Source organism: Vidua chalybeata, chromosome 2, assembly GCF_026979565.1.
Source record: "Vidua chalybeata isolate OUT-0048 chromosome 2, bVidCha1 merged haplotype, whole genome shotgun sequence".
In the NCBI taxonomy this organism is placed as follows: domain Eukaryota; kingdom Metazoa; phylum Chordata; class Aves; order Passeriformes; family Viduidae; genus Vidua; species Vidua chalybeata.
Window position 1 is genome coordinate 8843880 of NC_071531.1, and position 72089 is coordinate 8915968.

Consider the following 72089-nt stretch of genomic DNA (forward strand, 5'->3'; position numbering starts at 1 on the left):
TACCTTTTCAGTTCATAAAATATTCATTCAGTCCCAGCTGGGACTGTAAAATATGAATGCTTGGTTATGATGTTGGTAGCATACCCTTTTCATTCTCTTACATATGTATAAGGGAAATAGCTATACACCACTCACAGGTACAGCTATATGATAAATTAGTGCTCTAAAACCCCCCAGACTTCTCCATCTCACTCTGCTGGAAGCCCATTTGACACTACAATCCTCTGTCTAATCCAAATGGTAGCCATTACAAAAATATTTCAGATTTTACCCTGTTATAAATTTCTACCTTCTCCCTTCATATCCATCTGCCCTGTGGGAAATTTGAGTTCCTCCATATTACGTTCTCTTGGCAGTCAATATTCCATGTTGGACAAGTATTTATTAATGCAATGCAATTCAGAGATAAAATGCTAATGAGCAAAGAGCTTTGGAGTCTCCCAGATTGTATATCCACTAGTTTAGAGAACTGGAGAGTGCTCAGATATACAGCTTTAATCACAGAGGAGCCAGTGCATAGAATAATATTTTAGGACATATTTGATCCTGTCTTGATCTTGAATTTTCTTTCTCCTTTGTTTTACAGAGAATGATTAATACAAATCTTTACACTTAGCAGGATTCAAATATTCACCTCCCAAAACACTGTTCACTTATTCTAAAAAATATTTAAAATACAGTTTTTCATTAGGAAATAATATACACACCTATCTGTACCAGATGTGTTTATCTGAGTGTGAATTTGTGTCATGATACAGTGCTTAGGGCTATTTGCAAGAGTTGGGATGGATGTCTTGTCTTTAGAGTCCAAACAACTGAACAAAAATGCTCAGAATGCCTTGTGCTAAAAAGCCCTAAGTGAAAAGAGCTGAGATGATTTTGCCTTGTAGGCCCAGTGCTGTGACATGAACAAAAATGACACAATGTCAGACTTTTTGCAGATTTGAGTTGGAGCTATAGGTATCACCTTTTAAAGAGAAAGAACCACAGTACTTCGTGAGCTGATTAAACTTTACTATTTGGTCTTTACTGGCATCTGACTTACACAGTTCAACATATAAGGATTAGTGGTGACTGATGCCTCCTTCCCAGTTCTGGGGTTGTGGTTGGTAGAAATCCTGCAGTGTTCATCCTCTCTTTGTGCTCTGTAAGCCAACACTGAAGTTTCAGATCTTTTACTTCCCAGGAATGTACTTTTCTGTGAGGCAATGCAGTGATGTATGGAATATCTGCCAGAAAGAGAAATCTCTCTCCTGTAGTCTGAACTCTATGTTTCTGAGTGAGGAGCCAGCAGGAAAGGGGGAAAGACCAATCATTAAATGAAAGCAAATAAGGAGAAAACAAGCTAAAAACTAGTAGAGTCTTGTGAGGGCAGGAAAAGGAAAATTAAAAGGAAAAGAAGAAAGAAAAGAAGCTTCCTGTGGCTGGCCAATAGGCAGTGATGAGTGCTCATCTCATAATTATGCAGCTAAGCAGGAGGTACATCAGTATGGATGTTTTGGGGCTAAAAATCTTGTCTTGCATGTTCAGCTGTATGCACACCACAGTTTGCATGCTCATATGGTCAAGCACTTGAAGGGAAACACAATCTGCTGTAATGCCTATCTGCTACACAAAATGTGCATGATTAGTTCCATATGGCTTTTCTCTCTGAAACAACAGAGTTCCAAAGTGAGGAAAGATCTCAAACAGAGGTGATGATGTATTTCAAAATTGCAGTTTAGTAATAAGCTTATGGGGGAATATTGGCCTTCAGTGGAATCTAAATGCACATTATGTGCTTTGCTGAATAGAGATGTCCTTAAACATTTCCTTAAAGATATATACATAGTAAGGCATGCACATAGTAAGACATGTACATAGGAAGAAGTGATCTTGTTTTTGTGGGCTTTGAATCAACTTCCAAGTGATTTGCTGCATGAAGCTTCCAAAGAAGATACCTACAGTCTACATGAAATCAGTATCTGTTTTCTAATGTAACATTTCCCCTTCCTGCTGAGTTGCAATATCAAGTAGAAAAGTGCTAATGCTATTCCTCTTCACAAGGCCCCATTTTGGAGATTGATACAATTCTTACTGGAAGGACCTGCCTAGTCTTGTATGTGCCTATTCCTGCCATTGCAGAGGAAAGAGTCCTTTAGAGGAGAAATCAGAAAATCCAGATGTTCCACTGCATTTTAATGCAACTCAACACTGACTTTTAAACAGCCCCTGACTTCTAGTTCCAGTTTTGAAAAGTTTCTGGGTGAAACACGCCAGACAAAGGAAATTAAGTAGGACAGTCTCCTGGTTTAGATGTCTAAATTAGCTGCCTAATTTTAAGTGCTGATAGTAAGCCACATGAATAACCTTTGTCAGACAGAATTTTTTAGGGGAATGGTTTCTATAGTCACTAATTGTCCCAAATGCAAGAAAGCAAAGCTCTCTGTCCACTGTGGCTGTTTGCTTTCAGCAGCTGAGAGCACTTCAGCAGGTGCCCAGCAATGGGCTGTAGGAACCCAGAGGAGCAGCTGTGGCACAGCTCTTGTCACACCTGCCCTGCCATGCCATCTGCAGGGGTGACTTGGTGGGGTGACAATCACCCACACCAAAGACAGGAAAATCAGGCTTCAGGTGGGAATGTCCAAAAGCCAAACTGCTGAGTACAGGAGAGTTTCAAACTAGTCATTGAGAGACACCAAGGGAACTAAACACTGGTCTTTGATGTTTCCCTGGAGAAAGAGGGATTCGGTGTCTGCAGTGCCTTGCCTGCTGTCTTCCATAACCAGGGATTACAAAACGTGCCCAGGAGGCTGATTCCCAAACCAGCATCACCCTTCCTGTCATTTGAACAAATGGCTCTGCATTACAGGAAAAGCTGCCAGTTCACTAAGGGGCATTTTTCACAGAGGTGATTGTCACCCCTTACTGAACTCAGACTGCTCTTAGTCAGAAGTGTAAATTTGTTAAAGCAGAAGGCAAGGGTCCCTGCAGGGGACTGGATCAGTAGCCTTGGCAGTAGGCACTTAGCCTGGGGAGGGGCACTGTGAGCTTCCTTAGGCTGCTGAGAAACTTGAAACACAGCACTTATAAAGCAGAGAAAAATGCCCTAGAGTGGGAGCCATAGTTCTGCCCCCTGAAAACACAGAGCCACTGAGCCCTGAGCCATGGCCGTTCTCTGCTGCTGCTGCAGTCCTGCCTTTCTCACTGGCCCAAGAGTAATGAGGACCATTCCCACCCCAAATATGCAGCACCTGATGTTCAGGGCATTTTTCTAATCTCAGGGAGGTGGAGGCTCAACTTTTCATGGGATTAGAAGAACCTAGGATGCAGGTTTGGTGTTTCCCACAGCAGTGCTCTCTGTTATCAGTCAGAGGTAGGGCATTGTGTTTTGTGATAAGGTCTTCTTAAGTGAGCTCCAGGATAGTTCAGACTTAGAATGAATCCTGAATTTGGTCAGGCCCCAGACAGCCTCACAAATTCAACATAAGCCCAGCTGCTCAGCTCAGCTCAGCCAGGGCCTGTGCTGGGCCTGGTGGTGCTGCAGCAGGCTCTCAGGGGAGATTTTCCCTGGGGATTTAGATGCATAAAACAAGAGAAGCAGCATTTCCCTCAGCTCCTTACAGCAAGGTAGGATAAGATCTTACCTTGATTCCTTCCCTGCTGGGAATGTTGTAAACTGTTCCCCCTCCTCCTCCATGCCAAGGTGTTTACAAGTAGCACAGTCTGCATGTGAAGTCCTACCTGAATGGAGTTTTTAGAAAATTTTATTTCATAATACAGAAATAAATGGCTCATAACAAGGAATTGAACTGCTGTCACTTTTCCTCTCCCTCAGGCAGAGAAGCGAACTCCCTGACAGCTTCCTTGCATGCCATCAGGCACCTCCAGTCCTTGAACAGGGCTTTTCACAATGTACATTTTGGATATAGACTCTTAAATTCTTCCAAGCACTACTTTGCATACATAAATCTCTTTTTGGAAGTGAGGATTAATCCCTGTGCTCACTTTGTCATCAGCAAAATGGAGAATTTTCTTACCTGACAAGAAAAGTGAGAGGATAAATATTTCAGAGACTATGAAGTACTCAGACAACTCAGTGAGGGTGACAAAAGTGCTTTGGCTAGACAGGAAAATGCTTCTTTAAAATTCCCAGAAGAGCAGGACAGAATAGAGATGAGATCCAGCATTGTGGGAGGCAATTGCAGTACTCTGTGTGATAGATGGCATCATTCCCAGCACACTAAAATGGATCCATGCATCGACTTTCATCCCTGGTACGCTCCCTCCACTTCTGGCACGGGCTTCATCCTCACTCTATGCCACCAAATGGTGCTGTTCCTCCTCCTGCTCTTTAATTCCTGTTTGGGACATCAAGTCCTGCAGAAAGAGATTTGGGATAGGAGTGGGACTGTATTTATGCTGCTTATTGTTGTGATGTTACGGGACAATCTTTGCAATTCCAGCAGGGACATAGCCTCGGAGCTGTGTCCTTCAGAAATGCAGGAACAGAAGATTTAGGGGGAAATGGAGTATTTTATTTTCTAATGAAAAACTGTATTTAAAATATTTTTTAGAGTATGTGAACAGTGTTTTGGGAGGTGAATATTTTAATCCCGCTAAGTGTAAAGCGAGGCAGATGAAATATTTACTTCTTTGAGTGAATATTTACCACGTGCAGATGTCTGAGCACTCTGCCCCCAGGCAGGGCAGCCCTTGGCTGGCAGCTCGGGCCGCTGGAACCCGTGGGTGACGCCGGGTGGCAGCTCCGGCGCGTTCCGCTGCTGTTTGCAGGCTCGTCCCACGAGAGGGCAATGCAGCAACATCCATCGCACCGCCTCCCTCGTAGGGAAGGACCCGCTCTGCACCCGGGAATTCCGTGCTAAAATGTATCTGTGGTATTTATAGAAAGAGCGTTTACTCTTTTAAAGGGTTGCTTATAGCGGTAAAATGTAATCAGTCTGCATTAAATTTCATCTAGCAGAAGCTAATATGGCCCTCTGCTGCTAGGCAATCTAGGACACCTAAACATCCAAAGAAAACCATTTTCTTCCCATATCTTGGACACTCTATCAGACAATTAAACTGGAGGCTCAGTGCTACAACTCATCCTCAGGGGGTAGGCTATTTATCAGCTGTTTTAATAGGACTGACAGTTTGAGTACAATACTATAGGTTTTTGTGTTACTTTCACTGACCTTTATGCAATTAAATACCTTATTTTGTATCTCACTCTGGGTCTGTAATCTCTTTTGTTTGGCTGACAAATGTCTGTGTCACCTCCTAACCTGGTTGATCCAAATGAGCTTTTTGAAAGTGGCACTGACAGCAAATCACTGTGGCCTATAAAAGGTTTATCTTCCACTTGACTGGAAATTGCTTACCATGTGCTAAATGCTGTTGATAATGCCAACCAAAAATGCTTTTTTCCCCACAGATTTCATATTCTAGCTTATATTCCAAAAGACTGTGCATATGTTGCAGCTGTCTTATCAGATGCAGCTGAAATATTTTGTTCTGAGTGACTCAGTTTTACACGAGTGATTTCTCTTTGCTTTGCATTACACACAAGTTACTGGCCAGCTGCAGGCTCTGGTAATGATTTGCAGTGTCACCAGCCATTAGAAAGGATAATGCAGAGTCGTTTAGCACATCTTGACAGGTAAATGAGAGAAGAACCACGTCAGCAATGCTGTGAGGAGCGCTGTGGGAAGGAGGAAAAACATTCTTACAAGCAACTGCTTAAAATGAGTGAATAAGTAAGGTGAGATAAAGGACCTTGCCGGCGGTGACTGCGCTGTTTGCAGCAGAACGAGCAGCAGAGGATGAGGACGGGAAGGCAGGAAGGCAGGGAGGCCTGGCAGCCCTGGCTCCCCCAGTGTCACCCTCCAGCCAACTGTGCCAGCCTGAGCAGCCACTGGGCTGCAGGTTCTGCCAGGCCCACGGCCACAAAAGGGTCAGCATTTTTTGCATGACACAGCCATTACTGCGTGTGCTTCTCCCACGTCTCTTGCTATTTAATTGCTATAAACAGTTGGGCAGCTCTGTGGAATGGAGCAATTAAGTAGCTGGATTAGTCACTGTTTGTGCAACCGGGGCTGGTGCATGTGCCCTGCACAGCCCGTGTCAGGCAGGCGCACGAGGCCGTCATTACCGTGGAGATGAGCTGCCACCCTCCCAGGTCAGGAGTGAGGATGCTGGAAAGCAGAGTCATTTATGCCACAGGGATTGCAGCAGTGCTGGGGTGGAAAGGGGAGCGAGCCTTAAAAGACTGGAAACAACTGTACTCAGAAAATTGCCGGGATGAAGAACTTCCATATTGATGAGGACAGATCTGTCCCTAATGATTCTGTGCCCTGCTGTGAGAAGTGGCTGTGCTGCTATCATGAAAAATTAAAAATTAATTTACTCTTTGTTTTGTTTTCCTTCCTTTTGGACACTACAGGTGGTCAGGGAGCACTGTTACCTCACAAAACGTTTCTGCTAGCTGGAGAGACACCATAGTCTCATGAAGAAGACTGATGTGGTAGCTTTCCCCACAAGGTGTATTTGAAAGTGTTCTTTAATAAATCTGTAGTTTCCAAAGTGGCTTTGGGAAAGACACCAGGAAGCTGTGCCCAGAAAAAGGTGAGGTGGGAGCAGTGCAGCCCAGGCTGGGCACAGCCCAGTGTGGAGGGCACTGAGAAGCTGATGCTGGCTGCACACATGGAATACACTCAGTGCTGCCAGGAGAGACAAAATATTTCTGATGAGAATGTGAGGCAGATTAAAGCATGAGTGGAAACAGTCACACATGAGGCATGCCAAAGGGGCAAAGGGCACACTGGGGCCAGGCTGGCAGGCTGCCATCCTCCCGTCTGCCCCATCACGCCCCTGTAGAGGCCGCAGAAGGCAACAGGCAGCACCAAAAAGAGGATCCTTCCTGCTGGTTATGGGGACCAAACCATTGCCCAGCCCAGGGCCAGGGTGCCTGGGGCTCTGCAGCCCCTGCCCAGGGCCAGTTCCAGTAGGAAAAGCCAGTGAGGAAGAGCACTGGGGGCTTCTGTCCTGGTCTGGGGGCAGACCCTGCTGTCCCAGCTTCACCTGCTGGGCCTCTGGCTCAGCCACAGAGCTGCCCTATAGCCACAGACATGGCTGGCCATCCTTGGCTCTGGGGTGCTCCCTGGTCATGTTTCCCATCCTGGCTCTGCCCTGGGGCTGCCGTGGTGACAGGACAGCCTGGGGACCAGTATGACCATTTATAAGTTAATTTTCTTTTCATGAAAACACAGTGGCCTTCTCCAGATTAATTTGCACCAACTTTTCAGTGTACTTCAGCACTAACAAACCACTGGATGGAAAATTCCTTTACATCAACAAGATTTGCTTAATGGGAAAGGACATTACCATTGAGAAAAGCCCTGAGAACCAAATGCCAGTCAGCAACAAAAAAGAGAAAAGAGGGAAAAAAATATGAAAATTATAAAAAGTTCAGTGACTTTTAAAATGTGATTCTTTACTTGTGTTAAATATTTGACAACAAATTGCAATAGACTTTTAAGCAAAAATAAACTTGAGTGGACTTACAGGAATTGTTACCTGCAAGACACATATGTAAATAGGACTACACATTTTTTTTTAAAGCAACATAAAGAAGAAAGTACAGATTTAGTGTGATGTGCAGTTTGTAAATAATTCACAAATCTCCAGTTAAATTTAAACACTGCCATGGATGTGCACATGCAGATGTTGGATTTTGGATAATTACCACTGTTTAACTGATGAAAAAAAGATGAGAGGCAAAGCCTGAAGAGTTTTGTCAACTCAGCCACTTCCAAAGTGACCTCCCACCCACGCACAGTCCCATTCTCACAACACGAGCTGCTGTGCAAAGCCAATGAAACGTGCTGGTCACAAAACACAAACAAACAGGATCAGTTTCTGATTTAAGAAGTAGATAAGACTAAAGCAAAGCCAAGTTGAAACTTTAGCTCAAATGAAGAACTTTACAGGACAGGGCTGGTTTTGTCTTGTGGCAGGGAACAGAGGCAGACTGCTCCAGCCTCTTCCAGGGCTGTGCTCACAGCAGCAACCTGTGTGGATGGTGCTATCCAAAGTTTGCTGCAGTTAACATACACTTCTCTAGATCACCCAACTTTCAACATGCCTCTTCCCACTCTTTGGTTAAGTAAATAGATATTCTCAGTAGCCAAACTTAAGCAAAGAGGTTCACATTTTTATCTCTTATTTGATTACTACCTTTGCTTCAAGATTTGCAGTGAGTATTCCACAGCACCCAGATGAATGACATGTTACAAAACTGGGGCATCAGCCACTACTGACTAATGACAGTTTAATTTTACATAATTTAACTGGCTGAATCAGCTTATCATTAAGGGAATTTGCAAACCATTTAAAGCTTTCACAGTCAAGTTCATTACAATTTCCTTTTCCCACAACCAAAGCTGTTTCCCCAAGTACCTTCCAGTTATTTCCTGCTTGGGATGTTTATCGATTTCTTGGGGAAGGTCAGTAATTTCAGCTGAGAAAGATTGGCAGAGTTGAGATGAATGGGAGCCTGACCCCAGGTTCTGTAACCAATAGATTATATAATAGAGGTTTATTACTTTTCAGAAGAAATGACAAAACTAAACATTAACAGTTTGACTTTCCTGTGGGGTCACTGTTCATTAAATTTCCCACTGCTTTTACAATCTGAGCTGCTACAATCATTTAGCTTTTAGCTCAAGTCATTAAAGCAAGAAGATTGTTTCTTTATTACCTTTTGACCATTCTTCATTTTAATGACATTTTTCAAGCTCTCATCCTAAAACTGGCAAACACTACTAAAAAAAAAAAAAAAAGAAAACTGTGCCTTCTGTGGCTTAAACACAAACAAACCCAGTTGCTTCTGTCCTTCTAATTGAATATCTGCCAGGCACTGATTTGTGCCAGGCAGGTAACCAGGTGCCTACAGGAGAGAGCTGGATGAGGACGCACATCTCCTTCACAGGAGAGCTGGGTGAGGATGCAAACCTCCTTCACAGGAGAGCTGGGTGAGGATGCAAACCTCCTTCACAGGAGAGCTGGGTGAGGATGCAAACCTCCTTCACAGAAGTTGGTGGTAGACTCAGGGCAATCAGCTCTGAAGGTGTTACCCTGTGAAGCATCATTTTGTGGTGGGGGCTGTAGGAAAGTCGCAAGTTTTGGCAGGTAAGGAACCAGGACTAGGCACTGGGGATGAGGTGGTTGAACAGAGCAGGACTTGCCAGTGAGGATTTTTGACACTCACAGATGCCCTGAGGCACCAGAGTGCTGTAGCTGGACCAGAAAGTAGTGGATTCAACACTCCTGACATCTTTTGTCTTCTCCTTTCCTCTTCCATAAGAGACTATGCAGACTTAGGACAGATACCATCACAAAAGGTCATCCAGGTACATCAGAGAGGACTGGGAAAGAGGACATAGAAAACAAAAAGTAACTGTAGACAAACTCCCTGCAAGAGATCTCATCCATCAAAGAATCATAGAATAAAATCACAGAATGGCTTTGGTTGGAAGGGACCTCAAAGACGATCCAGTTCCAAGCCCCCTGCCATGGGCAGAGACACTTTCACTAGACCAGGCTGCTCAGAGCTCCATCCAGCCTGCCCTTGAACACTTCCACAGCTCCTCTGAACAACCTGTGCCAGGGCCTCACCACCCTCACAGTAAAGAACTTCTTCCTAATATGTAATCTAAACCTACTCTCTTTCAGTTTGAACATGAAGAAAGACATTGTTTTATTTCTTATTGGCTAGATAAACTGTAACATTTATAACTTTTCAACAAATATAATTAATACATCTTAAGCACATTCAATACCTACAGATTTCAACAGCTACAGGGACATTACTTTTTGGACCATTCTTTCAGGTCACAATTTACTTAAAAACACAAGGACCACAATATCAAATATTTGATGACAGAACCGAATAAGAGAACCCTCTTATCTTATATCACACATTTCCCAAGGAAAAAACCTTTTCTACACATTCTATGTTTATTACAATAATTCCTTCTTTTTCTGTTAACACAGGGCTCATGTCTTAGATTTTACATTGTTTTGATGAAAGACTGAACAAAACTCTTTCATATTTGACTCTTGCTCATCAATTGTGACCTTTTAACTTTGTTTCCTATCATTGATTGATGGTGGAGCAAGACAACCTGACTGCTTTCATGTCTGCCCACTCCAAAACTGGAAAGCTGATTCTTATAGATGAGATAGGAGGAGGCAAACATCTGTTGAATCATTGTTTTATGACTTAGAGATATTTTTTTGAGCCCTTAACCCAGCAGGCTAAGGATAACAGCTAAGGATGCCTAAACCAAGGAACACCTGGGGAACTTTGCAGCTGAGCAACAGTGGGGGAAGGAGGCTGTGCAACATCTTAGGCTGTTCCTAACATCACAAGCTCTATTTTTCTTTTCTAAATCCAGATTTATTCTTTGAAGCCATTACAAAAATGTTCTTTGTTTTTCCACTATGAAACAGATGGCACAAATGTGCCCTGCGATTTTATTGCTATGTTACAATTTCACCGTGTCATGCTCAAACCAATGGGTTCATTCAGTCCACAATAAAAGCTCCATTCTGCTGAATTCACTGAATAAAATAGCAGCTGAAAAAGTTTCAAGTTGGCAAATCAATATTTCATTATTTGTCTCATACAGGTTTATTAGCAATAGAAACAAAGCTCAACAACAGATAAAAGCTTGAAATGGTTACTTGGAAAAATGTAATGAGAATGGACTTGTACACAACCACTGCATTTTTAATATTTTTGGTTTTTAGTATGTCTTTTGAAATATGATGAGATTAGACAAAATTGCTCAATTCTTTTCTCTGTGATGCTGGTCAAACTAGTGGCTGAAAGAATCTTTCTCAAGGTCTTACACAAGTGAAAGAAAACGTACAAATTTAGCTTGTCACGGGCATGAATAAAAAAGAGTCTAATCTGTGAAGAGGTGTTCTGAAGAGTGTTCAGTTCAAGAGGAACATGACTAAAGGGAAAAAGCCTGAAATACAGCAGGATTTAACTCCTTACAGTCCTTCATCAGTGCTTTTCAAGCACAGCAAGAGTCAGCTATTCAACACATGTAATGGTTTACAGCCAGAGGCAGCTACAGGAACTTGCTACCCTCCCCTTGGAGGGATTCCCATACCCAGGGAGGATGGAGTTGATACATGAATACAGAAACATTCATAGAAATCCACTCCCTTGATTTCTTAAGGTGAATACAGCAGGCCAAACTCAGTTGTTAGTGACAGAGGCTTAAAAGGGAAATGACAAGAAAAATATTGCAAATCTCTTGGCTCTAGGGGACACTTTGTCTGCATAACCTGTAGATGTAACCTTATTCACACCACCAAGGGAGCAGAGAGGTGACTTAAAAAGATCCTAAGGAATGAAAACACCTATCAGGTGAGACAATCACTGCAAGATTGCTGGGATAACCTCAGCATTCCTGCACGACTCCCTCCTCACCAAGCGGCCTCTGATTAACCCTCTCTGGAAGCTGACTCTTTCACACAGATTCCACCAGTGCCTGCACTGGCCGATCCAGTTTAGCAGACCTGCATCTCTGGTTGCTCTGCAGGGTGGCTGGTTCTGTGTGTCTGGTTCAGTATCCCCATTTTCATCTCCCTGCTGTGGATTTGCTGTGTATCTTGATACCAACTACAGCACCAAGGCAGAACAGAGAAGCATGTATTAATTTGATCCAAATAAACCCATAAAGGCATCAGAGACTTGTGTGCATGAGCAAAACCAAGGGCTTTGGAGACTTTTAAACAACTACTACAAAAGTAATTACTTCAGTTGAACTGGCCTCTTCCTTTTCTTTTTCTCTCTTTCTTTTAAGGAAAAATACTAGACTATAATTTAATTGCACCACTTTCTTCAGATTTGGCCTTAAAAGAAACCTTTTAACATTTCTGAGTGCCCTTCAAATAATTAGATTTGCAAAACTCATCCTGTAGCATTCTATTAAAATTAACTAACTCACCTGCCTGCAGTCTAAATAACAAAGTGAAGAGCACGATTTGTATCAGGCACTGGACAGTGATGGCAGGAACACTCCTAAGGTACCTTAACAGGATTTATTTAAACTGCCTTTAAAGCCTTGTAAAAAAACAGCAGCTTTTAGAACTTGCCCCAAAGAAATTAAAATTAAGGCCATGCAAGTAAGAGACAGAGGCACGACCTGGAAAACTTCTGATGCTCACCCAGCCTCCTTTGCAGCACAAATCCAGCTGAGGAGCTGCTGGGATATGGCACATGGCACATCTCCCTCAGTGCTGGGCACCTCCAGGAGTGGGGAAAGGCAGCACCTCCCAGCCAGCAGTGCCTCCATCTCAGAGTGCTCGCCAGACTGAGGCCAACACAGCAGCTGTGGGGGGGACACAGTGTCCTCCCTCCTGAGGAGACCCTGGGAAAGCAGAGGGAAGTGCCATGAGGAGGTGGGGGAATGCAGGGCAGCCTCTTGCAGAATCCCACCTGTGACATCTCGTGGAAGAGAAGCATTTGTTCACTTCCAACAGCAGCAATCTCTTTAAAAGAAAGGATTATCATAAATGATGATGCCTATGAGCAAGTTACTCATTTGTCATCGTCACCAGCACAGAGGAGGTGCCAGATGAAAGGCCCACAGGCTGCACCTGGCTCTGAAATCCTGTGTCAGACAACAAAGTGAACTCCACAGGCCTCCAACCTTTGCAAGCCCTGGCACACCAGAGATCTGGGAAAGGGTAGGCCAAGGGAAGTGGATGCTCTGGGGATGTGGGGCAGCACTACTCAGCTGCCTGGGGGGGATTTTGCACACCCCAGGAGGACTCTGGGAAAAGGCCTTACACCTTTGGTGTGACTTTGGAGAACCCTTTTCAACACAAAATGGGTACAAAATGTGGTGCAGGGAGTACTGGTGAAGTGAGATGACTTAGCCTCATCAAGATAAATACAGCAATCTGGAAATCTCTGGACAAATGAGCAACGTGGGATGATCTTTTTTCAGTCACGTTGCTAGGAGACATCACTGTAGTCAATCATAAAACCATCAACTGCTGCTACTCAGGAATTTTCTTAATAAACACTTCTACACTGAAAAGTAATTCACTGAAGCTAAAATTGCATATGGGACCATGCCAGTTTTGACAAAAACAAGCAACAAAATGTACACTTGTGAAGATTTCTCAGGTTACAGATGAAATTTGTGATCCATAAAGTATAATACCAAGGTTGGTGTCACCAGCATACAAAAAAATCAAGAGAGCAGCTCAAACCCACATCCTATGATATCCCATAATAGAAATATACTGGTCTTCTTTCCAACAATCCATAAGAAGTTAGGAAGTAAATTAAGTCTATGTTAAGTAGTTTAAATTCACTATACCCAGGGATCTGCATATAGTATAGAGAATTAGAAAGGATTTTGAAGCTTGAGAAAGATAAAGACTGCAAGCTTAGTCTAATGTTCAGAGCAGCCTAATGCCCTGCAATGGAGGCAACACAAGTTCAAATCCTTGCTCCAGGGCTGTGGGTGAAGGTCAGGGTGAGAGCCAGCCTTCCTCAGGGGCTGGGGGTTTGCTGACAGCTTGGCACTGGGATCAGGACTTTGTGAACAATTTTCAGGAAGTCAATGCTGGGTTATGCAGAACAGTAAATGCTGAAATCTGAAAGCAATGTGCAGAGCAGAAAGCCCCTTTTTTAAACATTCCTGTCAATGGAGGAGATGGTAGTGTTTTCATGGAGCCAAGCTGCCTGTGTGGAAAGGCTGGAAGGTAATGAGGGTAGAAGCACAATTAGGCAAGAAAAGGGAAACTAAGCTACAAGTAACACTTCATAAGGCTGAAAAAAAGTGATTGAAGAGAAAATAACATTAGAAATTATTTTTCAAAGGTACATTTATTCTAGAGAATCTGCACAATAAAAATATCAACTGTTATGCACTTCGCTAAAGGAGCATGTGAAAGATTTTAGGGGGAGCAGAAAAGGGAGGTATCATTATTCATCACTTTTATTAAACAAAATGCAAAAACCAGCAAGCTAAGAGGAAAAAACCCAACTCACCCAGAAACAGAAAAATGAAGAAAAAAAATGAAACATAGCTTTTCATGATTACATGTATATTTCACCTTCACCCATCTGTAAGGAAAAAGCTATGGTTAGAATATAACCATGAACAGAAAAGCAGACACAACAAAAGCATAAGGAAAAGAATAAAACTAGTAATTCTAATAGTAAATGGCAATAAATTACTTGTGCTAAGAGAGTTTAGCGGTACTGGCTGGGGAAAATGTTTGAGCTGGTCCCAACGCCCTTGCTTTTCTTTGACAGGACCATTTTTCACAGAAAGTTCTGGTAAGAAATGCTGCCTGGAGTGGTTTTAATCTTGGAAACAAGCCACATGAGGTAGCTGCATTCAGACTGGTAGTGAAAAGGCCACAGCTGATAACAGACTGTGCCTCACTGTGTGTCACAGCAGGGTGACACCTACCTCTGGTCCCACATGCTGTTCATCCCCTCAGCTCTTTGTCCAGCACTGAAATACTGCCTGGTGTGGGTGTGAGCAGACCAGCAAGGCCAGGGGAGGAAAGCAGGGAAGCCTGGGTCCCAGAGCCACCTATGTACAGATGTGTGTCACCAAACAAACAACTCAGAGTCACTGAGCACAGCCAAGAGTGGCTGCTGGGCCACTGCCAGTGGCAAGAGCTGAGTGAGAAAATAAAGAAAAATCAAATTGGGAGCCTCTGACCCATGGAATTGATCCAGGGTCTGTTGTGTGGGAAAACACATCCCACACCACAGGAAAGGCCAGGGAGACAATCTGGTACAGATTATTCCTTATGCAGAGATTTCATTGCTGGCAGTATCAAAATGAATTTTTTAAATACTTGTTTCCTTCTTGCTTTAAGCTCCTCAGCTAACTCTGGGAGCCACACAGTTATGCACAATGCTTCCAAGTGGAGAAGGAAACAGCAGAGCACACCGAAAATTGTCATTTTGATTCTTAGGCTTTGTTTCTGGAGGGGAAAACAGCACAGCAGTGTGTCTTTACTGCATGATACACAGAGAGAGGACAGGCAAGAGGACACAGATCTGACATTACAGCAAACACTTGCACAGATTTTAATTGCTAAGAAAGTCCTGTATAATATGCTGCATAATATAAGTGCTGGAGATATCTGTATCTATCTACAGATAGATAGATATGGTCAAGATAACATAAGCAAGACCTTTCCTGCAATGACTTGTTACTTAGCACTCAATAACTCAGTGCCAAAAGAAAAATACAATTACTGAGATACCCCTGCAGAAGAAAAGTGTACTTCAACTTTCTGGCAAATTCAAAGTTCAATTACCCTGTAGCAAATCAATCAAATGTGCGTGCAGCAAGCAATGAAAAAGTACAGATATCACCTCAGTGCTTTCAGCTGAACATGGTTTTCCTTCTTTTTAAAAATCAGCAAGTGGCACTAGGAGACATTTACAAAGCTCACATTATGCAGAAAATAAAAAGAAATAGATCAGTGTGATTTAGAGCAGCACAGCACAGTGCTCTGGGCATGAGAAACAATAAATAATGAGCATTCATCACTGGTAACCTGCACAATGATCTGATTTTTATAGACACTAAGATTCATGACACCAGTTCAGCACCGTATCCCCCCCTACCCTGTCCCCACAGCTGGAAGCCAGGCCTGCAGGGGCCTGGGCCATGGGCACACAGCCCGTGCTGATGGATGTGTGGCAGGACACAAATGTGTGTGTGCAGAGCAAGCCCCACCTAACCCAGGGCAGCCTGGGGAGTCACTGCCCTTTGCCACTTCAAGAACCTTTCTTTGCCCTTTTGTTAAGAGCAGCACAAAACTGCACTGGAGTGCACAGCTCTGAGACACAAACCTCGCCCTGGGCTTCTCCAGCCTCTCCCACAGATCCTGCCCCGGTGAACAATCCCAGGGACACTTTATCCTGATTACCAGAGCAGGAAGGGACGACATCCAGTTTGTGTTGCCTGGAATGGAGACCTTCAGTTTCCAGCAGGGATCATTACACAAGGTTGGGTTCGGTTTTGTTCTCTGTTAATTCATCATTCCTAGAGCTGACATGACATGTTGTAACCACTTTCAAGTGGCTAAAGGGAAATTTGAAATTAAGTCCTCCAACTTCAACATTTTTTGCTAGTTTCCTTTCCTCAGCCTGTGACTTATTTAGCTATGGCTACAACAAATCACAGAATATTCTGAGTTGGAAGGGACCAAGAAGGATCATCAGGTCCAACTCTTAAGTGAACAGCCCATACAGGGATTGAACCACAACCTTGGTGTTATTAACACCAGACTCTAAGCAAATGAGCTCATCTCACTGTTAAATGCTTTTTTTTTTAAATAGGAAATAACAGAAATTCCCAACTCTGATAAAAATTGAGCCTGAATTTTAAAACAATAGAATTGCCTACCCACATACAAAATTATAATTGTATTTTATATCATCAAAACAACTGATTCATGAAACTAAGTCCACAGAACAATGGAAATTAGAAGACCATTTAAATACACAGAATTAATACTCACTGTAGTTGTGTAAAATTGATATTTTGAAACATTAGAGGCATCTTAAAAATTTTTATTTAGCATATTGAAAAACAAGTGTTACAAAAATTTTTCTATAAACATAGGAAAAATGTTTAAATAGGATAATTTAATGTAAACCAAACCCCTTTAAAATATACAATACTGTAATCAGAGGTTATTTACATCCAGTGAAGAGAGAACAACCTTCACTAATGTTAATATCATCTAAGCAAATCATTAATTTCCATAATTTCTTAAAACAGTGCCACCTTTAAGTTAGTTTGAGTATTTAGTTTTAAATCATTTCAGTCCCAATACAAGATGCAATTCAATGTTACATTCAGAACTGGGAAAGGCAGTATCCTGACTATTCATGTCATCAGTCAAGACAGCACTGCATTCAGAGTTTCAAAACCTTAGAGAGGTACGACTATAAATTTCTATTTATTGCATCACAATGCAATTACAGGACAGGTAAAACAAAAAGAAAAAAAAAGCTGTTAAAAACCCCAGTACAAATAAAATTTTATTTTTCAATCAGGTTAGAAAAGCCAACCACAAAACTAAGCTATTTTCCCACATTTCACAAAACAGAACAAACAATTTGTAAGTTGACACTATTCCAACATGGAGAAAACTGTTAATGTTTTAGAGGAAATGCATTTGCACAACTGTCCCACACAGGTTTTGTTTAAATATTAAATTTATTCACCAAGACATAAATTTATAGCCCACAATGGCTTTCATGTACTGGTGGAAAAGGCATTGTCCAATTAATTTAACTCATAGATCACTAAGTTTTTGATTGTGACTTTTTTTTTAGAATGGCAAGCATAAATTTTGGATTACACTAAGAGTATCTACAGGACACAGTAAAATAGGATAAAGTAACATACTCCACTTAGGAGCCAGGAAGAAACCCTTCAAAAGTGGTAGTGTAACACAGAGTAAAAAAAAAAACACAGAAAAAAAGAGAAAAGCCAGCTCATCTCTAAACTGCCAAAGCAGACTGCCCATGTTCAGGGATGATGACAGCTGCTTAACAACCTAATGCAACATGGGTCATCTCCATTCATTTCCTACAGGAAAGTCCTATGTCCTGACAAGGAAGTTACTGCTAAAACTCCTATCTGTGCTGGCAGGCACAGGAGATGCCAAAATGGCACAGACACTGAAGTACCAGCTCTTTCTGAGGTGGTTCCTGCACACTGGGATGAGGCACTTTGTTCTGCTGAATCTGCCTAAAGCAGTTTATTTATTAACTCTTGCTCGGTTTGAAAGGAGCTTTAACTTCCACAAGTGGCAATTCAGGATTCACAAGAGCTAAAACCACTCCAAAAGAAAAGGCCTGACAGTCCACAAACAAAACCCAGGCAATTTTTACTACAAGTGACCAAAATATACTGAACTTACCTATTTATCTTAATATATCTATTATATATAATGAATATAAATACAAATTATAGTTTTGACAATGGAGTCAGGAGTTTGGCCAGGAGTTCATCTCCAATACAACTTGCCTTAGCAGCTGAAGATCCCCAGCAGGCAAGAAAGGCAACTTGCTCTTTGCCAAAAATGAGAACTCTTGACTGCACTTGTCAATAGATTAGATCATATTCTTATCAAAGCGTGCATTTACACACCCATCTATAACTGTCCATTTCCCTCCAGTCTCCTCCCCCAAAAATCCTTTGGGAACAGCAGGGTCAATCCCCCATGAGAGGGACATTAAGAGCAATTTCAAACACATGGCACTGGCATGTCATCTGGGTTGCTTGAAACAAAACAGTTTGGGTTTCTGTTGTAAGAAAGCCAACATAACAATTTAGTCCTTCAGGGCTCAACACATTGGTGTTAATTGATTAGTAGAACACAGAAGAGTACTAAGCTAATGCCATGCTACTTGGTGTGGGAAGAAAGAAAACTGAAACTTAATACTCAGAAATTAAACAGAGCAATTAACTTTTAAATTAACCTGTAATAGAAGAATCACCACACTAGAATTTGTACCACCTAAACCAAGTGGATGAAATTCTATACAAGCCTGTATGTAACTTGCATCCATCTTTTCAGCCTCAAAAAATCACTCCACACTAATGCTTGGGGTTATGCCTGTATGTTCTTAGAATTCCTTGTTTGAATGGATGCACAATACATTTGGTTGTTGTTGAAAAACGATATTTATATTCTCTGCAGAGAATTTCCACAGGCACCACTACAAGGTGCACACAAGGTACATGTCAGTAGGCAAGGGAGTATCAGAACTTGAGGAAAGGGTTTATATTTATAGGTGGCAAAACCTTGAGGAAGGTTTTAATATTTGGGGAAAAAAGGAAGTCACAGACACTGAATTTCTTTCCTTTTTCTCCCTTTAAAAAGGAAAGTAATGCCTTTGGTTGTATGTGCTCATAGATTACATCCTAGTCCCAGTGAAAATCACAGTAGGAAGTCCATAATCAGGATTTTATCCACTCTTGAGTATTCTACTAATTCTGTTGCATGAACTTTCAAGTTCTGAAGTTAACATATGCACACTTCTCACTTCTAGAATATAAAAGTGAAACCAGATAGGAAAACAGAAAAGGCAGAACACAGACAAAAATTTACACCATTAAATTCACCAAGTAGTGTCGTGAATTGTCAGCTTCTAAGCATTTACAGAATTTTGAGCTGTTATAGCAAAAGCTTTAGAATACACCTCTCCTGCTAGGACTCTGGAATTATTGCTGTTACACCAGCATTCTCTACATGAGATCCTGGTTTGAACACAAAGGCTCCCAGCCTCCTGAGGGCCAGGAGAGGATGCAGCATGTAACAAAAATCAAAATGAGAAAAAGGAACAAACCAGACAAGAGGCAATACTGCAAAATCAGTCCCCTCTAGCTTAAATAACTATTAAATTGTTGCTTAAGGATTCCCTATTGCAGGGAATTCTGACAGTCTGCAGTAAGAAAGGAGAGGAGGATCCCACAAATCTTGTGGGGAATGTGGACAGTGTATGGAATAAAACAAGTGACATCCTTCAAAACAGAGGTACTTTTGAGAAGTATGACAGAGCACCACATCTGTATCTGCACTACACTCTCAATACAGATTCCTTATCTTTTAAGATATTCGATGGGGGGAAAAAAAAAATCCCAAACCCAAAGAATGAGTGAACCTAAAAAAGGTGAAATTCATCGTATACAAGTCCGTTAAATTACAGAAATGCATAATAAGCCAAGATAAAGTGCTACAAAATGATTAATGATTTTTAAAAGGTCCATGGCATTCTTCTTGTTTTACTTAGTACTGGTGACAATGGGGGTTAGTGCAATGGCACTGGCTGAACTGGAATTCACAATGTCTTCGTACTGTGGGGGTGGATCTAAATGCTGTTCAGTTTCGCTTCTTCTCACACTGATTTCCCCAGTGGCTTCCTCATAGGAAGGAGGAGGATCACAGTTTGAGAGCCTTGTGGATATTGAGTCTGACCGTGCATCCGAATAGCTCAGACCTCCTGGAGAGAGCCCACTGACTTCATCCATTTCCTCCTGCGGGGAATGAACAATGCTGAGCGGCGGTGGGAGGGGCCCTCTGCCATCAGCACCATCGCCCAGCGCTCCATGGGCTCCCCTGTGCACGTACACCGACTGCCTGCGCATTTTCTTTTTAAACAGGCATCTCCAGATGACAAAAATGACAATGAGGATAATAAAAAGGCCAATGATTAATGGAAATGCAAGGTAAAATGAATACCAGTTATGTCCTGTGTTACTTTCTCCCTGGAGTCCATTTTTGTAGCCTTTCCAGAACTCCTTCTAGAAGAGCAAGACACAACATGTCAGAAACTATAACACAGTTAATAAAAACCAAGCAATGTAAGCAAGTTGTTTTAAAGAATGAGGACAAAAAAAAAGGCATTTCAAATACTGATGATTAAAATAAGAACTGGCATGGAAAAGCACACACAAACTTTCAATTTTTCTTCTTATGTGATTAGTGATACAAAAGGGATTTGGTTTTGCAAACTCCTCACCACTTTTAACATTCTTATATCGGCACTCAATGTTTACAAACATGCAGCAGAGACAGGACTAATACACTCAGAAAAGAAAAAAAAAAACAACCACAAAACAAACTAGGAAAAAATATCTCAAAAGCCCCTGCCTAATCAGCATGCACATCAGCCATCCGGTGGATCAGAATCTGTCAGCACCACTCAAGGCATAAGTTTAGAGTTTGTTTGTTTTAAAATTGAAATAATCCATTAGTACAATTTGACTAAGAAACACTAGCTCACAGTGACAGACCACTGTGGCTAAGCACAACTACGCTGCACTGTCTTATCATAATTTAGATATGCCCCACCCTCTGGCTCATACAGCAATCACTGTCAGCTTAGTTTGAGTTGATCCAGATCCTCTGTTTACAGTTAAAAATAGCCCCATAACTATGAGACTATTACATGGGTTATTATATTCTAGAAACCTTGACAACAGAGCTACAGATAAATGGAACATAAAGTGAAAATATGAACAAGCAAAAATAAAGATAAAGGGGGGGGACACCAATACTTGAAAGTCCTCTTTGCCATATTAATATGAGTAAATGGGAGCACAAATATTGTGTTACCATCATATTTCTTCTGCAGCGAATGCTGCGAAGAAACAGTACAAAAGAAAAACATACCCTGCCTCAAAAGAGTAGCCATTCTTGCCTTTAATGTCTCTCGTACTATGAAACACTTTCACTGAGTTTTATAGTCATAATTTAGAACATTTTAGTATTTTGTAGTATAATTAAAAACCCAAACCCCAAAAGCCTGTAATTAATGACACCCCCCCAGTCAATGCCAGAATATCTGAACTCTAGCTTTCTTTAATAATGCACAGACTTGACCCTCTCATCCTTCTGTCAGCATCACATTAATTTTAAATGACAGCACATATTTCATGCAACTATTTATAAAGTAGTCACCAGGTAGAATTAAAATTGTTATTGCTCAGTTGTTAGTAAATGATTTATTTAGGTTGCAGACTGACTTTGTGCACAGACAAATCAGATTCATCTTTTTTTTTTAGCTCAGGCCTGATGCCACATGATGAGCATTAAACAGCAAATGCCACCAAACTGACCCCAGAGGCAGCTTGAGTCCAGAAGCAGCACAATCCCTCCAGCATGGAGGTCAAGTTTTCCCTGTGCAAACACAGGACTAGGATACCACGGCCAAAACACACACTATCAACACTTCTGGATCAGGATTTACTCAGGTTAAGAGCAATGCCATGTACATAAAACAATTGACTCTCCTGTAAATTTTTCTTTCCAAATATAAATTCAATTGTTCTTACATCTATGTGCGAATTCAAAAACTAAAACAATTTCAACTCCTACACCAATCCAGGATCAGGCATTTTCCCTAAGTTTTAAGGCTTGACACCACAAGCAGATTGTCACAATGCCCATCTCTGATGTGAACTCAGGTCCAAATAATCTAAGCTGTGTCAGGTGGCATTGGCTTCAAACAAAGCAAGAAAGACTGGAAAGATGGACTCTAAATACTTCTCTACAAGGGCCCTCCTTGACATGTGTTCCACAGTGAACCCCAAACGAACAGTTCTGAGTTCAGAAAAATGCATTTTGGGGGGAACTAACACTGAAAAATGCCACCAGCTGCATAATTGAAGGTTTTTGGGATCTCTGCATGATAAAACCTGGCAGAACCAAACACCTCACCCTCCTCCCACCAGACTGCCAGGGAATTAAGAATACCTATTACTTTTGCATTTGATAAGAATACAGCTAACTAGATTACTTAGTGGAATAAATAATATATTGTTAACTAAAAAAAAACAGAAAAGGATTAATTAGGATTATGAAATCCTGCTGTATGTACTGGGACCAAACTTCCCACATCACTGTTCTGTGGCCTCAATGGCAGCAAAGAAATAAAACTATACAATGTTTGTTTTAAAGATTTACTGAAAGTCATTACATATACAGTGCAAGGATATGTCATTTTACAGACTCTCTGGAGGAGAAAGGTAGTTTTGATGAAAAAGAAGAAATCACACTTCTCCCTAACAATTTATTATGTGTTGCAGACTGCAGAGAAAATGCACTTTCTCCAATAGAAGGGTAGTAAATAGTGACTGGTCTTTGAATATTGTTTCCATGTTACTTCTAGGTCAGATCTATCTGCTGTAGAAAATATCTCTGTATCTTCAGAAAGCAGAAAGAGCATCTCTCCTTGGCACTCTGCTACTCAGCAAAGCAGCAGAAAATCTGTTCTGTTCTCCCAGAGAGGCAGGCACTTAAGAGCAGAATAGGGTGTGTTGCTTTGGGGATGTTTGACTTGGTGATGCATAAAGAGGTAAAAGAGTGTAAACTGCCTTAAGGATGAAAGTAGTTTAATGTCCTCTTTCATTTACGTGCAAGGCAAAGAAAACTCAAGACAGTTCAGACACTCCCCACTCCCTGGTCAAAAATTACTTTAGGTCAAATACTATCTTACATAGACAGAAGAATACTTTTCTGCACACAGATGAAAAACACTAAGAAAGAAACACTTGTTTAGTCATTAAAAAAAAAGAAATCTTTAAATGTTCTTCTTCATGGGAAATGAAAAAACAACCAACCAAAAAAAACAACTCCACAACACCCCACAAGAAACAACCTTATTAGCATACTAGATCCTGGGTTTCCAGCTTGCATTTTTGCAAGTCAGCTCTCCTAGAGAAGTAGAAAGACTTTTAGCCCCAGACTGCCACAATTGACAAGAACTGCAGGAAATGCATCCTTCATGTCTCAGTTGCACAGCTGCCAAGCTCTCCCTCTGCTCTGCCACCCACAGCTACACTGCAGAGTAAAGGGATGGTGCAGGAGGAGGACAAGACATCTGGTCAGAGTCAAATCCTGCCCAACAAAGCCACAGACAACTTTGATGAGTTTACACAGTGTGAGGATTTGTACAAACTGCTGTTTGTAAAAAACTACTGTTTGAAAAAGACCAAGAGGGGGAAGACTGAAAATTTACAAAGTATCTGTAAAATTCATACACAAAGTTAAAGAGTAACTTATAAGCTGGAAAACTCCCAGCACAAACATCCCTCCCACAATTACTGGTCTCTTTAACTAACAACAGAAAGGACTTTCTGCTTGACAAAATTACTAACTTGTGATTAATGAAAAGGGCACTTCAGTAATCATTTATCCCTGAGTGCTGTACAACTGGGAATACCAGGTGTAAAAGCCTTATAAGGCTGAAAAACTTAAGCGGGCCACAGAATCAGATAACTGCAATGGAAAAGACTTAGAAAACATCTAACATATATTCCTGCCAAGAGCTATTTTTCTGAATGTACCTTAGTGCTTTGGAAAATCCAGTTTGAAATAATGAAAAGGAATTCTCAAAGGCATCCCAAAGACAGTTACAGCAAAATTTTCCAGAATTCTGTTTCCCCTTCATTTGTAATACTTCTCAGAACAGAGTCAGTATCAGTTAGTTGGATCTGAATGCTGAATCAAATAAGGGATCCACAAGGAAGTCAAGACCTGCACTCTCTTGAGAAACTCAGGGGAGGCCTTTACTACATTAGGCAGCATTGTCATCCTCAAATGATTCTTTGTCAATTGCCTGACTTGTTTTAAAGGTAGACTGATAATAAGCCAGTCAGAAGATTGCTTGGTATTCACCATGCAGAGGGTGAGAACAGGCCAATAAGGGGAAGTGAGTCCACCTGCTACACTCTTCCTTTCTGGTCTGCCCGCAGTTTCAAGTAGCAGGAAAAGATTCTCTTATGAATATTTATCCAGCATCCATAATTACACAGAGTGACAATGGAAGTCCTACTCGATCATATAATTTTAGATCTGGTGTTGACAAATTTTGAGTTGCTTACTAAGCTTTTTAGCAGTAGTTAATTTGTTTTGCTTGAATAAAGCAACAAAGAGAACCTGGCAATTTTTGCAATATTTAAAATTCACTGGAAATTTGCAATAGGAATGAAAATCTCTGACTTCCAGCTTTTAAAATCTTCATGCAGTTTAATTTAAAAAAAATGACTTAATGGAAATTAAATTAACATCAGTGCTACAATCACACTCAGATACTTAGCACAGTAACCTTTGAATAAATCTTTGAGCCTCCCAACAACCTCTGACACCTGACCAGTGACCACATGCAGTGCTGCCTGCAGGCTACAGGCACCACCAATAAACAGCTTTACAAGGTCACACCTAGGGCTCACCTTATCTGTTAACTTCTCTGACAGTAATCATTAGAGACTGCTGAAAGAGTTCAAACACAAGCAGGCAGGGATACTCTCCCAGATTTCAGGTATTTGTGCCTCAAGAGCTTCCACTAGCCAAAGTTGATTCCTTTTAATTAATGGTTCCAGACTGATTTAACTTCCCTTCATTCACATCACTGTTCTCTGAACCTAAACAAGCTTTTAGGATCTGAGACATCCTGTGGCAAGGCAGTCCACAGCTCCATTACCTGTGGTGAGGAGAGACTTCTATTTGCTTTGAACCTGCACCTTTCCAGTTTCCTTTGAGGTCCTCTCAGGTGTGCTATCAGAAGGATGGCAAGTGACTGACCTCAGCTCAGCCTTCATCTCACAGACATCATCACATATTCCCTGATTCAATTATTTTATAATCTGTTGTTGTTATACAAGTCTTTCCATATCTTTGATCAATTGTCACACTTCTCTGGTCCTTCCTCACCTACTAATTTACTTTTAAAGAGATAGGGAGATGAGAGTTGGACACATTCAAGATGTGGGTAAGCTCTTTATTTAATCCCTTTTCCTTTATTTCACATTCTTAGAACTCAGGGTCCTTTGTTTTGATTTTGTTTAACTGCTCAGCATTAAACTGAAGTCTTCATAGATTGAAATTCAGATCTTGTTCCCAAATTCTGTTCAGAGCCAATCATATATTATAATGAATGTCCTCAATTCCTCCACATGCATTTACATTTGTCAACACAGAATTTCATATTCTATTTTACCCACAAAGTCCTGCAAATTCTTCCCTGTTGGCTCTAGCCTAACGTAATAGTTTTATCTTTATAACTACCTTTATAGTTTTAAATAGTAATTCTGAATCTGTCAAAATCCCCAAGCCTGTCTTGAAAATAATGAATGGCATGTATGCACACTTGACATACAATGCTAATTAAAAACTCATGTGCCAAAAATAACTTGAGGGAACTGCTCGATATTCATTTAATATTGCAAATCTGCATGTTGCAGACCTGCCCAGAAGACTGCAGAAAAACAAAGAAGCAATCAGACAAGATAAAAAATACACAGATTAGACAAAAAGTTATAATGAGATAAATAAGCTACAGCCCCTATTTGAATTCCAGTCTATCTATACTATGAAAGCTTTGATCCTGTATTTCTCTACATACACTATATCATGTTCCCAGTCTCCTGCATCCATTCCCTTCCCCTGGGACACGGATGTTAAGTATCACTAAGTGGCTGTGTGGATGGATACTGCTGGGGGACAATGCACTAAATAAAGCCCAAGTACATGAGGCTGGTCAGGCACCACTGCACATTAGCAGAGCCTGACCCATTAGCAACTCCCCACAGCAGAATACAGCAGCCAGGGAAAAAGGATACTGTAGTGGAAATGGATAAAAGGTCAGGACCTTATTGAAAGCTCCTTCAACACTTGTGGCAGAAAAGAAATGTAATTATTTCTATTTTACTACTTCCCAAATACCTCTGCAAGGGAAATGCTAATTACCATATCATAAAATGTTCCTAAATGGGAGAGAGAAGCTGAGAGACAACATGTTTAGGTTATGTTTTCTCTATTGACTGGAACAAAAAGCAGAAGTGATATGGTGTTAGAAGTTTATACAAATTTTCTCATTGTACACATTATTTTTAATTGCACAACGAGCTATCATTAGGTAGGAATAGTCATGCCAAGTCAAGTTTGAGAGGTAAAAACACATGTGTGCAGGCACTTCACAGCTTCAGAAAGAAGCAGCTTTGAAGGGACACCACATGTCCTACAACTTCATTTTAATGAACCAGAAAATTCTCATGCCAGCCTTACCCATCTCCCTAGCTATGTGTGAGATACACATCAACACCACCAAAAAGATGCCAAGAACTTAAAATGTCCAGTATGCCTTAATACACTGTTATTTTTTGATGTAGAGCTCAGCCATTGACTAGTGGAATGTGTCACCCGTGTAAATTTCAGAAGAAACCTGCAAGGCTCCCAGTGCCACTCTGGACACTAAATCACTGGCCTCGCCAGTACAATTTCCTTGTGCAAAAACCAAATCTAATGCAACGTTGAAAAACACACAAGCACTCAGCGCACCCAAAAGTTTAGTGTAAGTACACCCCACCCATCTTTAACATACACAGCAAAACATACCGTTTTTTCCTCGTTTTCAAATGCTTCTCTTGCTTCTTCATAGCTACAGATTTCTTCTTTGCATTCATGTTCTATGTCACCTTGCTTTATTTCTTCCAGAAAGGTGTTGGCTCTTGGGTATCTTTTTAACACAGAGTTGGCTTTGTCCTCTGTTAAGAACACTGAATAAGAAGACGAGAGTCAACAAACGTCACTTCTAAAATAGACACTCAAAACCTCATGCTAGAATTGCTCCAAGAAAACATGCCTTTGAGAAAAAGTTTTTTCAAAGTCTTCCCCTTTATTTGATTTGATAAAAGGCCTTTCCTAGTTTTGCTCACTGTGGTAAGTAGCTGGACCTACAATTTCAGTAGTTATTGCTAAAATGTCGTGAATGCACAGACCTCAGTTCAGCATCATAGTCATGCGTGGTGAAACAAGACTGAAGCTGGTGCCCAAGAAGAGTCTTTGGAAGAGACAGACACATGTTCAGCTCAAGTTGACACAGAACAAACAAATCCTGCTTGTCAACATCCAAAATGATATTTGCAACTGCCTGAGAGCATCACAGCCAGAATGCTCTAAAGTTTTTGATATAAATATTTATGACTATTACCCAGAGTCACAAACACCAGACAGCTGCATTTATCAATGTTTAGGTCTGTAAGTTTTCTTAAGCAACTTTGAAGCAGACTTGCTCCCTTCACTCCAGAACTCTCAACCATGAAATGAGAGCTCTTTTGAGGGTGTGAGGGGAAGTAGCCTCTCTCTATTTTTTGAACCATACAGAAAACCTCATCTTATTTGATGAATCAAATGAAGCAATCCTAAAAGGCAACCAATGTTCTCACACAGGTATTCTTTATTGGCTCCCCTTAGTTTGCTGTCCAAGGAGGAAAGCTGGAAGCAATGTCTTTTCTTCTGATGTTCCAGCTTTCCATCAAATCCAAGGATTTTTGCATATGCAGTAACTGGGAACAGTTTGGATTCCATCAGCCTGAATTACCCAGGAGGTACATCTGCAGTGAATGATGCAGGAATTCTCCAGGTATTTCAGGTCAGGAAGAAGGAACATCAAGTCAGTGCTGCACTGTTCTTGGGCTCCGAGTGCCAGCAAGAGGGGATAATGATTCAATGCACTGCCACACTAATGCATTTGTAGCACTTTCTTGGCTTACACAATCATTTGTGCATTGCTTCATTTGCAGTTAGTCTGTAGGGGTTTTTTTCCCCCTTAATCATCAGGTTTTTAATGTTATAAAAGGAGGGCAGCAAGGGAACTGTGTTTTTGCTTTAGAAACATGTGGTGGTATTTGCCAGCACTGATTAGCATAATTAGGCATAACTAATCTCAACTTGTTTAATGTCTGTGATATACTACTGTAATGGATATCCATGGCCAGGCTACAGGGGTGGCTTCTGTGAGAAGCTGCTAGAAAATTACTCTGTGCCAGTGAAGAAGGAAGGGGAAGAGGGGCTCCAGGTGCCAGAGCTGAGATTCTCCTGGAGCCCACGGTGCAGACCATGGTGGAGGGGGGTAACAGAGCAGCTTTGGGGGCACCTGGCATCCAGCCAGAGTCAGTCAGTCACAGCTTGGTTACAAATCATTAGACAGTGATCTTCCTTTTGCAAAGGATTATAAGATATGAAGATTGAATTCCAAAACACCACTGACTCCTAAGCTTCCAGCTGAATACATTACATACATGCATGCATCACACAAATTACCCTGCTCAAGATGATGCTAGGGGCTCAGTGCATCCAGCCCTGCAACTGCACCTACTGCAAATTTGGTTTTCTTCAGCACCACAGGTGAGCACATGGACATCTCCTATAGTGCAAGTTCATTAACTACATAACACAGAAACTAATACTCAGAAATCTCTTCTTAAAGGGAAGAAAAAGAGATGGCTTTTTTTCCACACAATTCCCCTCACTTCCCTCTAGGCCTGAATAATTTGGTTTCTTTCAGCCTCATGCCTCAGTGATCACCTCAAGGTGATGAGCTGAACGATTCATCCATATCAGGAATGCAGCACACAGCCATGCCCAGGGATGGACTGCAAGTGCTTTTCCTACTTCTCCCAACTCCTCATGGGCGTTCCTGAAGGGAACAAGTGTCAGGCCAGACTCTCTTGAGAGTGTCCATATGTAGAGGCACTGAAGAGTAGATAATGCACTATAAATTAAGTTTCCCTTCCTCCAGCAGATAAAACTTAGGGAATTTCATTTCATGGCTGGAATCCATCCACAAAAATTGCAATGAGGGAAATGACGACAGCTTTGTATCAGAAGGAAAAGAAACCCAGGCAAATGCAGGTAGCTGTAAATACCCTGATTTACAGATTCTGGCTCTCAGAAACAAGATACAAATACTTATTTCTGTGTGCACTTTCCAATTTCCAAAGATAAAAAAGGTTTAAAAACTGGTATGTTAAGAAATATTCCATTTGATATATATTGGTATGAGTTTTTAGGTAATACTTTAGTTTTCCAAAAGGAAATAACCATACATTTCTGAAATGCATTACTGAAGAACAACAAAATGTTAATTCAGTTCAAGAATGGAAAATATATGAATATCTAAACCCCCAAACAACTCATTTTATTTAACAACTCATATTCAGGAGGTCTGTCTTCTCTCACAATACAGTATACAAAATGCACATGCTACAGAGACAAAAAAAGCCTGCTGAGGAAAATAAACTGCATCCCATCATAATTATGAATGTATCTGACAAATAATCTCTGGCTAGTCTAGACCAGGAATACCTTTTGACCCTGCAAGGCTGGAAATAAAAATGAAGTATATTAACTTGTTTGTTTGGATGTGAAATTTTTAATGCTTTGCATAATCCTAGTGACTTCAAATCCTATTGAGAAGTCAATACAAATGTATCAAGGAAATAAAAACCTGCAATTGAAATACAGGGATTTAATGAGAATCAGGCACTGCCTGATGAATCTTTAAAAAGAAACATAATGGAACCATGTTGCAGAACCCATTCTGACTTCTTAGTGTTCCAGGACCATAATCATGTAGATACTCAGCTATAGTAGGATAAGAGTGTGCAAAAAGCCCACTTGGGCTGGATGCCCACCTAGCTAAGTCACAGCATGGCTGAATTCACTGCAGATGTTACTGTGGAGCACAACATAATCAGGGAAGACTTGCATGTGTAAGAATAATGGAATGAAGCAAGATAAGTCACTTTTTCACTTTGTTAAGGAGATTAACTAGCAGGTAAAAGATAAAAGAAAAGTCAAAATCATTATTTTGGCATTATATAAGACACAAGTCATCCAAAGTCTCTTCTACTTCCCCAATTTTTGTAGGATATAGATGAAGTTATACAACTACCATATTTAATTAATTTGAATACATCACTTCTTCAGACATGCTGGTGCTCTGGATGTAACTGTAATAATTGGCTTTTACCAAGTTTTTATGTATCTGAAAGCTTCCAAAGACTTAGTTTCACTTATTATTATTGAAGAGAAAAACACAGATCAATTTATTACACATCCTCTGGAAAGCCTGCCTGCTATCCTAGTAGTGAATGGATACTCTACCAAGGTGAAATTCAATCAAAACTGGAGCCAGGCACAGACACAAGAGGATAAATATTTTGCAGCCTGCCAGCTGAAGCTGTCACAGGAAAAAGAAAAAGGCTTTAGGTCTGTAGTGACAGAGGGAACAGGGAGCAGCAGTGTGGGAAAAGTATTCTGAGACACTGAAGTGCTGCCGAAGCAAAGCCCGGGGCAGCCTGGACACCAAAACCAGCTCTGTTGAGACTAGTATTGAGCTTTCTTTTCTGACTCCTCACCAACATCTAAGCAGACTAAAATCACCACTAAATAGTAAAACTAAACATTTTAGCTCTAAATTTGAAGCTGCTGCTGCTATTAAATCTTTCTGTAGGTCATCTTAATAAATCCATTTGGTTTAATTTGTGCTTTTACCTACAAAGTTTAAAAAGTGACTCCTGCTCTGAGAATCGGGAGTTACAGAGACAAGCTTAAAACCAGTTAAAACTAAAGTACTCAGTGCTGGAAATTCAGCTCTGTGGTCTTCATTCTGCAGCCAGCTTTCAAAGGGCAACAGTAAGTTTGTGATGATTTTTATGGTCTGCAAATAATACCTGTCAGAACAGTTGCATGACTCCAGCTCAGTGTGGGCAAAGTTCTGCATCATCTGCAACATCAAAGCCAGTTCAATGCCAGAGGGCATCTTTTGTGCAAAGAGACTGAGTTTATGAGCAGAAGACAGTTTTGGGGTGTGTTACTGTCTCCATAACAAAAAATAACAGAGAATGTACACTCATCTTAGGTTAAACTTACCACTATCCATGGTGATTGCTGTCAAGGCAGGGAACTTGCAAATATCAAGTCTGTAAACAAAGAGTAAATATCCTGATGAGTTTGCAAATTATAATCAACTCGGACAAGTTTCTCTTCATTCCCAAATACTGGTATGAATACATCAGTATTCGAAACTCCATGATCAAAATCAACCCCTCTTTTGAGTTGTACCAGTACTGTATGCAGGCTGATTTCAGTAGTATAGGAACACTAACCAAGAAAAAGATAACCTTTGAATTGGTGAATGCCTTAACAGTTTTCAAGGCTTTTCAAATTCAGGATATCAAAAATGTTAATATGAAATAAGAGGGTGTGTATAACTTCAAACAAAATGCAACTTGTTTTGCCTAATTGAACTTTAAAGGCATTACATTCTCCACTGTAATTACTTATACCTTAACTAAAATTTAAATTCACTCTGCAGAGATCATCAAGTCAACTCATTATCTTTAGTCTATAGATCAGGTTTTTGAAATCAGAGTGAACATATGGAAATTCATTCGAGTCAGGTACTGATTAAAACACGATGCCTGCATAAAGTTCAAGGGCAGAATAAGACCTGCGATTTGGCAAAGGAACTTGCACTACATGAGAGGATCCCAACCTGCCCTACAAGAACTTGCATGTTCTTTGTAAATTGGAAAGAGAACAGAAAGGAGATGCTCTCAGTTGAGAAAGTGCCTGAAGCTCATTGCACCCACCAGGCAGAGAGCCAATAAGAACTGCATCTGGAGGAAGCAAGAGTAGTGCAGCTCCTTGGAGTCTTTTTTGGTATGGGAAAAGTCAGAGAAAGAAAAGCTTTCAGCAAAGTAAGAGAAAGGTGCAACTGCCTAACCAAGTAAGTAGAACACTACAAGGTTAAAGAGTTTTTTTAATTAATAAATTACCTACTCCTAAGGGTTAGCACCAGTCTTCAGAGGCCAGGTTACACATCAACATATCACAGCACCCAGATGTCCTCACTTTCCATAAATCCAAACCCTCATAAGCAAACCTTTCTGTAAAAAAGGTTGGCCATGGCTGTTGTAATAAACAAAGAGGGAAAGTTAATGTTCCCAGCCTGGCCTGCCCAACACCATAACTTGTCATGCAAGAGCAGACTGCAGTACTTGCATGCTGAGGGGAATGGTGCTCCATGAAGACATCCCAGCCTGCTAACTAAACTGTAGGAGTGGCACTGCAAGACGAGGGATGAAGGAGCAAACTGATTTTAAAGCAAGTTCATCAAACCTCTGTAAAGGTGAATAAATGTGAATAAAGAGCAGACATTAAGGCACTCTGAAATCTCACCACCATAGTTTTCAGCTTGTTGCTACTAAGTATTGTAGGTTGACAGAAGCAGAGGGATTCATTTTTTTTTTCAGAATGTATATAAAACCTCTTTTAATAGCCAGAATTTATCTTAGCAGACTACTCTATGCCAAAACAAGTGATCATTGCCCTTTGCTTCTTGAATGAAAATAAAATTAGTGTAATTTAATGATTAGTCACATTGTCACAACCCAAATACCTGTGATGAAGAAACCGCTAAACTTATTAAAAGAAACAGGTCATGAAAGATTTGGCTAGTGGTCTATTTTCTTCACCCGTTACGTTATTATTTTCTTTCACCATTTATTACCCACCAGTTTCAGTCAGCTGGTTTAGCAACAGCCCCCCAAATAAACACACACACATCAATAGAAGAGGCAGCAGCCATGAGTGCTCCCTTGTTCTGTCAAGTGGCAGCAATGCAGTGAATTAAATATACCTTTCCTATGCTTCCCCTCTTGAATGGGGTCATTTTTTTGTAATAAATTTCAGTTAGTCTTTAATGTTTCACCCTTTTAACAGAACTAGAATGTGGAGTGCTACAACATTCAAAATAAAAAAAAAACCAAAAACCCAAGACAGAACACAAGCACCCACATCCATGAGTCACAACCTCTCTGTTGGCTCTGCCTACTTGGAAATGTGTTGGGAAAAAGGGGACTTTGTGCCTCCCCCCTGCTACGGGATGTTTTCCACCAGGAGCAGTGCAAGTCACTGCCTCTGCCTTGGCACTTAGCACTTGGTACTTGGCATATCATATTCTCTGGGAATGAACACCAGAACACTGACTCACAGGTTGGGAAACTGAGGAAAACAAAGGGAAAAGAAAAAAGAAAACAGAGAAGGTAAAATACCTTTTTAATTTCTTCAGAGGCAATTTTATTAGGGGCTAGTGACAAAATAGTTGCTGAAGTGACTGCAGAACACAAATTATGTTTCACTTTACCTCCTTCATTACTTACATTACTTACACTTACCTCCTTCATTACAGAAGGAAATTGTATGTCCTTCTCCAGGAAATATCAAATATAGCTTTTCAGTCAATGGCTGTAGTGCAGAAACTTCCCTTCATCAATCCACATTAGATTTTTACAGCAGTTACAAGTATTCAGAGCTCCCTGGAACTAATTCTGCCCATTCTCCGACAAACGTGGCTTTTTTTGTGCTCTCCTGACTTTACTCTCAGACTTCTTCATTTCCAAGCTCCCACAAATCACAACTTGACCCTCTATTAACAGTCCCTTCCCCTAAAGGAAAGGAGCTTAATTATACTTTAGTCCTCTACTGTGACACTCTTGGTTCAAACTGACTAAATAGTTCAAAGGTGACTTGGAAGAAGGGATTGAACAAAGACAAGTACAAAAACCTTTTTTACCATCAGAAGCCAGCTAATAAAGCAGAAGAGGGCTGGTCACACCACAGAAGCATCCTGACTTACTGACTCATTTATTCCTCTGTCCAACTCTTTACTTAGTTTCCTGCTTTTAAGTCTTCACAAACCTTACTGAAACACCAAAATTTGTTGTTTCATGAATCCCTCTTCTATCCATCTTCTATGAGGTTATATATCACCTTAGATATGTGACAACACAGTGGACAGCTGTATAGCTCTATACCCATGCTGAATGTCCAATTCTGAGTTAATGGCAGCTGATCCAACCAACACGTGACCTTTCCTGACTGCCTGCTTGTAGAATGCTTAAAAAACAAAACAAAAAACAATGGACCACACACTTCTAGTAGGAATTATAATGACCCAGTGGGAACACTGAATTCTAAAGCCTGTGAGATACTCCAGGAGACACACCAACACCACCCCTGCTATTTGCCAGCAGTACCCTGCTCATCACCAACACGCTGCAGCCTCTTACCAAGAGAAACATCCTGCACAAAAGAAGAATTAATACTGAAATAACAAACCAAGCTATACATTTCTTTCCACAACTAACCTAAATATTCTTCTTCTCAATTCTGCAAGTACCCAAATCTTGCATACACTATTTATAAGCATAAAGCGTAGAATATTTGTATACATAATTCCAAAGGTGGCAATCATATTCTAGCAGCGACAATCTCTCAAATTGGGAAGGTAACTAATTTCAGCATTAAAAGCTGCTATCTTAAGACAGTGTTTCTGCAGGATTTTGTTGCATTTATTAGGATAACCATGTTTGGCTGGCAGGAACACACCTCTTCTGAGTACATTTCCTGACTTCAAGCTTAATGGCAACTTGTGTGCAGCACATACCATTAAAGGACAGAGGATCTGACTGAGGGCACACAGTCTGCCTGCACTGTTCTCCCTCACTGTCCTGTGTTCCAAGGATACAGAACATCGAGAACAAAGCAAGTCCTTAAGGGAGGGGAGGAGAAGGGGAAGGGAAAGTAAGGCTAATGTAAAGAAGCTGCAATATTTTTCCTCACCTAGTTTCTTACCTGCTGTATTAAAAAGGACTTAAAATACTGCAAGGCCCCCTGCTCCTCTCCCAGTTGGGGAGGGATGTGCATGACAGTATCCAGGTATGGAAGGGGCAAGTGGCTTTTTTCCATTCTGCAACAGAACTCTGACAAGTGGTACAGCTGTTAACTTTAGTTTTGTAATCTGTACAATTCATGAAGCCCAAGAGCTACATAGTTTCTTAAAGCTATCAATATTTAGGTTCTTCTGGTGCTTTTAATGAAACCAGGTCCATTCCAGGGACACTTAACTAAAACATCAGTAGACATTCAGTCTAAAAATAAACAGTCCTGTTCTAGCTCCTCAGTCCCAAACCAGCTGCAATGCAACACCTGGAACACACCTGGGGAGGTCTGTTTAGAAGAAATAGTAAAACATTATCAATCTGACTTCCTGTGTAGCTATTTAATTATCTGACAGTCATTTATACAGAATGTATCATGTGCCTACCTAAAAATCCCACTGGCACCATGTCTTTTACATGCTTGGAAAGAGTACAATTTCATTTACAGTTATCTACTTCCAAAGAGCTTTCTCCCCAGGAAAAGTGTACCAAAGAATTTACATTGATTCAAATGCTGGAAAAATAGATTAATTTTTCTCTCAACAGGAATTCCATAGGATATGGGAGAATCCTGCATTATTGAGATCAGTTTGCTTGCAAATGCAAGGTTTTCCAGGGAATTCAGTGGGAATAGAGAGGGAGGGAACACTTTGGAAAGTACTCTGTCAGACGAGGATGCAAAAGATTTATCCCACCTCACACTACATGGGACAAGAGTAAAACAGATCTGAAAAACCTTCTGCTTTGTATATGCTATTTGATCCCAGCATTATAAAACATCATCATTAATTTAAGCACCCAGAACCACAGACCAGATCACTAAGAGGAACCTGTACTTAGCAGACTGCCACTGCACCCTAAACCCAGTGAAACATCATTACTCACAGAATGAGCACGCACAGGGCACAACACCACCCTGTGAGCAGAGAGAAGGAAGCTCCTCAGCACTGCAGCTGGACAGAACTGCAGCTGGAGAGACTGAGTCTGAGCTTCTGCCCCAACTTAATTCCCCCTTCTTCACTCAGTGTTTTTTGTTCTGTTTAAGCTGTGGCAATATTCTGGCTGGTTATTTTCTGGATAGTTCCAGAGGTTCAAAGGGGGAATTGCTATAAGGTAAGCTATCTCTTCCTTCCCCTCCCTTTAAAAACCAAACAAGAACATTCTCCTGATACATCTTGGCAAGCAGGACATTTGGCAGGAGAAGTAACAAAATTCTTTACAGAGAGGGAGAATTTTGGTGGATTGCATTGTTTTAAAACTCCTGGGGACCACGTGAGGCAGTTCCTGGGAGGCATAACTGAACACTTACATAATCATCTGTGTGGAAATCAGAATTCCACAAATCCTCAAGAGACCATGCCTTTCTGAGCAGCCTGTAGAATTTCAGATACCTCACTCTTCTGCAAGCTACTGTCAGGAGACATTGCTTTAGGTTATACAATCTCCTATGCCTTAGGAATTCAAATTTAGAGCATTTAACTTGATAATCCATTGAAATGCTGATATAACAATAACCAATTACTCTCCTTTTTAAAGTGAGAATGATGACCAATTAAACAAAGCATTCACAGTAGGATGTGTTTTTATCCTGATTTTGTTTGGACACAAAACTGATGCTATGTCAATTATCTATTCCACATTCTGTTCCTCTGCCAGTACCTTTTAACTGAATCTGACACTGAGATTTTTTTCCGTGCTCCCACACATTTTCCATGAAAATCAATGACCAAGAAGCACAGAGAAAACCCATTAATGCTCTCAGTGAATGAAGATGGGATTTCCAGTTGCAGCAGTTATCTCAGCAGTCACGGTGCCTTTGGCAGCTGGAAACCATTATCTATTTTGCCAGCAGGAAGTCAGCAGTCAGGAAGCAAACACCGTGTCCAGGACCAGGCACAGCCCCACAGCCCTTTGCAAGGGGGCAACTCAAGTAGGTTAAAGAGATAAGAACAGGGAAAGAGCACTGCCAGCATACGTGAGGTCTTAGAATATTGTGATTTGGAGTAGCAGCTGGATAACAAGGGTAAGCACGTTAGGGAATGGAGGGGAAGTCAGATTAATAGTGGGAAAGGTGAAAAGGTAACAGAGACAGGAACACAGCTTGACTCTAGATCTAGTGCTCCCTGCCCTAATTAGTGTTTGAGTGCCAGCTGACAAATCAAACTTGTCAGCCACTTGGATATCATCTATTCTAACTTAGGCTTGAATAGCTGGACTCTATCTGAAGCAATTACAGTGGCCATGAATAATAACCTCTAAGTGCATAATAATGATCTCTATCCTGACTACACTCACATTAGCTAGGAATGCAGAGCACTAGGAGTGCACCTGCAGAGCTAAACAGCTGGTGCTGAGGACCCAACACTTACACAACACAGGTCAAGAATTCTACTTTGGGGTGGCTCTAATTTGCTTCCATGAGCTGAGCACTGTCTGGCAGTGGGACTGCAGCTCTTAGAGTTTATCTTCTGGTTTACCTTCATTCAAAAATATCTCAGTCTGAGTGTTTTGAAATGTTTCTGCAGTGCAAACCAAAGCATAGGAAGTGGTAGTAACAATTGGAAGAATCCTAATCTGAACAAAAATGCTACTGCAAATACACCCAATGTGCACTGTATGACCACACTCACAGCAGTAAGTAGTGGAGGAAGGAACCTCTATAAAAATGATTTCTCAGGAAAGAGTCAAAGGTTGTTATGGGGTGATAGTAAATGTTTGGAAAAAGCTTTCTGTGAGGCTACAAAATTACTCTGATGAATAAGTTGACAAAGGTAATGTGAGGCTTCCATCAAACTAAAAAACAAACAAATTAAACAATAAAACCTTTAAAAAAAAATCTCACCACAGTCAAAGAGATTTCTGAAGCAGTCTATGTGCTTGTCTTCTGTCTTCAAAAATTACGTTCTTGAAGCGGAAATTATATCCTGCTAATACACAGGACACCACAGGGCCCAGTCTAAGGCTACAACTCTGAAATACTGGAGTAGTTTCTCAGAAATGCCAGAAAAAGAGACACACAGGGACAGCTAATCCAGGAACTATGAGAGAACCTAGCCAGCCCTCACCTCCCCCCGCCCCCCGCAAAAGCACATTCTTCCCACACCCCCTAAGGAGTGGAAACTCACAATTGCAGATTACAAAATTAACAGCCAGTTTATGATCAGCATTACTGATACTTTCTGCAGCTTCCTCTCCAAAATGTTACCAGATTCTAAAATAAAAAAGTAACACATAAAGTCAATACATAATAAGCCAGAGAAAGTACATGATCCCTTTGGCACACATTTACAGGTGGTTGAAGTGTTACATAATGCATTGATAAAATCTTGCGTTATACTAGTATAGTGACAGCTGCTTATTGAATATCTATAATGTATTTTTTTAAATTTATAGTAATATAAAATAATCAATGGACCTGCTAGCACTTTTTAAGAAAAAATCTCACATGAACTGTATCAGAATACTGCAGAATGTTTTCACTCACAGCTTCCCTAAATTAGGAGCTTTGAACGAGCACTTATCTTATTTTCCTCCTCTATTCTGTCCCTGTTTTCATACAAACGAAACATTTGCATCTGTTCTCTAGTTTACAAACAAGCCAGCTTTGATTTTGTAGTTCAGACCATCTCCTGATGTTTTACAGACAACAAACTGAGAAATAGTCAGCAGCTCTCAACTTCAGCTGAAAACTGCATTGTATATGGATGAAAAATTACATGTTGCTATTTATTTGGAAAGAAGGAAAATATCCTTCTTTTTTAAATCATCGCTGTATAACAAACCTCTCAGTTCAGAGAAGGCAGACATTCAGCTGATCTAACTGTAACACATGCAACACATTGCAGCCAACCATTACTTCTCACAATGTGAGAAACTGGAGGGTACCAACTGACAGCTGACATGGATGTAAATCAGCCAAAGGACCTGAAATTTCACACAATGCATAATTCATGGAACTTGCTACCATAGGATGCTGCTCAGGACAAAAGTAGAAATAGATTAAAACTATTAAACTAAACAAGAAATCAATAAGGGTGAGATTTGGTGATTATGCAATTCTCCGATGTAGCTTTTATTGGTAACTACCTGGCTGTGAAAGGAGAGGAGCTCAGTATGAAATGGGTAACTACATCCAGTTCCTCTCCAAAGTGGTTTAAAACTGGATTAGGACCAGAGGAGTAAATATCAGCACATAACACCATGACACAACCAGAAATCAAGTTGGTAGATGGCATGTGGTCTCTTTAAAGGTCCTACTCACTACCTACAATCTCTCTTTTTCATTGCCTCTGGTCTCCCAAATCAACACATCAAGGCATTCATACTAAGTAGACAGCAGAGTACAACAGTGCTTTCTGCCTTTTAAAAGCATATATGGGTTAGGTAGGGAAGGAAAAAAAAAAACTAAAGAGTACTACCTTTATGTTAGATTATACCTCTCTAGACATGAGAGAGAAGGGCCAAGGAACAGTCTCTGGGCACAGTCCATTCACAAAAATGTCATTTCATTACAGATACAGTGTTTGTCTGCTCAGAAAAGGTCACAAGATCAAAGCTAAGGATGTACCATTTATCCTGCTCTGAAACTCCTACAGGTACTTTCTTCCCCAACACAGCTTATAAAGCAAAACCATGACCCAAGTGTCACAAATAATACCTTTACAGATTTTCCAATAACACAAACTGGCTGTACAAAATACAGCCTCCAACTCTATTAATCTGTATCCAATATTCAAGTCTGCCCTTTCCACAGAAAAAGAGATACCTGACAATTCCATACATTTGAAAAAGGTTTTCCACAACTCACTGAAGTTTTTTTTGTAATTATTACAATATTGTGAAAGGCAAGCAGCAACAGCTACTTTTAAAAATCAGACTACCTCTAAACTACCAGTATTTTTCAAGTAGCTGTTAAGAAACCCCAGAAAGATTCTAGATCTCAGAATGTCAATTTTTGCAGTAAAAGGGAACCTGGGTAATTTCACATTGGCATCTTTGTGTGCAATAATTTTACAGCAAACATAAGATTACTACTTAATGAAGTTTACTTTGTTTTTCTGTGACGAGGCAATATTCTGCCCCATACAGAAACTATATTTAGCACTTGTTTGGTAGGCCAATGTCTAACACCCCATTTAATTTAGAAAAAATTAACCCCAAACCAATAAAAAGTAATTCCTTTGTGAAGTGCTAAACTAAGCTTGTGAAATGTGCAAACAAAGCCTTCTCTTCCAAGTCTTTACACACCGTCAGCATGCTTTAATATAAATTTCCACCCTGCCTGTCCTCCCCTGAAGCAATGCATATATGACAACACTTCAGAGCATGTTTTAATGGGATTTTCCAGTCAACCAAAAATCAAATTGCAGAGAAGTTATGAAAGAGTCATAAACACATATTTCATCTTATTGAATTATATGGTAACTAGGCAAAAGATAATGAGGCACAAATCCTTTAGAGATTTTATTAAGTTTTCTATCACACTGGGGAATTGCATAAAGAGACCATACAGAAAGTTGTACACTATCAGAATCCACAGAGCAGCTGCAGTAAAACAGAAGGGTAAAGAGCCCTACAAATCAGGGGAATAAAAAGGTAAATTTTAAATACTAAATACTCTTATTCCCCTCTCTCAACACCCACATCCATTATTTCTCACATAACTTTACCTGAATTTCCAAACACATGAAGATGCACACATTATTTTACTGCATTGCACCTAATTTTTTTTTTTCTGAGTAGGATTTGAACAAACCTACCCACAAAGCTCATTTACACATTTAGGGTATAGCAAAACATGTTTTGACTTCAGCCTTGAAGAGGAGTAAAATAATTTCTCCTCCTTTGCTGCCACTGCCACCCACCCTTCTCTGGGGATCAGCCCCCTGACGTGGCTGATGCAGTTCTGTGCTCTGCACTTCAGCTTTGTCCCTCTCCCACTGACCTCCCTCTGCTCTCTGCTCCCCAGGACAGCCACAGAAAGGAAGTGTGAACTTTCCAGACTCTATCTGCCACCAAAGGCAACCTCCCAGGGAGCTAGTTTGGCATCCCTTGTGACCTCTAGTCCAACAGTTTTACTCACGGTCCCTTCCAATCAACAATCAACTACTGCCAAGCAGTAGAAAAGCTTAAATTCATGGCAGTTTTCCTAGAGGAAGAACACTGACCTAGAGGACAGAGGCATTCTGAGCATCATAACTGGAGAAAACACTGGAAGGTGAACTAACATCTGATTCAAGCTGTCATTTGTGAGGAAATAAGGATCACAGTGAGGCTCTAAGTCACAGCTGATCAATCACACAGCATAAATCCATACCTACCAATATCAGGTCATACTTATAAACAATTTTTTGCACTTTCCAGCACTGTAAAAACACTAGAGCAGCTCCCAAAACTAAAATAATTCTACTGTTGCTCATCTACTCCTCATAAAGGGAGTCAGTAAAACCCATTCTGCCTGAGTAGGAAGCACAAAAATGTATGTAACAAAAACAATTCAGAGGATGTTCATATTGAAGTTCCTAAAACTCACATGCCAAATTGATGTGTCAAATTTTGTGTGCAATTAACTGTGTTTGAAGATGTAATTTATCTTAGTTTGTGTCAAAAGCATACATGGAATAAAATAAAGTTAGCTCTTGAAAACTTCATTCGTAACTGACAGATCCTCTACAGAATCTAACATGGATAACATTTTGTTCTTGGAAGATTTAAAAGGGTGTTCCCCTATTCCCCCACAAAGCTGAACACCTACTCCAGGATACAGAAAATGTGGAGGAGTATTCTAATGCAAAAAATATACAACTGATACTTTCTAGGTCTGGTAACTCATTCACATATGTAATACACTGCAGCAGTCACTGGGGAGATCCTAGATGTGCTGTCCATCAGCAGGTGCATCTCCACCCTGTGTATTTCTGGTGTAGATTGCTCCACCCATACAAACAGTTTCATAGAACCATAGAGCAGCCAAAGAATGTCAAAAGATTGTCTGATCCAACCTTTTGTGTGGAAGGCAGACCTGATGAGGTTATCTAGCACCCTGTCCAACTGCAAAAACATCCCCTCTAGTTATGGGGACTCCCCCATGTTCTTGGGGAGGTTGTTCCAGTGAATGATTGATCTCACTGTAAAAAACTTCTTTCTTACATTGAGATGAAAACTTTGATGAAATCTTTTGGCAAGAGTTCCTAACAAACAGCCACAGTGAAAGTGCTTTGATACCTCTTCCATTTTTGAGAACTGCAGATCTGATGAGCTTGCAGTTGGGCACTTCTTTACAGTTCATCCTAAGTGGCCTTTCCATAAAAGACAAGTTTGTTCACCTTCTCACTTATTTTAAAATAAAACAGATCAGGTCCCTGCTGCAGCTGACCGCAGAACACGAGGGAAGCAGTCAAAATGCAAAACCCAGCAAGGATGGAGTTGAAAAGGAAGAACTCCTGTTTTCAGGCAGAGGGGAAAGCTTAGATGAGTTAAGCCGCTTACGCAGCCGCACACTCAAAGGCCATGCCTTCATTTCACTGCTGCCCACAGCTCTGACAACCAACAGCAGCAAATAGAACAGGGAGTCCATTCCATTCCTGATACTCAGAAGTGCTCAGCAGATTTGAAATAAAATATCACAGACTGTGCTGGTTTCAGCTGCCACGGGAGAAATCTATACGAAAACCAGCAGGAGATTTAACTGAAACCTCATTTAACCCTTCCCAATTCCCCATAGCCATGAGAATGGAGACTAGGGACAGAAAGACAAACAGAAAGTTGTTCTTCCTCCCAGGTTTATTTAGTAAATAGTAAGAGTTACAGTCTGCAAATAAAAGCTGAAGAATACACACAAGGTCAGTAACAACTCACTGATAAACCCAGAGAAACAGCCAGGTGCAAAAGTTCACGTCTATTGAAGCCACTACTTATGATTTTTCCTGCTAGGATTCCATAAACTGCCTTCACACCAGTGAGCTAACAAATTCACACATTCTGAGCCATTCTTCAATGCCAAGTAGGAAATATTTACAAATAAAGCTGATTATAATAAATATTACAGATTAGACAGTTATGTTAAACGGTTAATTTAGTGATTGGGATTTTAATGAAGAATTGCTGTAAAGTGAATCTTGAAACTGGTCCATCCATTGTTATACTACGGGAAAACAAAGAGTTCAGCAAAATAGGAATATCCAGAATTACCACAATTCTTGGTGTAAACAAACAAACAAAAAAATATCACCCATCCTGAAGTTCTGGCAAATATAGATTTCTACAGTTTCAGGTGACAAAATGAATACTTCACTGGGATTAAGTCATATGTATGACAAATAACTCCCATCCTACACTTCACATGGTGTCTCTGGATTTTAGCATCACTTGATTCGATCACTCTTGGAGTAATCATATTGGTACAGACTGACCACTAAGATAAAAAACTGGAAGAATGTTGAGTATATCATCTTCAAATATGACATACCAGCTTTCAAAAGTAATTTCGGAAGCAATGTGGGAAGGCTGATTCAAATGCTTTAAATGAAACACCCCACTGAGCAGGTAAGAAATGTGTAAAATGCAAGGGATCTCAAAGATCTTTCAAGATGCAACTGCAGGATAGTCTGTCTCTCCATCATGCAAAGATATCTGCGGTCAAAGAAGTAATCTATTTGCACAAAGCAGCATTCCTGATTTGAAAATGGGCAACACTTCTTGTGCTACTACAGTGTGCATGTCTCAGCCCGGGATGCTACCTCCAGTATCCTGGGTGTGTAAATGTATTTCTTGTCTGATTTGATAAATGCAGTTCTGAAAAGATGCCTTTTATTCAAAGTTATTTTACATAGCAATTATGTATTATTAAAAATAGCCTGAAATAGGCACAAAAGAGCTCTCAACAGATGTGTTTACTTAGCAAGCCAAAATCCATGGTGTGATTTTAGGTGGTTAGCATGGAATTTCTTTAACTGTCAGTATGAAGAGAGACTTTGCTTTTGAAATGTAGCTATTCTAATAATAGTATTCAACAACCTTGATTAAAACACCGATTACTTGACAATCAGCACCTTCAAAAATGTCAGCAAGAAAAGAATGGGTTAAGTGTATTCCAAACCACACAAATGTGTATCAAATTTTACTTAACAAGAATCAGTAAGACAAGCAAAGGTAAACAAGAAAAGGTCTGGGTATGGCCAGATTAGATTTTAAAAGGTCAAATAGTTACCAACATCTGAACTCAGCTGGCAAGAGAACAGATGAGAGATTAGGTCATTCAAGCCACACCTTTGCCAGCTCTGTAGGGTTCTCTACTGCACACTTCAAGTGCTTTTGTTTATAATGTGGAAGAGGAGAGGAAGCAATGGTGAGGGCAAGAAAGTAGATTGTCTTTGGAGGCTGAAGCAAAACAACCATTAAAGAAACACCAGCCAGACCAGATAGCATCCTGGAAACACAGCTGATGGGAATTCATGAAAGAGTGAGATGAAAACGAGCAACAAAATTCAGGAGCTGACAAACTGAAAGCAAAAGCTCTTAACAGGATGGTGCAAAAAATTTAGAATTCTTGCCTACAGGAATCTGGTGTCATTTGTTGAGTAAATGGGAAGGACACATATAAGACTTAGTGAAATAATGTAAGAGGGAAGCAGAGGGGCAAAATGGGTTCATTTTTCCCCAGTACTCATATGTGGGGTAAGTGCTACCAACCACATCTCTTGTTCCCTGCCTGTCCAGCTGTTCCTACAAGACAGGTAAGAGCCAAAAGTAAGTCAGAGAAGTCTTTGTTTTCAACCTGACTGATTCTGTGATCTGCCTCACCAAAAGAATATGGAAATTGTAACACTATCACAAGTGAGGGAGGTCACAGAGGCAGGCAGAACAAAATGATGGACAAGAGGATGACGGGAAAAGGGAGCCATTTTAAATGACAGAGCAAACAAAAATGGTTCACACTGCTGTAGTCTATAGTAAGTTAGCACAGTCCTGAATTATATTTTATCCTGCTTTTGACACAGAATTTGTGACTCTAGATAAATGGCCTAAAAATGCTGTTCCAATGTGGACACTAACTACATACATTTCATTTTAGGGATGCATCTCCCAAAATCTGACTGCTTGATTTGCAAAATCAGAATAGGTTTAGAACAGACATTCAATTTATTTGAACCTGTGCAACTTAACATAAATGAGGACAACGGAACTCAATACCCTGAAAAAAATCAGATCCTACCTGGACCACATTTGGTGTCCATAGTTTTATCTTTCACTCTTCATGTGGAATGGGAGGATGATTTCCTTGTCTTAGGAGAGTTTTGTCAGTTAAGGGCAGAATTAGTTGACTACTGAGATACTAAGGTGATAAGCACAATTGAAGATAAAGGAAATTTGTAATTCCATAGTCAAAGCAGAATTTTATGCAGATTTGAGTCACATCGAGGAAACGTCTTGACATCACACAACCAAAGTAAGGAGGATGAGATCAAAATACTTCATCTCTTTAATACCCTGAGTACAACAGGATGTTTTTATGCAAGAAACAATATGCTATTACTTAATAGAAAACTGTAGCTCATTCTAGATGCTTGAAGAGACTGAACTAAAGCTAACTTCAAAACTTCAGTTCTCCATTTGTGTTTCTGGAAATTACACTATTAGTACAGTTACTCTGTGTGTAACTATCCACTTCTCTCAAAAGAAAACTGATAACAAGTTAAAATCTCAACACCTGCATATATTACAACCAGATGCAATGCTTTGCTCTTTTGAGTACACTAGTTGGACACAAATTTCTGGATGAACTTGTGTAAGAAAAGGATAATCTAAGTGTCACCCAGGGATTTCCTGATATTTGCTAGTTCCAAGAATACTGAGTTACTCAGGATGCCAGGTTCCAGCCTAATCTGTTCCGGAAAATAAAGTTTTCTAGTCTAAAAGAGGGTAAAGTGAGATGGCTGAAACTGAACATATACGTAAAAATCTCACTCCTCTTTCCAAGCAGTACTTTCACACACAAGTTCCCTGTCCCCTTTTCTCTGGATTCTAATCTCACTGCCCTGGTTCAGCAAGAACTACTCTTGCAATCTCAGTCACCTTTACTAGGTAAGTCTCCTCAGACTGCTCATCACCTCTTGCACTTGTAAACCTCCCCCACACTGCTTTATCAATGGCACTCCCTCTGTTCAACACAAGGGCCCGAATGTTCAACCTCCCAGTTGCACAATCCCTTTACACAGGTGTGTGTATCTATGTGCATAATACACACACGCATATTAAAAAGCAGGGCTTCTACGTGCATACCTAATAATTTATGTACAACTAAAAAAACTCTTTTCCTCCCAGCCACATATCCTTGAGCCAGTATAAGCATCCCTGTGGCAGTGCAGGGAAACAGATGTGATTACTAACTAGGTTAATCAGAAAAAATGCTTAAAAGTTTGAGTCTGGTGGTAATGCTCTGTGCCACTCCCCCCAGTGCTGTATCAACAATGGTGCCACGGGGAGAAGGTGGTAAAGGAGGTGGTAATGAGCAGAAAAAGTACAACTAGGGTTTTTTTTCAGTTGCAGTCAATAGTAATAATAAATTGAAGGTCTTGACTTTAATCTAGAACACCAACATCCGCATAACTGTCCCTCTTCCCTTCACAAACTTTTCTATGAGAACTTGAAATTCTTTCAAGTGTTTTACTGTGCTTATAGTCTTCTTCCTTTTACTCACTGGCTCCATTCCTCTCTGTTTTGTTCCCAACAAGCCAAATCACCGCCTGCTCTCTCACTCCTCAACCAATGCAACACTGAATCCCAGCTTCAACCGTGGTAGCACTGAGGCTCCCTCTGCCCCTCCTGTTTCCTGTGGATGTGGATGAATTGTTCCCTCGCCAGCACCAGGCCTAGGAAAAGTCCCCCAGCGCCCGGAGGGTCGGGCTCATTCCCAAACACACCTTCCCACCCCAGCAGCCACAGCCTCAGCCGTCCTGGCCACCGCAGCTCCAGCACAGACGGGACCTCTGGGTGACCCTGCCGACAGTGGAAAAAGTTCTGACAGGAATACGAGAGCCTCGGATGGCTGCGGCTGTGCTCTGCGGGTTTGTTTTGGGGGATGGTGTTTTTTAAAACTTCGGAGAAAAACGTATCAGCTGCCTATTTTGGAGAGAGTCGCTAAGCTCTTCCAAAAGAGAAATCCCGCAGGATTCTTCCTTTGTTCAACACACGCCACACATTTTCTCCCCCGGCTTAACTGGAAATGGCACAAATCCTTGGAGAGGAATTTACTGAGAGGCTGCTGGCCGCCGGAGGGCAGCGGGGCGCGTTCCACCCTCACTCCCCTCAGGGCTCCCCGTGCGGGACCCCCGCCCCGGGCGCTCCCTGCGGGCACCGCTCCCGCCGTCCCCGCGCCGGGCAGCCCCTTCCCGCCGGCGGCCCCCGCCCGCATCCCGCGCTGCCCGCACTCTCCGCTCCAGCCCGCTCCTCACCTGCACTGCCCGCACTCGCCGCCGCCGCCCGGGTGCGGAGCAGGGCCAGCGCTGCCGCCCCGCGCTGCCCCAACGCCCGCTGCGCGCTCGGCGGAGCAGGCGGCGCCTCCGCGCATGCGCCCGGCAGCCCGAGGGCGGCTGTGAGGCGGGGAGCGACTGGGGGCGACTCGGCGCGCCCGCCCGTGCCCCGCTGTTCATTGCCCCGTTGTCCCTGTTCAGAGCTGGCCCGGGGATCGGGGGCCCCGCAGGGTGGCCATTGGCCCCCTCCCCGGGGCAGGGTCATCCTTTCAGTCACCTGCCGGTCGAGAGCCCCACGGGGTAGCAGCCCTGGCCTCAGCACTCCCCGGTCATCAGGAAACAGGGGCGCGCCCGCCGTGGCCTCACGGAGCCTCTCCGCCTAGGTGTTACCAGTTTTAAAGTTTGTATCGGTTGTATCCCGGAATTACAGAATCAGTTGGGTCGGAAAAGACCTCAGAGATCATCGAGTCCAAGCTGGGACTGAACACGAGCGTGTCAACCAGACCACGTCCAGTGGCCACGTCCAGTCTTCCCTTTAACACCTCCAGGGACAGTGACTTCAGCACCTCCCTGGGCAGCGTGTTCCAATATTTAATCACTCTTCCTGTGAAGAAATTCCTCAGTATCCAACCTGTATAGATAGATGCAGTCTTTTGTTTTAGGGAAGACATAGACAGACACACACACAGGCACACTGGTGATTGTGGTCTTTGATGGAGAGCTAAAAATGGTGCCACAAGTAATGATTTTCCCCTTCTGTGCCCCCAAGGGTGGCTGAATGGAGCTGTGGGGTTCATTGCTCAGAGTTCTGAGCCTTTGAGTGCTCTCAGACCTCATCCCCTGGAAGGTACATTTCAGGAACGCCAAAATGTCATGTTTCCACATTAAAAAGTAAAGGTTGGTTGGATTTTTGCACTGTCCAGAATTAATCTGAAACCAGAGAGTTTGATAGCTTAATTTTGTTTGTGCCTGGGACCTTCATTTTTGCCTCTATGACTTTTAATGGATGTGTATGGAAAGAAGATTCATAAAAGACTCAGAAAATTCACAGCAAATTAATAATCCCTACCTGACTTCAAAGGTGCTGTTGTCAGTCATGCTGTGGCCTGATTATAAATGGCTTAGGAACAATCTACAAAAAATAACAGCTTGGCTTGCCAGAAGAGATATTGAGGTCTAAATGGTGTGGAGCGTAAAATACCATTTATTCTGTGAAAATGAAGTTCCCTATAAATATGCAGTGGCTTTTTTTTTTTTTTTTTAAGTTTACATTGCTGATATCTTCAGATTCAATGAATATGAAAAATAATATGAATTTTTGTGGCTCAGATTTTTGGTGGGTTTCTATGCTGTGTACCAGATCTTTTAAACTTCATTTTATATTGAGACAACTGACAATGAGCAGAAAACAAATGAGGTAGCACTACAGTCACAGAGAAGCTGAGGGAATGGAAAGATAAGACAGTTTGCAATAGTTCAGGCTGTGTCTCAGCTACTTTAATGAATCGTGACCTATAATAAAAGTTAATGCTTCCATATATGTTAGCTGAGAACTGATGCTGAGACCATCCAGTTTTAAACAAAAGAAATTACATTCATGTGTCTGACAGTTCTTTGACAGAATTTTCTAGAAACTCCAATGCCTTGAATCAATGGGAGACAAAATACTTCTGCTCTTTGAAAGTTTGTTGAGGCCCTAACAACAAATGGTCAGCAGTGACCATGGAGAGAGGCACGCAACATCAGAGGCTGACTTTCCAAGAGAATTGAATTGACATCTGCTTTTCTTTGGAAGGCAGGGAGTTTTCCTGTAATAATTTATGAATACTTGCTACAGGTTGTTTGAATATGCAGTATTCAACCATATCTCTTTAACTTAATAGCAGGTGGTTGGGAAATAACCAGGAAAAGCAATAGATGAAAAATTCCTTTATAAGGGTCAGGAGACAATATTTAACTTAATAATTATGCAGCACTTTCTTCCTTGATTCCAGGTGCATTGCACAGTTTGTTTGTGAAGGCTTAGGGCCAAAAGCTCAAAAAGGCAATGAAAAAGTTAGAAAACACTGGGAACAGAGGACAAGGAATGTCACGGCTATATTGGAAGAGAGAAAACTGGCACTGAGCCTGCTGAAAGGAGTGGAGGCATAAAAACAGACCAATACTTGACTAAAACTCATTGGGGAACCTTACTGTTGCCAGTTTTTAAGGATATAGTTTAATAAAATGTGAACTATTTGTCCAAGGTGGAATTTCTGAACAGAAAGAAGCCCATTGGTATGGATAATAGTTTTGCTGTGTAAGTATTTCCCTTGGATTTTTGAAAATTAGTTCAAATCCCAACTCTTCTACTTTGCATACATGGGAGGAATGTTTGGGTCGCACTTCTTGGAGATGTTACTCCATAGAAATACTTAAACATCCACGAGAACAGCAGTAGCAAGCCCACTGGAAAGCCCTAACATCCTGCTGCTGAGGGTACACTTGAAGGCTTTGTCTATGACATTAATGAAGATATCAAATAACACTGATCCCAAAACCAACCCCTGAGGAACACTACTTGTCAGTGATGTCATTGGGACTCTGAGCCACTGACCACTATTCTCTGGGTGCAACCCTCCAACAACTTTCTTATCCATCTAACAGTCCACTCTTCAAATCCATTTCTCTCCAATCTAGAGAGTTTGATTGACTCTCAGTTTTCACAGTCCTAAACCTCATTTCTTCCCCAAATTCTGTCATGGTGCAGAAATAATTTTAATACAATTAATATTAAAATACAATTTTTAGGTCAAATCTGCCTTCATCTCTAAGAGTAAACAGTAATTTGATTTTTAAAAGATTGTCATAGACAATTACACATTTGCTTCTAACTCCAAGGTACCTGCAGGGGTCCACTCCTAAAACATGAAGAAATAGATACAAAAGTAAGGATTCAGCCAGACTTTTCTGGGGTGAAAAAGTTATCTTTATAATGCAGCCCAAGACCAGGACAAAGAGTGGGAGAAAAAAAGGATTTTGGCTGAAGAGAGATGAATGTTCAAAAGTATTGCAGTAAAAGAACTGACAAGACTTAAAAAATGGAAAGAAGCAGAATTGTGTACCAGCACAATAGCTGGGATGCTCTACTGTTTTCTAGAAAAATATATTGTTGTATATATCCTAAATTTAGGCACAGAGTACATGTAAAAGGAAGTGTGCCTTACAAAGTCACCTTATTTTTTGTGTGAGCAATATTTTAAGAGTAAAGATACTTACAGAACTTGCTTGAAATGGGCAAAGGGGGAAATTAATATAAAATGTGATTTACTGCCAAGGATTATTACAAATGCAGCCTTTCAAACTTACATATGAGTTCTCCTGTTTATGCTATGAATTGTGTTTGCACAGCTAATGTGTACCCTGTACTAGACCATTTCTCAGTATGAGAATGTAACTGGTTTATTGTTTCTTTGCCATCAAGCAAAGCAAACAAATATTAAGCCAAGAGGCTTCTAAAGTGCCGTGTCACACGCAGATCCAATGTCCTCACTACTTGGTATTTCCTGCTCTGTGACTTTTTCTCTTCTGACAAAAGAAAAATTTCAGCACTGAAGGGGTTAGTCTGATGACAAAAAAAAAACAACACAGATTTTCTATCCTCCTTTTATCCCTTCATTTTAGTGTGCTGTCCAGTTTTGAAATTTCTGATGTTTCAATGCAAGAATGCAGGATGCAAAGAAACAATGACTGCTGTGGGGAACAGCACTATATTTTCCAGCATATTCATTTTCCCCCTCCAGTCCCTCTGCCCTGGGATCTGGACTGGAGCAGTATCCTCTCAACCACACAGGGCTAAATCAGCTGGGTTTTAGAGTCCATTGAAGGTCCCTTTTAATTAGGGGGGCAGCTGGTCCCTAGTGAGTGATGTTTTCAATGTCTCATCATGATCCCAATGCTGCTGCTGCACCAAGCAGCTCCTGCTGCACTCTGGGAACTTAACACCACACACCACTACACTCTTGGGCTGTTTTCAAGTGCAGCCATTTAAATATCACTGTGTAATACATTAACTTGATTCAAATATTTTGGATTTTTTAATAATCCTTCATTATTCCAGTAAAGCAACATAGTAATGTTTAGTTTTCTGAATGACTGCTCACATCTAAATGGCTTTGTTCCTTCAAAAATTAATTTATGATTCACTCCACTCCCTCCCCAAACACAGACAGGATTTGATGTGTGTTTCAGTTGGTTTGTGAATTGCTCAGAAGGCATCATTTTGCATCTGTGAAGGTATTCACCTGAATCACTGTGGAACACACAAGTATGCAATTGATCTGAGCCAAATATTACAAAGTAATTGCAAACTTATTTCTGTTCTGTAACTTTGATATGAAGAGCAGGCTGCATATAAGTCCTATGCCATTGTTTTTATAATGCATATTTTAGTTTGATTGGTAACCTCCATATGACACTTGGGAAACTGCCATGATTATTTTTCTGATCCTGATTAATCCTGTATCTCATAAATTTTTCTGTGTTGAGAAAAAAAATAACAGGAAAAAGAAAAACAAATAAATAGAAAGATTTAAGAACAAGCTAGGTCTTTCAGCTGTACAGTTCTTCCCTACAGATTAGCAACCACAAACCCCCAGTATGACATGAACCTGCAAGTTATTTAAGACAGTTGTAGACCTTGAAACTGAAGATTATGTGACCAGGTCCTGGCTGGGGCAACAAAATAAGCAACTTCCTAATCAGGGCTTGCAAGTAGCTTTGTTTCTCACTGAATAAAAATGTTAAAATACTCAGAATGTTCTTAACATCTAAAAGAAAAACAAATAGCTGATAAAATAATACCATCCTTAAAAGAGAGCCTGAAAACTGTTAGGGAAATTCCAGTTCCCATAATATTTGTGGAAATAAGTGATTTGCATTCACTGCTAAACTCTGCCCTGTGACTTTGGAATGTATTTCCATACTTTAAGAGAAGAAGAGTAGGAGATAGATGAGTGACTTTTTATTTTATAACAATGTGCAAAGCTTTTGAAAGCCCATTTGATATAAAAGATGAATAAGCAACTACATTTAATAGGGCTGTTCTAGCAATCTCAACATCCCTGTAACATCACAAGCAACTCAGATTTCCTTTCTGTGGTTTGTAATGTCTTTCCAGAACATCTTAACAAAAATAGAATCCTTGCTACATATTTTTTTTTCTTAAAGTCTGTTCTGCTGTTGACAGTATAAAGCTGATACACACATTTAGTGACACAGCACGCATATACAAAAAGAGCAAGTATCCCAAGTATAAAAGGCAACAAAATGTGACTGGAAATTGATTTCTTTGGTTTGTTACTTCATGCTGTGAGAATTCCACTGACATGATCTTATAAGATGCAGACCTTTGTGCTTTCTGATTGTAAAGAAATATCTAAAGAGAAATACATTAGTTCTGTACAGTCCTCAAGTACATATCTTGAATTTCTCACAACACAATGGTGACATAATTGGTAATGGGCTGTTGTGCTATAATTCTGTTAATTGAGAGATGTGATTAAAAGGCCCCAGTTCTTTTCTGGTCTCTTGAGGTGAGTGACTGACAGACCAGATGAGTGTCCTGCAACTCAGAGGGACCTTGGCAGGCTGGGGGGATGGGTCAGAAGAAGTCTCATGAAGCTGAACAATGGGAAGTGACAATTCCTGCCCCTCAGGAGGAATTACCCTGTACAACTCACCTCCTGGAAAGCATCTTGGCAGAAAAGCATTTGGGAGTCCTGGTGAATACCAAGCTGACCGTGCCATGTGCCCTTGTGGCAAAACATCCTGGTCTGCATCAGGCAGTGTCCACAGCAGCTGGTGGAGGGTGATCCTTCCCCTCTGCTGAGCCCTGGTGAGACACAGCTGAAGAAGGGCCATGGAGACAACTGAGGGCCTGGAGAGGCTGGGAGAGCTGGGACCACTCAGCCTGGAGAAGAGAGTGCTCAGGAAGATCTTATCCATGGGTACAAATATCCAAGGGGTGTTTTTCCCCTAGAGGACAAAGCCAGACTCCTGTCAAATATGCCTAGGAACAGGACAAAAGGCAAAGGTGCAAACTGAAATATGGCAAATTTAATTTAATTAATTTTTTTGTAATGAGGGTTAAACACTGGAACAGGCTGCCCAGAGAAACTCCGGAGGCTCAATCCTTGAGATATTAAAAATCTGTTTGGACATGACCTTGACCAACTCTGCTCTGAGCAGAGTTTTGGTCTAGAAGATCTCCAGCATCACCTCCCTGCATCATCTGGTTTGTGCCTCTTTCTCCAGACCACCTCCATGCAAATGTGAGTTTTGTAAGGGTTAGGACAATAGCAGTGGGCTGGGCCAGGTCCTGTGTTCTGAACCAAGTTGGATGACACGTGTTAAAAACATGTTAGGGAGTGAGAAGCTTCCCATGGACTGTACCCAGGCCTGCATGGAATCATAAGGATTGAGCTTCTCTATCAGCATCAGTGATGTAAACATTCACCTTTGGCTTATCCTACTTAGCACTGCAAAGAGCAAGTGACTTTCACGTGTTCTTTCTCTGTTTTGAAATGGCTTAACTATTGTTTCTGGATAGCCAGGGGGATTTGTAAGCTGACCCTGGGGGGTTACTGCAGTTTCAGTATCGCTGTTTCTACATAGCTAACAGCATATTAGCAAATTACTGATGAGTGGTCAGGGGCAGGAGGAAAGGTAGTTTAACCTTCAAACTAAAGATGCACCCTCCTCACCTTGTTTTAACTTTGCAGTATCCAGCAACCCTGAGAAAGGTCATTCTTTTTTCACTGGAGCTGGATCCAATGGTCAGTGCTACAAGCTGTTCTGATAAGCATTCCACAGTTTGCATCTCCACAATTGATTTAGAAAACTGGTAAGAAACCACCTTAACAAAATCATGAGCTCTTAAAGAGAAGAAAAAATAGTACAGAAATAGGAAACACTGTCAGATGAGAGATGAGTGTGAAGCAATGGTGTGTGTAAGGGATCTAACCAAAAGGTTATAGAACAGCAATTTGCAGAGTGCAAACAACAAAAAATGTAACCATGTTAATTCTTAGAGGAAGATTTGGGAATGGTTTCTCTACTATTTAGTGAAAGGGAAGGGCAAGAGAGGCATGAAAAGCAGTGATCAAAATTTCAATGTCACAAGAGTTTCTTGTGTATTTGTCTGTTGTCTTGGTCCATTCAGGGAGCAATAAAATGAAAAAAAGAACAACTTATTTCTTTGTTAGATAATATGTGGAGAAATTGCAAGTATGCTTGAGGATAGGATTCAAATGAACAACAGTCTTGCTAAACTGAAAAAAATAGAAGGTGAGGCTGTACAGGAACAAACGAAAAGTAGTATATTGGGCAGTTTACATACATATATTTTATATGTGAACTCAAACTACTTTCTAGGGATAGATAAGCATTCAGAAGCCCTAAATTACACAGACTGTTTGGAGATCTTTTAATAATGCCTATTGTGGCACCATAATATAAGAAAGATATAAAGAGATTAGAAAGCATCCAAAGGAGGGCAATGAGGATGGAAAAGGGCCCTGAGGAGAGGTTGTATGAGGAGTGACTGAGGTCCCTTGGTCTGGAGGAGACTGAGGGGAGACCTCACTGCAGTCACAACTTCCTTGTGAGGGGAAGAGGAGGGGCAGGCACTGATCTCTGCTCTGTGGTGACAGTGACAGTACCCAAGGGAATGGCCTGAAGTTGTGCTAGGGGAGGTTTAGGTTGGGTATGAGGATAAGGTTCATCACCCAGAGGGTGGCTGAGCATGGAACAGGCTCCCCAGGGTGGTCACAGCACCCTGACAGAGCCCAAGGACTGTTGGGACAATGCTCTCAGGCACATGGTGTGACTCTTGGGCCTGTTCTATGCAGGGCCAGGAGATGGATTTGATTGTACTTGTGGGTTCCTTCCAACTCAGGATATTTTATGATTCTGTGAGGTATCCCTGATGCTTACCTGTTAGAAGAAAGGGCTCCCAAAGTGCAACCCCAGCACTCTCTTTAATGCCACTGCATTGTGTAATGAGGTGTTCAGAGCAGGATGGGGAAAAAACAGATCTGTTATAAAGGTACACAGTGTTTTGTCTTTAGCTGTTGATTTGTGCAGTCCCAATGAATTAGATACCCAATAAACTTTATTAACAGCTTCTGCTTCTGTTTTCTCTTTGGGGGCTCTGAGATTTCCTGTACAGCTTCCTGCCAAGAAATGGACTTTGAGGACCTGGAGCAATTCCACTGGCAGCATTCAAAAGGAGCAGCTGCATTTTTCTAACCCTTTGCTGTTACACATCAATCCCCCAGTGCAACTTTAGTGGTTTACTGTAGCACTTTTCTTATCTGTTGTGGTGCCAAAGGAAACAAGTTTTTATAAACATTCAGTGGCAATTTTGTCCAAACACATTTTATTTTGCTTTCCAGCCCTTCAGCAGTATGTGTGTTGTCAACTGTTACATTTCAGCTGAGGTGGCCCTTGCCAGCTCAGGGCTAGTAAAATACCAAAATTTTTTAACAAACAGAGAAGTGTTATCATAGTCTTCATAGTTAGTAAGAGTATTTTATCAAACATATTTGATAAGTGACAGCATTTCTTGTTTCTCCAAGGAAAATTGTCACAAAACTTGTGTCATTATACATTCAGTTACTTAATAGTTAATAACTAAGGAGATTTTACCAAGTTCACTACACCAAAAAGATCACATTTTTATCCTAATTTTTGCCAACAGAATGCTCAGAATATGTCTTTGAAATCTGATTTGAAATAGTGAGTGAGCAATAGTATGTATAGCAGCTTTCATATTTAGAATTTGTTTTGAAAGTCTGAAGGCAGGCCAAGTAAGCAGGAATCTGAATATTTCCATAGTTGCCTCTATATCACATTGTGGCCAATTTGTCAGCAATAATGCAATGCAGGGCCACAAGTTCATATTTGGCTTGGAAAGAAACAGATTTGCATTGTCGTCTGAAATGGTGTATTTTGTATGTCCATTAAGCTGCCACAGTTGTACAAAAAAAATTTAATTTCTTGCTTTCATATTCAATTTTCAAGTTAAAATGGTTTGTATTACTATTGTGTTGTGTTGCTTTCCATCATATGCTGGTTATTAAATGAAAGATTTAAAATATGCAAATAGGAAGTAATTTATTTGGCTGTTGAATACTAAATCAAAGTCAATGAATTTTTCCTTAGGTTTGACTCTTTTGAAATTCATAAGAATGTTTGTATTACCTGGTTTAGATTATATAAAACATCTGTGATTTCTTCTGGGAGGTCTTTATGAATTTATATTGTAGCTGCATTTGACTAATGATTTCAGTTCAAGTCATGCAAATCATTAGTGCTGAAAGCTATCAGATTAAAATTCATATTATTAAAGAAAAAGATTTATTTGTTTCAGACAGCTTCTGAAGTTACTGCAATGGAAGATATTAACTATATCTCTTTCTATTATTTATCCCTATGTTCACTTTGTGCCACACAATATGAATGTGAATATCTACAAAATGATCTGTTTCTTCTCAACTGTCTTTAGGTTTTACACACATACAGACAGAAAGTTGTTGGGTTTAATTAATTTTTGATGTGCACCACCTCAGGACCTCGCCCATCCTGGCAGCAGTGAATTTTTAGTGACTCACCTTGTGGAAATAAACTCTGTACATTGGCATCAATAGAAGTGACAAAGGTTTTGGGAGCATTTTTTCTCCAATAACACAGAAATTACTTAAACTTAGAGGTTAGCTGTGCTACTGACAGAAGCCTCTGAGTTCTGAGAAAGCACAGAATTGTGGTTTTCTGCACATCACAGGACACAGAAATCCTCCTGCATCCTTGGTTTGTCACTTAGAGTTACACCACGGAAACTTCAAAGAAATAAATAATGCTAATCTATGTCCAGCACTGACTAATGAAATTCATTTCAGCATAAACATTTCTACACTCCATCAGCCTTCGTGGATAGTCTGCTGTGAAACAAAGACAGTGCGTTCATTCCAGAATTTAATAAATGGGGAAGAGCTGTTACAAGGTTTTGTTCTCCCTATTATAATGTCCCTGGCAACTAAGTCAGGACAAATTTGATTGCAACAAGAAACTCTTAATGAGTTTGCCAAGATGCTATCCCCAGCATGTCTCACTAATGAGTCTGAGAGGCTGTGATTGAGGGTGGTGTTATATTTATTCTGCACACATAGAAACATTAATAACCCTTCGGAAAGATTAAGTTCCTTCCTAGCAGTATTAATGAATGTAAAATGAGGATTTTTTCTTCCCAAAGAAAACAAATTAAGAAACAAACACATAACGTTTGGTTTAAATCAGCACCATTATTTTTCCCTCCATTTGGCATCATTTTATTATTTTATTATTTAAAACCTAAATATTTTTTTTTTCTGTTGAACTGGTGGTCTGAAAAAACACCTTTTTCAACTCAAAAAAAACAAATTTCCACTGGAGACCAGTGAGATGGTGGCACCACTGGAGTAAGGACTGGCACCCTGGGACTGGGCTGAAATGGGGCTTCTGAGCCATGGGTGGGGTTGAGGGAGGCCCTGAGGGTGCTGGGCAGGGCCAGTAAGGCTTATTAATGCACTCAGGGCTTTTATAAATAGGTTTGGGTTTTCCTTTGATGGTCAGTAGGCATCTTTTCACAGTTGTGTTTACTGGGTTGAGCACAGTCCAAGGTTCAGATCATCATGGCTTTTTACATGGGAATAAACTACTTTTTTCCTTACTTGTTCTGGACTTCCAGGAAATCAGTGGCATGGCAAAACATCTACATCTTGTAGTGTAGTTGTTTACAGGTAAAGTGTTGATTGCTCTTTTCTGTATTACATTAAATACAAAATACATTATGGAAGTTAAGCAAAATCTCTGAAGTCACAAAGTTGCTATGAGCGAGTCTGTCATAAAATAAGCGCATTGCATGCCTTGCAAAAGGGATGAAATAACAATTGTGATGAATTGAGAATTTGGTTTTTCAAGTAGTGGATCAGCAGCAACAGATGCTGGAAAAGGGATTTTTTTTGACATAGCAGAGCTCCACGAGCTGAGGTAATGCATCGCCCAATTCCATTGTACTAGTAACTGAACAAAGATTAAAAAGAACACTATTAGGAAGAAAAGATTTGCTTTAATAGATTTATAATCTTAAACATTGTGACTGATCACACAGCACACAGGTAAATGTGCTCAGCAGTGAGAACTACATTACCTACACAACAGCAGTTAAGGGAACACTACTGAGATCAGTGCCAAGGGCCCAGAAGTCAAGAAGGCAGAAATGAGTTGGACTCTTATACTTGTGTTATACTTGTGTTATAATGTTATAATGTTATATTTAGTTACATCACCATCCCATGCAATTGACAGAATAAGCAAGACTTATCTAAAATGTGTTTCTTCTTGGTTTTCCATAGCTATTTAGAAGTTAGGCATCTAGTCTGTGATTTTATATTTCTAGTCATTGAAGGAAAGTCGTTATCCCCAGGGGGTATTCAGAAAGTTAAAATTTTCCGCAGTGTCTTCATACATTGAACTTTGCTGTGGTTTTTTGTGGTGTTTTTGTTTTGTTTTGTTTTGTTTTGTTTTGTTGTATTTTTTGGGTGACGGTTTTTTGGTTTCTTTGGTAGCTTAGAACAGTAAGATTTAAATCACTAAAATTAGATGAGGTCAATGCCCTCTGAAGTGCAGAGGTTTCTGCAGGAAGGAAACACAAGTTTCCTTCGCTGTGTTGCAGTCCCTGGCTGCACACCAAATCCAGAGGAACAGAAGGTACAAAATCTTTCTGAAATACAACCTCCCATAGATAGCATAGATGTGTGATTTGGTCAATCTGAGGAGCTCTACAGCAATTAAGAAATGTTAGGTTCTTTATGGGCTGTAATTAGTTTTATAATGAGGCTTTACAAGTAAGTGAAATCTGAGATATATTTTTGTCCTCACTGGACAGTTGAACAGATTTTCATGAGGTTGCAAAAGACTTCTCCCTGAAAAAAAATATTAACCCACAAATAAAAGTCAAGCTCCTGCTCTAAAACCTGGAAAAAACACAAGATCCAATGAAAAGGCTGACAGGACTGTTTTATGACTTAGGCAAATGAATGTGTTTCCCTAGCTGTATTTTCACATATGTGTGACTAATCCGTGCTGAAATTTTTGCAAATAAATAGCATTTTGAAAGCATTGGATATGGGGAAATTTCCTCATAAGCAACTGAATTTTGCCTACTCTTAAGATAAAAAACCCAAAGTTTTTTAATAGCATATATAGCCCAGTCTGTAATAAAATATATTCCAGCTGCTTGTATTCTAGTGGATCCCTAAATATGCAAAGCATTATCCCAATAATAATGGCAGACCTCCTAATTTTCATTATGTCCTAAATATTCAAAATGTATTGAGAAAGTTTTAGTTTTCAAGTTCTCCAGAGTTTTAAACACCCTTCAGTCTTTTACAGGCAGATGCAAACCCATTGTCATCACACTGCAAGTCACTTGGGAGCTCTGCTGACGTTTCAGCACGCTATTGAGCCCAAGCTGACATACCCTCACAGGGTTTATTAGCTTTGCATAGGTGCTGCTGGGACATGGCTTGTCTCCAGTCTCCCCAGACCACGTCTGCCTGCAGAATCTGTGTAGAGGCACCCTTGGGAAAGAAGTTTAAGAAGTGCTGCCTGTCTTGTACACAGGGGAGGCTGCTGAGATGGTGCTTGTAATGTGAACAGTAAACTTGCTTACAGCTGTGAGATTTCTCTTTGGCAGCTCTGAGAGAGCTGGCTGCAATCAAAAATGCACACTGTGTGAATTCTGCTGTATTAACTCATTCTAATGGTTTCTATTTTTTTTACTACCAGGCACAATTATGCACAGTGCACAGAAACCAGATTATCATGAAGAGTGAAAACCCATCATGAGACAGCTGTGTCCCTTTAAATCCGACAAAAGAAGTAACTTAAATTGGCTTTCAGAGCATGTATTATTTATTATCAGTCATATATTCTCCCTCAGCTGTTATTCAGATTTGACCTGCACTGCAGAGATTTGCCAGCAGTTGTTTCAGCTGCGAGTGTGAAAATAATGGTGCTCCCTTGCTGATAGAACTGTGCTGCAGGAGAGACCATTTGTTGGCTTGATTAATGTTGCAGGCGAAAATGAAACAACACCCAAGTTGACAGAAACTCCCTCTTGAACGAATTCACACTGCATCTTCACCAGGCTGCTGTGTCACAATAGCCGTGCTCAAACTGGGGTGTCCATAGAGGCTCTGTAGGAGAGTTGAGCTGTCAGAGATAAACAATCTTAAAAAAACAGTCAAAATGGAAACTAATGTAAAAGAAGGAATAATGGTTTTGCTTATTAGGCTCATTTGCTCATTAGAGAGGGTTATACATTCTGTGAATCCCTGGATATGCTGAACTCAGTAGCAAAGGCCTTGTCCTTATAGGCATAGAATTAAATGCAGGATTCAGGCTGAAATTTATTCTTTAGCTCAGGCAGGTCCAACAGAACTAACCTGTTTATCTCTTCTTATTACATCTTTCTTGTTTTCCAAAAGAATCCCAGTATTTAATTCTTTAATATACTGAACTGTAATAATTACTTTTCATTTCTGTTTACTGGAATGCCAATACTCTCTCTTATTGCTGCTTTATTAATGCATTGTTATAATGGAAATCGTTAGCACAATATCCATGAAGAACTGTGAGCTTGTAGGCATTTATCATCTTCCATATCCTTTGAGAGTTTGCTTTTAATTCAGGGTTTAAGATTAATGGACTGAGGGAACGGGCTGAGGGTTAGATGAAGGCAGAAGAGTAAAATAAACATTCCAAGAAGAACATTGCTGTGCAGAGTGAACACAAAGAACAGAGCAGAAGTTTGGAATATGCTTTGCAGAGAACTTCCCCCAAGTCCTGTCTGCAGCTCGTTGCAGTGCACTACAGTCTTCATTAAAACTGATTTCCTGAGCTCTAGAAAGTGTGCTTGTCTCCCTCCTGGTGCAACATGCAAAGGTTCCTTTTCTCAGTGGTTTTATCATCTGTGCATGTGTCAAGTCAGTGTTTAATGCCTTCACACAGTCCCAGGGTACTCCTTGTGTTGCTTGAGGGCCTCAGAGCCAAACCTTTAAAGTGATTAAAAAATCAAGACCAAACTCTATTAAAGGCTGAATTTCAGTCAATTAGCTACTAAGCCAGCTGATCTCTCAGGGTCATGCAGCTCACAAATCAGAAGATAAAGCACACAGAGCTGGGAGAATGAACCACCTCAGGGCCACACAAAGTTAATCTTTCTTTTTGAGGAAACCTCTTCACATGTCTATCTCCTGCCTACCCCAGTCCTCCATATTGTAGTCTAAATAATTGTGATGAAAATACACTATTCAAAGGGTAGATACATGTACTGAAACCTGAAGGATAGTGAGTATTTCAAAACACCCATTAAAGTCTTAATTGCTGGAAGTCTGGGTTCCAGGTAGAAGCTGGTTAGCTATGACAGTGATGTGGGGCTGGATTTTAATCCCCAAATAACTCCACATGAGTTTGGAATAATGATAATAATATTTTGCCACTTTTACTGTGTTTATATGAAATAGGAGTGGTACAATGATAATAGCTTATGTTTATGTTAGATTCATAATAGTATCATACAGGTAAATACATGTAGCCCACTGGGTGAGTGATGTATTTTGTATTTCAGAGTGGTAGAGGATAAGTAGGATTGAATACAGAAGAAGTCTCAATTTTGAACACTGGCCTTCCATGAGGAACCATCAAAGGTAATTTATCTACCTCACTATACTTTATCTGTCATCTGTCATTTGAATAATAACCATTTGAATTGTATCCTTTAAATTTTTACATACCTATTGCCAAAGATCACTGACTAGGAAAAAAAATAAACTTCTTATCTGTTCAAAAGTTCATTAGAGGAAATTATTCAAAATTCAATTAATTACACCAGTTTATTCCTAGAGATGTTAAAAGCCTGTTCTTTTAAGAGTGAGATACTACTATTTGGATATGAACTGAGATGTGAGAAAAACAAGCAAGTGCTATTTATATACTCACACATTAGTCAAATGCAAAGGTAGTTGGATGTCATCTAATATACCAATTCTGTACTCAAAAGTAAATCATAAAAAAATAACAAAAACTACAACTGCTTTCTGTCCAACAAATTTTTCCTGGAAATTGCAGAAGCATAATTAAGCAAACCTAGCTGTACTAATCTAACTGTCTATATAAATGCATATTCCAGCATGAGAGTGGTTTTCTCTGCTCCAGCTGAATCAGTTCTAAAGGAATGCTGCCAAAACTGGGAAAAAAAGGCCTCTCATAATTAGATGAAAGTGTCCACATATGAATTTGTATTAATGCCTTGTAGCACTTTAAAATCACAGCTTACCTTTTATTACCATAATTTTCCATGTGAACAATCTGTAATCTTCTGTCAAATGCCAGTAGCATCAACACATTCTGAGTTCAGTCTTGCATGAGGGTCCTATTCTAAAATAAATTCAGCTGTGTGTCAAGCTGTTCTCTGCATTTCCATTCTTTTTTTTTCTGGTTCTGGGAAACTGTGCTGAAAGCTGACTAGTCACATTTTTTGACTCACACTGCTGACAAGTAAATTCTTTTAGAATTTATAGTATTTTTAACTCTCTACTACAGAGTTTCATTCTTCCCCAAGTAAAAATGTGTATTTACACAGCTTGTCTAAAGCGGTCTTGCCAATTGAGTAAATACTGCTCTGTATATAGAAGAATCTTAAGCTGCTTAAACAAATATAAAAGGGATAAAGTTGATCAAGGAAAAAAGCATTTGTGATTCTAGTGTCATGTCGGTTCCTCTGTGTTGATGAGGACACATACTGGTTAAAGTAAGTGAACCTGAATGTGCATTTTAGCAATTATATGAGTCCATAATAATCCTGGTTTATTTCTGGGAAGACCTGAAGCACAGGTGTTTCAGGTATGATTGTGGAGTAAATGTCAACCTATACTTGCAAGAGGTACTGACATAGCTGCTCATGCAGAGGTTGTGTTCTTCACATCCCCAGGACATCAAGCAGGAGGCAGCAGTGGTGCCTCCCAAGGGACACACGTACACAATTCCTCCCTTCTCCACACTTCCTGAGCTGCCATCATATTTCTGGATGTGATGCTTCATCAGTGGTGTACTGGTAACAGGAGGACCATCATAGAAAAGATCTCTGCATCTTTTCTATCCTAGCAGAGTCAGTGCATGTGGATCACAGTAATGACTTCTTCACTCTTGGGATGCAAGAAGGAAGAATTTCACAGCTGCCTTGTTGAGTTCCAAGTCTCTCAAGGGTCTTGGGAATCCTTTTGGACTCTGTACTCTGTCACCTTAAAATAGATAGAAGATGGCTTTCCCTTCATTTTTCTGTCAATTGCTTTTCTAGACGTTTGGCAGCCTTGAAGACTGATGCAGGACCATCAGCTGTTGCACTGATGCTGCACAGCTGCTCTGCAAAGGTGTGCACGGGGAGCCTGCACTGACTCAGGGATATGACAGCAGCACACACACACCAGCAGTGAAACCACAGCAGCCTCAGCCAGCATTGCTCAGGGCCTCACAATTCCCTCTGTCAGCCTCCAGCAGGATCTCTCTTCTCTAATCAAAGGCAAATTGCCTTAGGACTGGTAGTTCCAGGTGCCTTTCTGTGCACTTCAGGGACCTGTGTACTTGTCCAAGCAGTTCTGCTGTGTCTGAGGGATGTGATGCACAGCCTCTGGAGGGATGTGGCCAGAGTCTGGCTGGGGCAAGTATTGCTGACACCACACACGGGCTCCCTCAGCCTGCCTGAGGTTGCCACCCTGTTGCACAGCAGACAGATGTGAGAGCTCTTTAGCTCCATCCCCCAGCAGCCTGGTGCTGTGGCTCAAGCCCATCTTTGTTGATGGCTTAAGGATTTGCTCTGGAGGAGCTGAAGTATGTGCACATACTGCAGTCTGCCAACTCTTCTCTGAGGAAAATAGCCTCTGGCAGAAAAGAGAGTTTTGAGACAGATGTTTTTGTAAAGTGCTTTGGCAGGACTGCCTGCAGCTCTTCTGTAAAGCCCTCTGTGGTACTGATGTGGAGGAGTCCTGCAGACTTTTGTAGGAAGGAGAATAAAGTCCTATTTTATGTACAATGATAATATATTTTCTGATGTAAAACCCACATTCTAGGTGTTCTGGGAAAACAGTCACTGTGGACACCAGGTTTTCAGAAATGGAAGTTACTGCTCACTAGTTATTTCTTTACTATTCTGTGAATTACAAAAGCCATATTTAGGACTCTAGGAAAAAAAGAATAACCTTCCTTATTTACAAGTTAAAGAATGCTTCTGTATAATGCCTCAGAGAAATGAGCATACCTTTGGTCCTTTCATAGATTAAAATGATTTATTCTCTCTTAATTATGTAATTTGCTATAACTTATAATGAAGTGGTACAGCTAATTTTATTTTTTACTGACAGAGTGGAAGAGGCAAACGTAATTTCCAGTTACTGCAGCAAAGCACCAGGATCTATTTAGAGAAATAAATTGATTTAGATGCCATAAAAAGTGGCAGCACAAAGTCAAAACATTACTCATACTGTTAAATAATTTAGCTAGTGACTTCTGTCTCATTTGAGTATATCTGACTTGGTACACTTGGGGATTTATATTTGTAGGCCTTTGATCTCTCTGAGATGCCTTTTATATCCTCCCCACAAAACTCAAAGGAGCACCTTTGGAATGAAGGTTATGCTCAAAACACTTGTTTCTTTTTCCTGTTCACTTCAGACCCAAAGGCACGAGGCCAGTCAGGAGTGTGAAGCACTTTTTCACTGACCATGGTATTATCCTGGGCAGCTTTTCCTTGTCCTGCAAGTAAGGCAGCTGCTCCTCTGGGTGAGATTTCCTTCAGTTTGGTGGATGTTCCACAGCAATTGTGGTGTCCTGCAGTCAGTTTGTCTGAGAAAGCTTCACCTGGCTGTGGTGGAAAGGAGCTGATCCCCCCTACCTGCTGCCTGTTTACAGGAAGTAGCTAATTTTAGCTATGATCTAAGTGAAATCCAGTATCTGATCCAGTATCCTCAGGGTGAGTTACCTAATTTCTTAATCACAGCTCTATTTTGAACTCGTGTGGCACTTAAAAGTAAATGAAAATCTCTGGGCTTTAAGCTGATGGTTACCTTGGGACCAGCAGGGTTATGCTCATCATTGGTAGTTTCATTCTCCATTATATATATTCAGTGTATATATTTATCTAAGCTTCAAATAGCAAATAAATTTCCAAAGTAGAAACACTTTCTGAAATAAACTAGATTAAGACAAAATATAACCCTGAAATTTGTGAAATAAACCCATTATCAGATTGATGTCACAGTCAAGTAAGAAGTGTTTGGTAGTTAATTTTTGTTCAGGAGTTAGTGAACAAAGAAATTAAAGGAAAATTTGAGAAAGAAATTAAAGGAAGGGAAAAAACTAAAATGCCAATGTAAGTGAGTATGAATTACAAGCGATAACAAAAAAAAGGAATGTCAATAAGGAGAGATAAAGATAGAAAAGAGACTGGAAGTTCTGAAGACAAAAATAACACCTTCTCAAGGGTATTAAGGAGAATATAAAATGTAACTGGTATCCGTTGCCACAAGGAGATGGAAATTTTTGAAGAGCAACAGGAAAAACTGTTCATTCAATAAATGGTTTTGTCTTTCATTTGCAAAGAAACAGAGAAATCTAGTCATAGCACATGAGGATGGAAAAGTGCTTTCCAGTGTGCTTGAGTGAAAGGAATCCCACTAACCCCAGTTTGAGTCCAGTGATCCAAGCTGTGCTAGTCAGCTGCACCTTATCCCTCTCTACAACCACCTGAAAGAAGGTTGTAGCAAGGTGGGGGTTGGTCTCTTCTCCCAAGAAAACAAGTACTAGGAAAAAATTCTTTACTGAAGGAGTGGTCAGGCATTGGAATAGGCTGCCCAGGGAAGTGGTGGAGTCACCATCCCTGGAAGTGTTGAAACAGTGCGTGGCTGTGGCACTTGGGGATAAGGTTTAGTGGTGATTACCAGTTGGACTTGATCTTAGAGGTCTTTTCCACCCTAAAGGACCCTGTGATTCTCCCCAGTTAAGAGCAGGTAGTCCAGAGGGGAGTTTATTCCACTCTGTGTGGGGGACTGCAGCATCCAAATGACCACCAGGCTCATGAGGAACCAGGCCAGCTGTGCATGTTAAGTTACATTTTATTGTTAATGACAATAAAATTACACACACAGCTGGTAGCCCTTGATGCCACCTTTGATAGCTCCACCTGAGCAGCTGGTTAGGGACAGCCTCAACAGGTTCTGTTCATGGCTAAATTCATGACCCCCACCTACAGAAGCAATAATTTGGCCTTGCCCTGAAGGTGGCCTTTTTTTAGAAGCTGTCAAGATAAGAGTGTGTGACAGCACAACCATTGTCCATTCAGGCAGAGCTGATCATTCTTTAAAATGTTCTGGCAGTTTTCCAGGTGTGGCTTTGTGGTAGCCTCAGCACTTATTCCAGGGTCACTGACTCAGTCATGTACACATTCTTGTTTCAGGATTCCTGAAAACTCCCTGTGCACAGCATTTTCTCAAGAATACAGGCATATATATATATATATGCTTTGTCACCCATGTGTGCTTACAGCAATGCTACTGGCATGTGCTCTAATTCTTTTGCTTCTCTTTGGACTACAATGATTCTCTTCTTTATGATGACCTGTTCAAATCACAATTTCCCTAAAAGTGCAGCTGGTCAGACCATTCAGTTCCCAGTCATATCACTGGCCTTCTGAGGAATTTGGGGGTTGCTCCATAATGTATTGATTTTTCAGTGTTTTTTTTTTGAAAATAACCATGAGAAAACACATGCAATGAATTACCACTGTAGCATGTAATACCATAATCTCCACTGGTAATAGTTCAGCACTGGCTGAAATAAGACACATAACAAAACTAGATGTTGTAGGGCTTTAGAACGGCCAGTCCCACTGAGACTTAGTAAATACTCTTTTAATCTCTGATGCCCATATTGTAATTTCTTGCTGATTATATTCAGTTTTCTCCTTGGGTTGTTGAGACTTGTCACTGATTGGTTTACAATGGATTCATAATAAGAACCCTTTCTTTCACAACTTTTTACATTCAGCTCCTGTTTTTCCTGCTACAAGAGTGCCTGTCTTGCCCTGGGGAGGAGTTGTTTTCAGTCATTCTGACTGGAGAATGATTTGGTTGTACACCTAAAACCTGGTATGTAATGACCACAAGATCATTGCAAAATGTGTGTTTTAATTTTAAAATGCAGTCTTACACTGAAGACACCATGATAAGTGATTTTAGTTTTGGGTCCTACCAGTTGAGCCTTGGATCAGAATAATTCTTTATGGAGAGTATTTCCTTCCATTTCTCTACAGCAAGAATGAATCCTAAAAAATTCCTGCAACTACACAGACAGCTTCTTCTTGGGGAATGCTGGGTTTCCAGTAGGGATGGAGTTTACCAGTCCAAGAATCGTTAGTTTATGTGTGGTCCTTTCACAGATCTGTGATACAGCTCCATAGAGGAACTAAATATAGCCACTGCTTTACAGTCTTCTAACTTATAGTGAAGATGGTGGACTTTTCTACACTTAATTAGGTCGACTTGCCTTCTATTAATCTCTGCAGTGAGAGTATATTTTAATATCAGTAAACCACATGGACCTGATAGTATTGCAATCAGAATAATCTGCAATTATTCTAGCATTTGAAGCTAATGAGAGCACAACTTTTTCAAGGAGCAATAATCCACCCTGATTATGTACTGAAAACTGTAGGGAGGCCTTAATCACATCATTGCCTATCAGTGATAATTTATCCCAACTGGATTCAAGGTCTACAGTATTCAGTGTTCCATTCTCTACACCTAAATTTCCTAATAAAGTACTTAAAATGCTACGTCTCCCTTTCACTTTCAAATATTTCTCAATACATTGCTTAAACAGGCTTTGCTCAGCATACATTCCAGTTGAATAATTAGGAAGTTTAATGGAACAGTTACTTGAGTTAATTTGAACCATATGTAACTCTATTCCATATTTTAAAGACCTTCTGACTTTCCATATTACCCTTGGAAAGTTTGGGTTCTGGGGACTTCGATTCCAACAGTAGCTGGCATTTCCCCAATAAAAGGAAACAAGATGAGCAGATGGAAACATTCTGTGAGCATGGGCAGGTCCAGCAGTGGCACAGAGAAGTCTGACCTGATCTTTCATGGAGAAATTTATTCTGGGAAAGTGAAACATTAGATAGAGTTAATGCTGTGTGATGCTGGCTGATCACAGGAAGGATTCCAGGCTGCCCAGGGAGGCTGTGGAGTCTCTCTCTCTCTGCAGACATTCCAACCCCTCCTGGACATGTTCCTGTGTCACTGCTTTAGGTGACCCAGGCTTGGCAGGGAGGTTGGACTGGGTGATCCCCAGAGGTTCCTTCCAACGCTAACAAATCTGTGATTCTGTGATTCAGTGATTCTGTGATGCAGAGCAGTGGGTACAGAGCTGGCTGGCAGGACAAGCTGTGAATACTCTAATACCCCAAATCCAGCTGCAGTGTGTGGGAGGGTTTTGGGCCAGGGTACAGACTATCTCCACAGAGCCCCTGCAGATCCCCACTTGTGGGAACCAGCACTGTTTAGTCGTTCTTCACCCGTTTACAAAGGGGATGGAATCTGTCACACAGTTAGCTGTGGTGCGATTATATAGTGTGGCACTTTATCAATGAAGAATTCCCAAGAAAACCATGCCAAGAGCAAAAAACAAGAGTTGTGCACAATCTTAGGAATCAAGCAAAAATGAATCTCATAGAGCAGAACAGCCTCAAAGTTCTGGACAAGTGAAATATTCCTGCAGGACAAGCAAGAAAATTTAGAAAATTATTAAAAGGCAGTGATAAAGATTGGGATGAAGACCTGTCTCTGGACTCATGGTCAGAAGAACAGCCATTGTAGTTTGGTTGGTACATGTTTCTTGGGATTTTGATTTGAAGAGAGCTGTAAACAGCACAACACTGCTGAAATCTTGAAAAATTTCAACCTAACTAGCAAACTCTATAAATAGTTTGTTGCAGAGTTTGAAGAACAAAATTTTATCACATAGATATATTTTTATTTATGTGATTTCCAATCAAGGTGCCCATGGAAATATCTTTAAGTGTTTGAAAGCTAAAATAAGTGGCCTAATGACCTGAAGGTATCATACAAAATCCAATTAATTTTGAATGTTAAAAGGAAGACCCAGATAGTCAATAATTGTGGGTGTGGGTACATATAACACCATATAAATCTTCCCACTGAGCGACTTAATTCCTTTGTTATTGCTCTAAACTCAGTGCCATCTAATTCTGCTTTGACCATGATTTGTACTATGTCTGCTATTACAGCTAATATTTTTTTTTTAGATGAAATATTTTTGATGTCCCCTTTTATTTCACATTCTAATCCAAACAGCACCCTGGTTCTCACAGAATTTTTGGCTTAACTCACTCCCTTTTCTGGGAAGTGTTCACTGTGTTCCATATTGTCCTTTTCCTGGAAACTCCTTAACATAACTGCTGTCCTTAATCCTTCTGTGATTGTATCACATTCCAAACTGCTCTTGGGCTTTGATCCTCTCTTCTGCTTTCTTCCTCAAACAATGCAAGCAATGCCCAAACTGCTCATCCAATAAGCTCTTTGGATACCCTTTCCTTGGTTCTCATTAATATCCATGCCTGCAGAAATATGTTTTGCATTTCCTAATGGCCCATGGAAAGCATTCTTTGTCTTTTGATTAGAACCCTACTGTCTGCTTTTCTTTAGCAGGCATCAAGATAATAGTCCCAAAAGGCATGAACAGTGGTTTTTTGGTCACAAACACATTCCCATTTTAGAGTTCTTGAAAATTCCCTTCATGTGGAACAGTATGCAAGAATATAAGTGTCTATTTTAGCCTAGTGCTATTAATATCTGTATATTTACAGCAATGTAATTGATACATGTTTAAATTTATTTGATTCTCTTCAGGATAATTGGAATCAAATGGCTGTATGGGAATCTTATTTTTCTTTCTTTATTGTGGGAATCCCAGGTAACTCAGCTAATTTTAGACACATTTAGGTGAGACAAATCACCCTATTAGTAGCAAATGTGGATGTTAAATGGACGTATGAGCAGAAGAATATTTCACATAGGCAATCCTGACACCAGGACTCCTAAAAGCAATGAGTTTTCAGATTGCCTCCTGAAAATGTCAGTTTTGAATAAGTATTTGCATGTGGGTGATTCTGAAGACCAATAACATAATCATATTTTATGAGTATCCAAAATGTTCAAGGGGAAGAGAAGGTAATCTGAGGCTTGCTAGATAACAGCAGTTCTTGGCAAAATCCTGGAAAATTATAAAGATTCCATTGGTATAAAGAGGAGGGTTTATAATTAAGCTTGGTAAATGTATGAAAAATAGGCTTTGTCAAATATATTTGATTTCTTTCTGAGAATTATAGTTGATAGAAGTAAGTACATAATTGACTTCTGTAAAGCATTTGATTTATTATAAATGACATGTTGATAAGAAAATTAGGACTATGCAATATCAATAAAATACATCTTAAATGGATTAAGAACTGGTTCACAGGACTAAAATAGTACTTCTCAGCAGGGAGTTATTAATGATTATGACATTTTTAGGAAGGTTCTGTCGTGATTACTCTAAATCAGCTTCATTTTCATCAGCTCTGTGTTCTTCATAATTTTCAGTCAATTGGCAGAAATAAGTGAAAAATAAATTCAGTGGTGTTAGCCCTTGTGAATGGTCCAAAGTTGTGATTGATTTGATTTGATCCAAAGGATGTGAAAAACAAGTCACCCAAACAGAGTGTTCTGGATTACAAGGGAGAAAGTTGAGCTCCCTGAAACACATTTAACTTTACATTGAACTGCTGGGAGAACATAGGGCAAGGAATAAGATCTTACTGAGGAGGACAGAGGCTGTCTCCTGGGAAACAGTGAGAGGTTTAGTAGAGAGGTAGCGTGGTCTCCCCATTTAAAGTGCTATAACAAAGAGTTGATGGTGCATAAACCCCAGAACTGTAAGCAGGGAATATGGACATGATATCACCTGTCTACACAAAATTCCTCAGCCATGAAGCTGTGATAGCAACACTTTAAAAAAAATGACTGAAAGAACAGAGGGGGACAGAGAAGAATGATTACTCCAAGGAATTACTCCAAGGTTAAGGAAAATGTTTTAATGCAGCAGATATTTTTGTTGCATCATTAATGCATCAAGGTCCTTAAAAACCAGTCCTTCAGTACTGTAGTTCTGTCAGTTTTTGGTGCACTCAAAGAGCTCTCTACATATTTATACAAACTCTTAAGATTTTATAATGGTGCCCTCAAATTAGATATACACACACACACACATGTATATATATATA

The 72089-nt window shown here is 40.4% G+C and overlaps 1 protein-coding gene across 1 annotated transcript; it reads right to left on the minus strand.

Annotated features, from left to right (window-relative positions):
• Nucleotides 1-16603: 16603 nt before the first annotated feature.
• PRRG1 (proline rich and Gla domain 1) lies at nucleotides 16604-47709 on the minus strand. Its single transcript, XM_053933351.1, has 4 exons — nucleotides 47594-47709; nucleotides 31288-31337; nucleotides 26968-27128; nucleotides 16604-20372 (listed from the first exon to the last, which is right to left on the minus strand). The coding sequence occupies exons 1-4, from the start codon at nucleotides 47707-47709 to the stop codon at nucleotides 19854-19856; spliced, it is 846 nt and encodes a 281-aa protein (XP_053789326.1). The 3' UTR covers nucleotides 16604-19853.
• Between the last annotated feature and the right edge of the window lie 24380 nt (nucleotides 47710-72089).

Coding starts and splice junctions, on each gene's coding strand:
- PRRG1 (XM_053933351.1), bottom strand. CDS start 47,709: ATGCGCGGAGGCGCCGCCTGCTCCGCCGAGCGCGCAGCGGGCGTTGGG. Junction 31,338..47,593: donor GGCGAGTGCGGGCAGTGCAG/GTGAGGAGCGGG, acceptor CTTTGTTTACAG/ACTTGATATTTGCAAGTTCC. Junction 27,129..31,287: donor AGCAATCACCATGGATAGTG/GTAAGTTTAACC, acceptor CTTCTTATTCAG/TGTTCTTAACAGAGGACAAA.